Source organism: Camellia sinensis, chromosome 5 (genome assembly GCF_055761805.1).
Source record: "Camellia sinensis isolate YWXY chromosome 5, ASM5576180v1, whole genome shotgun sequence".
NCBI lineage: Eukaryota > Viridiplantae > Streptophyta > Magnoliopsida > Ericales > Theaceae > Camellia > Camellia sinensis.
In genome coordinates, this window is record NC_138965.1 from 119,262,523 (window position 1) to 119,334,611 (window position 72,089).

The 72,089-nt window shown below is 37.4% G+C and overlaps 1 protein-coding gene and 1 pseudogene across 3 annotated transcripts; both read left to right on the top strand.

The window, feature by feature from the left end:
* The first annotated feature begins 23,158 nt into the window (after positions 1-23,158).
* LOC145791647 (xyloglucan endotransglucosylase/hydrolase protein 2 pseudogene) lies at positions 23,159-27,077 on the top strand (annotated as a pseudogene).
* A 4,949-nt stretch (positions 27,078-32,026) lies between these two features.
* On the top strand, positions 32,027-41,308 carry LOC114282770 (serine/arginine-rich splicing factor RS40). 3 transcript variants are annotated; one of them, XM_028225519.2, is made up of 7 exons: positions 32,027-32,123; positions 32,279-32,315; positions 35,169-35,311; positions 37,028-37,140; positions 37,511-37,746; positions 38,714-38,980; positions 40,951-41,308. In XM_028225519.2, the coding sequence occupies exons 3-7, from the start codon at positions 35,206-35,208 to the stop codon at positions 40,985-40,987; spliced, it is 759 nt and encodes a 252-aa protein (XP_028081320.2). In that variant the 5' UTR covers positions 32,027-32,123; positions 32,279-32,315; positions 35,169-35,205; the 3' UTR covers positions 40,988-41,308. The 3 variants fall into 3 exon arrangements, with proteins under 3 accessions (XP_028081320.2, XP_028081319.2, XP_028081321.2); XM_028225518.2 differs by having other exon boundaries at positions 32,043-32,123; positions 35,180-35,311; XM_028225520.2 differs by lacking the exon at positions 32,027-32,123 and having other exon boundaries at positions 32,139-32,315.
* The last annotated feature ends 30,781 nt before the right edge of the window (positions 41,309-72,089 follow it).

Consider the following 72,089-nt stretch of genomic DNA (forward strand, 5'->3'; position numbering starts at 1 on the left):
TGGTCCAAATAAATTTAAATTATTTCCTTCAATTGTTGTGTCTATTCTTGAAGATGATTGGCTCTACCTTTGGCCATAATAATTCCATAAAGTAAAAAATAAAAAATATATATTGTTAAAGATTAAAGAAACAGAAGTTGTGGAGTGAATTCCGACTTGCTAATGTGCAATAACTTTGGACCAATCCAATCTGATAGGCCATTCTCTTCTCATTTGATTTTCTCATAAGAATGTAATTGTAAATTGAGAAGTACAATTCTTTCCAAAATATATGAAACTTCCTTATTTACATTTTATGGAATTCTTTCTTTCAACTTAATTAGAAACTTAAAAGATGATAAATTACTTTTAACAATTACTAAATTTGAAATTAAGTCGAATTCTTATTAGTAAGTTTTCATATTATTAATGGTGATTTAGGATTTTTTAGTCTCATCAAAGACCAAACAAAAATCAAACAAACTTGTAAATTGTGGAGCCACAATACCAAGAGTCAACTTTGAAAACTTGAGAGATGATAAGATAACTAATCTATATTGTTCGAGAATTGGCTCAACAGAACTTCGAATTAGCTCTGATGCTACCTATGCCACCATGCGTCAAAAATGAAGTAATTTAAATAAAATAAAATAAAATGCTTTCATTGTCATCACATTGAATCCAACAAATAAAATGCACTATAGTTGGTGAAGAAAAGAAAAATTAAAATCACCTCATTTACATATAGCCGTATTTTTTTAAGTTGAACATTAAGCCAAGTTAACTACAATTGTCAATGGAAACAATATCATTGCCATAATTATCAGAGAGAGCAACAGTTATAGATAAGCATATTCATGTATGAATTAAGGGTAAATTACACTTTTAAACCCTGTAGCTTGACCCAAATTTTATTTTACGCTCTATTGTTTTAATTTGAAATTTTTTGTTAATTGTGTTGATTCCATATATATATATATACTTGAAATTTGGTTTGTGTGTGAAATTTGCGTGGGTAATTGAATTTTGTACTCATGTAACTGAATGACATACGGATGTGGATATGTCTCCTCTCCAATTCAGTTGAGTCATGCTGTTTAATCTAGAGGATAAATTATTTATCATCAAAGAAATTCGTGAAATATAATGGCTGGTTTTAAGGCTAAGTTGGTGTTGGAACTTGGTGCTAATGAGTTTATGCTAAAGCAATAAAGCGGGCTTTTTTACCCCATATTGTAGGGTGGATCTCGAAAGATATGAAAGATCTCCCTCCAAGCCGTACATACGACTTTCATTGAATACAGCTGACGAAATGCTTCGGGGAGGTGAAAATAAGCATAGATCCAGAGATTCCCGAATAGGTCAACCTTTCGAACTGCTGCTGAATCCATGGGCAGACAAGAGACAACCTGGCGACCCTAGAAGCTAAAAAAGGGTATCCTGAGCAATTGCAATAATCGGGTTCATTGATATTCTTGGTATAGTAGATGCTATCACACATACAATCATACTCAATTCGATGGAATTGTTTGATCTTAAAGGAGATCTTCTATAATTTCGCACGTAAGAGGGGTTATAGATTGGAGCTTCAGAACATGGTGTTGCATTTGTTGCATTTGTTTCTTTTTAACTGTAGAAATAGAAATTTGGTTTGACTTTTAAGGTTTGTTAGATGGTGTTTACAAGGCAAATGACAGAAATTTAAAGATTGGAGCTTCTAAGGTATATTTATTTTTTAAAAAAACTTTTTTTGGGGGTTAATCTGTTAATGCCTTGTATTTGGAAAGAAAACAAAATACTTGTACTGGTTGGTTTGTTCCTAATGTTGCAGGTCATATTGCCGATATGAATATCACATATGAACTGCTTCCTTTGTTGGAATAATGAGTGGGTGAGACAATTTCTTCTTTTTCCTATCCATTCAATTTTATTTAATTGTTCATATAGTTAACTAGGTGAGATTATTGCTTAATTTTTTTGTTCAGGAAGGTAGAAATACAAAATTAGAAACGGAATGAGTTTAGCAAAAAGAAAGTCGTGTTCGATATGTGTTTTTGACATCAGCTAGTTCAGGTAATGAATTTTTTTTAAACTTTAACAAGTTTTACACTTGGCTTACCATTTCCATACTCGACTAATTTCACCGAAAAAATTAGACTACAAGCATGAGAACACACATTCAGGTCAGAGAGAAACCATGTTGTTCCTTTCCTGTTTCTTTGATCTCTACTAGTATGAATGAACCACTTTGATTATTTTCTTTCCTTCGTTTCAATTGCTAGATTTCTATAAATCAGTTTCTAATGTCATTTTCTCTTGTTACAGTTCATAGGTCTTTGCTGCAAGTGGTGTCTTGATATAATTGGATGGCAAGTGGTGTCTTGATATGAACTGCATGATGTGGACAACAAACATTAGTGGCATAGTAGATTGTCCACAAATGTTGACTTCAAAACTTGCATTCTTAGTAATGAACAAGCAATATTGAATTTTAGATGTTAAATTGAGGAGGTTTGTGGCTTGGGATCAGTTTGAGGGAGTATTTGAATTGAATAGAGTTAATAATAAATTGTGATTAGTTTGGTTTAAGTTAGATTTTTGCATCTTTTTGTAAGTTGAATAAATGATAGATAAAAGCTAAAAATACTTCTGTCCACTTGGAAGATAATTTATTTATTTCCAATTTCATGAATTTATTATTCTATAATAAGTTGCAGTAAAATTGCACTAAACAGTTGAAACATAGATTTGAAAATAAAGAATAATAAATTGCACCAAATAGTCTTTAATTGAGAAGTGCTATTATTAGCTAAGTTTCTATAAATTAGCCCCATATCTTTTTTCCTTTTCAATATGTTTTTTTTTTTTTTTCTTCGTGTGTTTAGAACTTAATGCATTTTTGCTTTTGATACCTAGGGGGGTATTACTTTGGGATAGGCCACTTGGCCAAACCTATATAACATGAATCAGAGCAACTCCAATAGTTCTGTCAGATGCCTTGCCAAAGCCAAAAAATTGGCTTCAGTTCACAAAATCACTCCACTAATGGTGAGTCAAATGCCTTTACAAAAAATGTCAGCTGAACCAAATGTGGATAAAAGTTTGGCAAAGATATCCGTTGCCACATCAGTTTTCCTACCAAAATTTAATTATTTTTTCTTTACCAAAATGTTGTTGGCGAGCACATGAGGATCACGGTTTTGTTTGCGGGTAAGGTACCTTTAGGTTCTATCATTGTATTTAAAGTTCTCTTTATTTCCTGCTGCTACAATTTTTTTTCTTTGGGAATGATTTCCTCTTATGGATTATCCTTCAAATTAGTGGACCAACCAAAGCTAATAAAGAAGATTATTTGGAGAACATTATGCATAATGCTTTAGATTAAATGAACTCCCTCAATCATCTGCATTGTATAATTACAAAATGATTACTTAGACTGAACCCAAGTTTTGCAGTATCGTTTTGCAACATTTAAACAATTTTGCCAAACTGGCAACAACATTCATAACCAAATTTTTTCCCTCAGAAACACTATCTTTTTGATTTGCACCACTAACATAAAAAAATTAATAATAAAAAAAATCTATCAAATTGACAACGATCCTAGATAATAACACTACTAAAAACCAGACCTTTTGCGACGGGCTCAAACTTCGCAAAGGTCCACATGTTGTCGCAAAAGACTTTTTGCGACGGAGTAGCAACAAGAAATGGGGGGTTTCTAAACCGATGGTAAATCAATGGTATTTGTTACGATTTAACCTGACACAAAAGGAGAAAAAACATCACTTTTAGCAACGGTTCAGCATGCCATTGCCAAATTTTTTTTAAAAGACAATAGTTGACATCGCGAAAAATATTATTAGTGATAGTATTAAACATCGCAACAAGAAATAGAATTAAATCAATAATGTATTTGCAACAATTTAAATCGTTGGTAAACTAGCACTATTATGTGTATGCAACAAGTTAACCCCTCACATATAATAAAATGTAAGTAAATAATGATTACATTAGCGATAGTTTATTACTATCGCAAGATAATTATTTTCATAAAATATATATATATATATATATATATATATATATATTATTAATTCATTCCCTGTACAAATTATTAATATTTTATAAAATAAATTACATCCACATCCACACACATCATCATTCGCATTCACATTCACAAAATCATATATACAAGTCCTCAACAAAAAAACAAAACAAAACAAAACAAAATCATATATACGAATACTATATATGTACCCTATAACAATATAGTGTCAACCAAACATTCTTTACAAAAATATATAAAACATCCTCCAACAATATTAATAATTTTTTATAATTCAAGAACTCAAATTTTTATCTAAAACAAAACAAAAGTATAGACAGTACAAATAAAATAAAATAAAAAACATATATATTATAGCTTGTTTTAGTACCAACAGTAAGCTCCAATATTGATATGTGAAGATATCATCACGTACTCAAAAGGGAAGCATCTGCTAAAAAAAAAAAAAAAAAATTATTTACAATATAATTAATTTCAAGCTTACAAAAACTGTAAAATATTTGATATTATTTCAAAAAATAAATAAATAAATAAGATTGTAACATATACATGAATCGAGCGCCACACAATGTATCTTCCAACAGCTTCTCCAATTGTTCTTGGACCTCAGGATGGTGTTTCCAAACCAGCATTCGGCTTTTTCGTTTTTAAGACAAAGACTTTGCAACATTCGGGCCTAATTGGAACTCCATCAATGTCACACAACGAATTGTTACTAATGAGAAGTCCCTCCACCAATTGGACTATTGGTATACATGAACTATCCAAAGAAACTTTAATTACATCGTAAAATAATGATAGTACTATTAAAATCAAGTATTGATTGAACACATTCCACTACAATTTAACAATAATTGAATAAACACAAAACAAGAAATCTAGCCAAATAATTGTGCTTAAACATAGACACAGCAGTCCCTAGTAGTTCATGCTAGTAGACATGAAACAGATGTGAGATTAATAACAACAAAAAGGCAATATAGGTGACACAAAACAAAGAACACATAATCAATGTCAAGAGGCCGAGTACCGTCTTTTCCAACAAGTCATTTGTGCCTAGTTAGTCGTGTGTGTCAAGTTCCATTGACATCCGACACCATTTGACCATTTTAGTGTGTCAACCGATTCGAAAAAAGAGTATCTCAAGGGCAAGTTTTCACAAATGAAAATTAAGCTCCAGATTCAAAATCGAGAATTGGTTTCAAGTCTTGTCTTTTCCTACAAGTCATTTGTGCCTAATTAGTTGTGTGTGTCAAGTTTCGTTGACATCCAATGTCGTTTGACCATTTTACTCTGTCAACCGGTTCAAAAAAAAGTTTTTTAAGGACAAGTTTTCATAAACGGAAATTAGGTTCTAGATTTAAAATCGAGAATTGGTTTCGAATCCTGTCTTTTCCTACAAGTCAACAGAAGAGCCAATATAACAGTGTGCTTAGCAAACCAACAAGAAGTTTATTCAACAGCTATGCTTAGTAGCTTCAAGTCATATACCATTAACATGCAAACATGTGATTGACTGTAGAAGAAAAAACTGACGAGTGTTTTACATCTCCAACTTGGTTACGGTGCTTCTTTCTCTTTGATTGCACTTCATTGTACTTTAAGATTTAGATGGTTGCACTTTGCAACTGTAAAGCGATTCCATGAAGATTTGTAATGCAGGCTTTGGATGCCAACTTTAAAAGAGTTCTCAATTCTTTCCAAGATATAGCTTAATAAATATAGGCATAGTATGGTACACATTTTTTTATATTGCAATTCATACCTAATGGGCATTCGCAAAAACCTAAAAGAAGTAATAGAATATCTCTAATTGGAAGCTAAAGTGAAAAAATAAAATTTGGAGTATGACAAAATCACGTTTGTCCCTCTCTTGCTTCTATTTGTTTCTAGCATTCAGCTTCTAATGGAAAGTAATGACACTGAGTGAAAAATGAATTATTGAATGTATCTAGTATCCATCGATCAGTTACAAAATATACATCAGGAAAAGAAGAAGCAAACAAGGAGGTTAAGATATCCATACTCAACACAAAGAATATCTACAATCTAATATAGGATATACAGCATAGGCAATAAAGGTTAAAATGAAACTGTCATTTACAAATTTCTAAGTTCAATCAACAACAGAAAACAATAGCCAATTGTAACTTGCAGAACATAATGGAAATACCTAAAAATAAAAAAATAATAATAAAATACAATGATGAACAAAGTTAAAAAATGAGCAATATACGTTTGCTTTCATGTCCATAACGTCAAACCTATTGTCCATGTAAACATATTATTCACTCTATCAAAATTTCAGTTGCTTTTAGATGGGCTTCAAGCCATGGCCTTTCTTTTGTTCAATTGAAGGGGTTGGATTTTGTTGTAGTTGATGACAATAGGTATGGAATTAAGTTTGTGTTGAGTTTAGTGAGTAACAAGGACAGGTTTGGAGTAAATAAACAATATGTGAACTGCTAAGAAATCAAGGTTAGTACCTAACACGTGATAACATGTGCCTACAAGTTTGCAAATCTTCATTCTCTTATGGCACTTTTGATCTGCCAATTGAAACCATCAAATTGTAAGTTATGTTGATTTTATTCATGCTAAAATGAAGATTTTTTTTTTTTAACTGAACATATTTTTTCTAGAAAAAACATTTATATTGTTATTAAAATATTAAAAAATATATTCACTAAAAAATAAAAATGATATGTAAAGGTTAAGTGTTTCTGAACTTGAGTGTACATGGTTAAATGGGGGGTGTAAAGAATTATTTTTCGGGTATAAATAGAAGCACCCCACACATAATAAAAATAGAGAAGACAATAAAAACTCCAAAGAGATGAGAATAGTGAGGTCTGGTCTCAGAGTACTTGCACAATTTTGTTAGACTTGGCCTAGGCATTTAAAGCAGGCCCATCTCTACAATAAACACTAAACGTAGTCATTGTATTGATTAGATTAAGTAATTAATAAAGGTTTATTTTGAACCAAAAGAGAAAATCCAATGAAATCATATTGTTGATTAAGAGTGGTACGAAATACTACAGGCAAGGAAAACAAACTAATAAAAAAATAAGTTGTTTTTCCTAATCAATAACAGTAAGTGATCAATGACAGTATGTTATTATTGGTTTGGGCATTTTATCAAAAACACGGTGAGCAAAAGATAAAATTGTAGCAAAACAACAAAACAAAGACAATATATAGGCTTAGCTAAATATTAAATAGAATTGGGGCAATAACAAGCATCAATCTAATACAGAAGCATAGAAATCAAGCAATGACATCTCTATAGAAGACAAAGACACAGCAAACCAAACAATTACATACCAGATTGTTTGGATTTGCAGCTGGTTTGTGAAAGAAAAATGCATACAGAGTTCAGCCTAAATGCAAACTGCAGAATAAAGGAAGATACAACACTCAAACGAACATTCATTGTAAGAAATTGAACAATTTCTTTGATAAACTAGAGAGTAATTTGCAACAAAGAAATTGAACAATTTACACCTCTTAATATCTCACGACTTGAGGAACAAGCTTGGGTGAAAAGCACACCGCCTAATCTGTAGCGACCCACTGCCTAATCTGTTGTTTAAGCTCATTTAAAGTTCAATCAAACCAGACCCTCCAAAACCAATAAACAAAACCCATCTGGTCAATGATAACTGATGCATTAACAGTTCCCAATTTGGCAAAGCAAATGCACAAAGATCACAGTTTTCACATCTTAAGTTTATCCTTCCTAAGCACCATCTTCTTAATCTTTAAGAGCACAACAACAACTTAAGCAACTAAATACATACTTTAGCATAGGCCTTATATGCTAGATACACATTTCTATTTCCTTACAATTACCAGACCTCAAACTCAAAGGGCCTGAAACATGGAGGAAAGATTTTTTTACCTAAACTATACCAACACAAGAACATGGCATAAACTCAGCCAGTGGCCAGCAATCAACCATCTCATTATTATGAAGTCACACAAGGCATCAAGCATATCATCTCACATTAATCATTCTTTTCAATAATAAATTGCAAATGGTTGCTAATCTGGGTCCATCAAACTCCCATCCAAGCCATCAATGCCATACTTGATAGGAAAATGGCTCTAAGATTTAGCTCTATCAAGTATAATGAGTAGAATGCCCACAAAATTAAGATCCTATCAATCAGTTATTTGACTTGAAGGTGTATGCTCAAAAAATTAAGATAAACTCACAAATGTAATGAAGAAACAATATTTCTAACTTCTGATGCATTCCTGAGTTAGTCCTAAGAATTCTTGCTACTGCTATTTTTATATTCTTCGAAATATAATTCCTAATCCCTAAACATTTCAATCCCAATTAATTTCTGGGTCACAGAAGAATAAACAATGACACAAAGATGAAAGTGAATATGGTCTCACCGATGAAAATAATGAACTCCTCAAATGTACTAAAGAAAACAAGAGAAAATTATTTCACATCTTAACCATCTGAAACAATGTTACAATATAGGACAAGAAAACCAAGAACAAAAACACAAAAGAGACAAAATAATAACAATTTACACCATATGAAAAGTAAAACAATTAAAAAAGAACAATGTTTATTAAGTTGTTACTTTGATGTTGAAAATAAGAAACAAAAAAAAAAAACTTCCCTGTAACTAACAAAGTTTCCAAAAATGCAAGTTAAGCGGGAAGAGCCATTTCCTTTATTCAAATAACTACCCAATGAAAACTTGACATATATATGCTTTCACCCAATTCTCCTTCACTCCAATTCAACATACTTTTGCTGCATTCCTAAATCTTAGAATTTATAATTAATCAAAATTCTAAAAAAAAATTAATATATTAAAATTAAAATCAAAGCATAAAGAATAAATCGTTTATGAACACATCCATAAATGCATAGACATCAAGCATGGGGACAAAGGCTTGGATTTTTCAAAGAAGTGAATGAACCTTACCCGAGAGTTGACTGACTGAATCTGCAGCAACCTTACCATCTTCAACCAATTTGGTCTCTGAACTACCCATCTTAGTATGCCTTCGCCTCTTGAAATTCTGTTAATTTGGTCCCAGTTTCATTTTGTTAATTGGCATGAAATTCTGTTTGAAAGAGCTTTGATTGATGGGGATTTATCTATGTTTTGCAGGCGGTCTATCTGTCATATTAATTTGTTAAAATAAGGCCCTACACTACACAAGGTATTGGAATCTACCAGTAGAATGAATGTTTTACATTTTTTCAATTTAAATCCACCTAAGGAAGTGAAATATCTTATGGTAGATGTGGCATTACTTCCAGCTATGTAATTAAGTAATCCTTTCTTGAATGAACCACATCATGGAATAATACAAAAATTGTTTTCACTTGTCTGTTTTGAACATAAAAATCATTGTGTTATGCAACTTGTTCCAAGGACGATGACTTGCTGTTAATTTTGGTGGTTGGTAGTTAGAATGCCTCTTTATTCATGGTTGAGACACCAACAGATTTTATATTTTCTATTTTCGGAGACATATTAGCAAACAGGTGGTGTACATAATTTACACATAAATTAATTAAATAAAAAGAACAACATAGAAACCACACGACATGGAAGCAGCTATCTACATATCAAATTGTCCAGCCATCTCAAATTAAAATACAAAGATGAACATAGTAGGGAATTTGGAACACCTGGCTATCTGGTTATGCATACATGGTGAGATAGAAAATCATGAGTCCAGATATTTTTGTTTGAAACGACTTGCCCATTGCTTCTCAACAATGAAAGGGGCTATTGTAGAGGCAGATCAAATAGCAAACATGGAGCACTGTTTACAGAAACGATCAGTTGCAGTGGAACATCAGTTAGCTTATATTATTTTACTATAAATTTTCTTTTACGCATTACTCAGTTAAATTAAGTGTTTGTTTTATTTGTCTAGATTTTTTACTTTACATGTATCTAATAAAAAATTGGATATGCCAAACTTTAAAATATATATATATATATATAAAAACTTAACAAAGTAATTTTGTAACTTACAAGCAAAGAAATTTTTTTTTATATAAAAATTTACAATGTAAAAATAAAAATAAAAACCTTGTTTATATTTTTCGCTTTAGATACAAAAATAAGAAAACAAATAGTGGATATACAATGCCAGAGCAAAGTGAAAGCAATTACAAGAATGTGAATATGACTGAGAACCGATGTTAATTTTGAATGAGAACAAATATCAGATATTCATTCTTTACGGTTACGGTTTTGAAATCAAAGCCCCAATAGCACAACTATCTTGGGTGGCTATCGATATTAATTTTGACTGATAAAAAAAATTAATAACAGATATTCAATAAGGGTTAGGGTTTTAAAATCAAAGCACCAATGGCACATTTAGATGAAGCTTAGAATTAGCAACAAACCTGAACTACGGAAAAGAGTTCTCGAAAAAATTCGATTCGACCGGAAGGGAAGGGCAAAGACGATGACTAGGTCTTTGCTCACAAACCCATAGTGGAGACGTCTAGAGAGTGAGAGCTTGTGAAGAAGATGTCGACATGGCTGAAGCCCGGATCGCCGACGAGGCTGGTGGTCCTCGAAAGCTGCTATGGCGGAAGAGAAGAGGGAAGAGAACAAAGAGGAGAAGAGCCAACAAGAGGGCCAAACACAACTGATTCAATTTTGTTCCCCCCTTGTAACCGGCTACACCTGTTGCCTATTTGAGAGTTAAATTATTTAAATAATTTAGTTATGACTTGGTTATGAAGTAATATGGTATAAATAAATAACTGAATATAATTAAGTTATGAGTTAATATGATAGTGGTTATGACTAACATGGTATTGGTTATGACATAAAATCATATAAGTTCATAACTAAATGTATGGTACATTTCACCCTCGTTTGGAAAGAGTTTTTGGACTTTTTTGACTTTTTGTGAGAGAAAGAATGTAATGATTATGGGTTGGATATGATGTTTTGTCTTATAAAGCTAAGGCCTTGTTTGTCATGTACTAAAAAAGTCAAAAAGTCACTATTTTAACCACAAAAGACAAAATAGACTATTTTAACCACAAAAAACAAAACATCACATCCTATCCATAATCATTACACTCTTCTCTCACAAAAAAAACCAAAAAAGCCAAAAAGCCCTTCTTAAACCAAGTTTTTTAGCCCAGGCTAAAATAGTCAAAAAAGCCAAAAAGCCAACCCACTTCCCAAACGACCCCTTAGAACATCCCAAGCCGCCCCTAAAAAACCTATTTTATCTTTGGATGAATTACACTAACGGTCCCTATAGTTTGGGACTTGTGTCATTTTTGTCCTTGACTTTTCAATTGTGACACATTTGACCCTAAATTTTGAATCTTGTTTCAAATAAGGACAATTGTAGATACCATTGGATTTTTCAAGGGCAAAATCGTCAATTTGATAAAATATAAATTAATTTGACAAAAATAAATATCAAAAAATTATTTTTGAATTTTTAAAAATTATTTCTAGCTACTAAAGATAAAATTATATAAAATTGATAAATATTTTAGACATTTATTTTTTTTTTACCAAATTAATTTTTAAAAATTAATCATGTAATTTTTATCAATTTTACATAATTTTATTTTTGATGAGTAGAAATAATTTTTAAAATCTTTTAAAATATTTTGTTGACATTTATTTTTATCAAATTAGTTTATATTTTATCAAATTAACGATTTTGCCCTTGAAATTAAGTAATGATATGTTCAATTGTCCTTATTTGAAACAAAATTCAAAATTCAGGGTCATATGTGTTACAATTGAAAAGTTAGGGACAAAAGTGACACAAGCCCCAAACTATAGGGACTGTTAATGTAATTTGCCATTTATCTTTTTATGACTAAAATAATTCCAAACTCAACCCAACCCAATCCTTCCCTTCTTTCCAAACAAAGCCAGAATAAGGATTCTGCTTCAAATGTAAATGAGCAACAACATCCAATACCAAATGGAATTTCTCATTCTAGTACCACCATCCCCAACGATGTTTGATCTTTATGTTTAATGTGTGAGTTTTTAATTTTTATTTAAATAAAAAAAAAACCAATAATAATAATCATGCATGGTACTGTTTGATCTTAGGTAATGTTTGAGTTTCCATTTGTTTTCTAAGCTTGTATTTTTGAGACTTGAATTTGTAAGCCAAGTCACAAATTAGTTTTGTTCTATTATATATATTTGGAACTTTTATTATCTGGAAGTTAGATCCACTAAATATTGAGAAAATTATTTTCCATGGTCATATCTTGGGGGCATATCTAGATCTTGTGATAGTGAGTTTGATAATTATTTCTTAGTAACTTTTTTACTGTAAAGTTATTGTGAAAAGAGTTTTTTTTTTTTTTTATTTAAGAAAAAAAAAAGTGCCTTATGAATTCTTACACTGTATTTGGATTAATTTAGTTAGAGATTTGAAAAAACAATGATAAAAGGAAAGTGTGAGGGAGATGTCAATGAAATATTAAATAATTTTTTTTTCTCCATTTCTCTTTCTCTTTCCATTTCCAAATCCACAAGATTCATACGGCACTTGCAAAGTTTTTTCTTCTGAATTTTCCACTAAAAATGAATTGTAGATTTTATTTTATTTTTTTTAAATGAAAACTGTGAGGATGTATTTTCTGAATACCAACACGTGGCAAGGTGACGCCGACGTGTCAGCCGAGGTGCCACGTGTCCTGGTCGTGACGCCGAGGTTATCTCGGCTAGGCCGAGGTTGCCTCCGAAGATATCGAAATCCGAGATATGCGGATAATGGATAAGGGGTAAGAATCCTAGAGTAAAGAGAAGACTTTGCTAAGATAAGGATAAAACTCTTAGGGAGTTTATCTTTATCTCTTAAGGAATCCAAAGTAAGCATTGAATTGGAGTCCATAAAAGTCAGGCTTCTAGTAGGACTTGGATTGAGTAAACTATAAAAGAGAGGCACCCCCATGGGTCTAAGGTACGCAGTTTTACACTTTGAGTAGTGAGTTTAACACTTGATTTATCTTTGAGAGATATACTGACTTGATCGTCGGAGTGCCCCCGAGTGGAAGAGCCACCGCCGGAGCCTTTTCTTTCTGTTACAGGTTTGCTGAAGCCATCTATTCTGCTGGTGCTCTCCAGCTGATTACTAGGCGGGCAGTGTGGTCAGAAAATTACCCACACAATTTGGCGCCGTCTATGGGAATCTTAGAAGAATAGATGGCCAGTAACGGACAGAAGGAAAACATTGGGGGCAACACTCCTGCTGGGAGTGGCAAACCAATTGACCTTGACGTTGAAGGAGACAACCACAATGCAGAAACTCATGACCAAGGCCACGGTGAAAAATACGTCGGCCAGGAGGGCGATACTTCAAAGAGAACAGACCAAAGCAAATATTATAACGAAGATAACCTTCAGGTATGGAGGGATAGGTGCCTACGGAGGGATGAGGAAGTAAAAGACTTGGCAAACAAGTTGGCAAACCTTCAGTCGGTCGTCAACTTCATGATGCAAAATAATGTCATGCAGCCACCATACTCGCTGCAGGATACGCTGATACCCGCTACTAACACCCAGAAGGGAGGAAGAAGAACAATCCCTGAAGTCCCTCAGCACACCAGGAGTGGAAGGCACTCTCACCGACCATCCAGGGAAGTCGGACGAGAGGAGCCAAGACGAGAAGAGTCCAGAAGGACGTATCAGACGAAGGACCAAAAGCCCAAAGAACATCGGCATGTTCAAGGGCAGGCGCTTTGCTTTGACACAACACATAGAGAGAGGTCAAAACGAGCCCACCACGAGGCTGAAAGTAGTGTGCCGAAAAGGTTGAAGTCCAAAGATAGCCGAGCTCCAGGGAGGAGTAAAGAAGACTTAAGAGATTACCTCAAGAGGAAACAACAGAATGCTGAAGCCGAGGTAACTTCCCCGATTAAGCCGAAGACACCATTCTCGGTGGAACTGGACAAATTTCAAGCACCAAAGAGATTCAATATGCCAAGGTTCCAAATATATGATGGTAAGTCAGATCCCAACTTCCACGTTGGGCTATACCTGAATTCGATGGCATTATATAGTGGGAACGAGCCGTTGCTCTGCAAAGTGTTCCCCTCGTCCTTTGGGGAGATTGCATCAGATTGGTTCCATAAACTACCGAAGGGAAGCGTGAAGACTTGGGAAGGCCTGGCCGAGATGTTTGTGGCCAGGTTTGTGACGAACAAACTACAGCCATTGAGGGTAGACGCATTGATGGCTCTGAAGATCAGCAAAGACGAAGGCCTTAGGGCCTATGCGAAAAGGTACTATGAGGTGTTCAATCGAATACCAGAATGTAATCAAGAAGTAGCGGTCGTGTCATTCAAGAACGGCCTGAAAGACAATTGTCCACTACGGAAGTCTTTGGCAAAAACTTTGCCAAAAAGCATGGAAGAGCTCATGGCGAGAATTGAGAAATATGCCAGAGCCGAGGAGGACACATCGGGGAATAGGGAGGTAAAGCAGGAAAAAGGGAACGGCGAGCTGAAGCGAAGCCGAGGTGACAACGGAGTTAACAAATCCGAGATAGAATTGAGGGGTAATCAGGCAGTGACGACTGTGTTCCGAATCCCAGTACACAAAGTCCTGGAACAAATCCGAAATCAACCTTATTTCAGAGCACCAGCAAAGACCCCAGGGGAATACATGGGAAGGAACGTTGGTAGGCGTTGTGCTTACCACAATGAAGAAGGGCACCCAACTCAGGGCTGCAGAGCCCTAAAAGCATACTTAGAGGACTTAGTAAGGCAAGGCCATCTGAGGGACCTCATCGACGAAACCAGGACAAGAGAAGAGCAGGCAAGATTGCCTCAAGCACCAGCGGCCCCGCCTCCCCCAGCACAGCAACCACAGGGAGGGGGACCTAGGGTGGTTAATGTAATTCACTCAAAAGTGAACGAAAACGACATTCGGGGAGAAACCCAAAGAGTAAAACACCTGCAACATATGAACCAGGTGGGACATAAAAGACCTCGGCCTAAAGAGTGCCGAGGACCGATGATAGCCTTCACTGAAGCTGACCTAGAGATGGTCCAGCATCTGCATAATGATGCCTTGGTAATATCTCTCCAGGTTGGGGAGTGCCAAGTGAAACGCATCCTAATAGATCAAGGCAGCTCTTGTGACATCATGTACGTTAGATGTTACAAGGAGCTAGGCCTTCACCCAGACGACATGGAGCAATCGAATGGCCCGATGGTCGGCTTCAATGGAACACCGACGTGGCCACTGGGCACAACAAGCTTGGAAGTACAGGCTGGCACTAAGAAGATCAGGACAGAATTCATGGTGATTGACACACCTTCACCATATAACATCATCTTGGGAAGACCATGGTTGCATGCAATGGGGGCAATTCCCTCAACATTGTATCAACTACTGCGGTCCCAACAGAGCATGGGATTAAAGAAGTCAGAGGAGATCAACTGCAGGCAAAAAGTTGCTCCATGGCAGCGATGAAGTCTACTTGCAGCATTCGAGAGCCAAAAGAGGCAGAGATTGAAGACGAGGACATGGAGGTCCTAGATGATGTCGGCAAGGAGCCAGCCGAAAAGAGTGAAGAGACACTAAAGAAAATCCTCGTCCAGGAGGGCGATGAAGAGCGCTTCTTTCTTCTCGGCTCAGGCATAGCCGAAGAAGAGGAAAGAGAACTGGAAGATTTTTTGAGAACAAACATAGAGGTGTTCGCCTGGACACCTTATGAAATGCCTGGTATTGACCCCGAGGTCACATGTCACAAACTGATCGTCGACAGGTCGGCCAAACCTGTAATACAACAAGCCAAAAGACCGACGTTGTTGCACGTCGAAGCTGTAGAAGAGGAAGTAGACAGACTTCTAGAAGCCAGAGCCATCAGAGAAGTCAATTACCCGACATGGCTATCCAACACAGTGGTGGTAAAGAAGAAGAACGGTAAATGGCGGATCTGTATAGATTTTACGAGCCTAAACAAAGCCTGTCCCAAAGACTGCTTTTCTTTACCCAAGATTGACCAGTTGGTAGATGCCATATCTGGACATGGAAGGATGAGCTTCCTGGACACTTACAGGGGGTACCACCAGATAGCCATGTACCCCCCAAACGAAGAGAAGACAGCGTTTATCACCCCAAAAGGCCTGTACTGTTACAGAATAATGCCTTTTGGGTTGAAAAACGCAGGAGCAACCTACCGAAGGCTGGTAACCAAAATGTTCAAACACCTGATTGGCCAAACAGTAAAAGTCTACATCGATGACATGGTCATGAAGACCAAGGAGCCTAAGAGTCATCTTGCCGACCTAAAAGAGGTATTTAAGATCCTCAAAACATATCGGCTCCGACTCAATGCATCAAAGTGCGCATTTGGAGTTGGATCTGGTAAATTTCTGGGGTACCTAGTAACAAGGAAGGGCATAGAGGCCAGCCCAGATTAGATCAAGGCCATCCTAGACCTACAAAGCCCAACATCGACAAAACAGGTACAAATGCTTACTGAGAGGGCCACAGCCCTAAACAAGTTCATAAGCCGAAGCTCAGACAAATGTAAACCCTTCTTCAACCTGGTGAAGAAGACCACGGACTTCCTATGGACTGAGGAATGTGAGGCCGCTTTGGCCGACCTAAAGAAATATCTGACCACGGCTCCGGTCCTCTCAACACCTGAACCTGGAGAAGAGCTGTTTTTATACTTAGCTGTGTCAGAACACTCAGTAAGTGCAGTACTAATCCGAGAAGACCAAGGAGAACAAAAGGCTGTTTATTATGTAAGTAAAACCTTGGCCGATGCAGAAACAATGTATCTACCACTAGAGAAATTAATGCTGGCCTTAGTAATGGCCTCAAAAAAATTGAACCATTACTTTCAGGCACACAAGATTGTGGTACTCACAGAGCACCCACTGAAGTCCCTGTTGCAACAAGGAGACTTAACAGGAAGAATAACAAGATGGGCAGTTGCCTTGGGCCAGTATGACCTGGAGTTTAGGCCCAGAATAACAATAAAGGGCCAAGTTTTGGCCGACTTCGTGGCAGAATTCACTCCTGAAACCATCGAACATCGGGCTCCGTTGAGCCAGGATGAGCATTGTCCCAGCAAACAAGGAGAATCCCAGCCTAAGGCAAAAGAGCAAAGGAAGGAAAAACTCAGACCCTACAGCATCTACATCGGCGACTCATTCAGACTGTTTGTCGATGGAAGTTTGAATCGACAAGGAGCGAGAGCAGGAGTACTGCTGATATCTCCAGATGGAGAAATAATAGAACAATCCATCCGTTTGGGGTTCAAGGCCTCAAAACAATGAAGCGGAATACGAAGCATTAATTGCAGGACTAAAACTGGCAGCAGCAGCAGAAGCAAATGAGGTAATAGTTTTTTGTGATTCACAACTTATTGTTAACCAGTCAACAGGAGAATTTGTAGCCAGAGACGAAAGGATGTCGGCATATGCAAAAGAGGTCATCAGATTGGCAGCCCTATTTCAGAACTGCCAGCTACTCCAAGTTAGCCGAGATGACAACACCCACGCCAACGCGTTGGCTAACCTGGCAAGTTCAATGCAGACTGGAAAAACAAGGACAATTATGATCGACTATATGTCGGGCCCGAGCGTAGAACCACGGAGCGCAGAACAGGAAGCAATGTGTGTGGACATGGGGCCAAGTTGGATGGATGCAATTGTTGCATTCCTGAAAGAAAGAAAGTTGCTAGAAGATCGTAAGGAGGCACACAAAGTTAGATTGAAATCGGCAAGATTCTGTCTGACAACAGATGGACACCTCTACAGAAGGTCCTTCACTAGACCCCTTTTAAGGTGCGTACACCCTTTGCAGGTTGAAGATTTCCTATATGAAATTCATGATGGAATTTGTGGAAGCCATGCTGGGGGCAGATCATTAGCCCACAAGGCCATTACCTAGGGGTATTGGTGGCCCTACATGTAAAAGGATGCTGAAGCCTACGTGAAGAAGTGTGAACAATGCCAAAAGTTTGCACCTTTGATACATCAACCAGCTGCTGACCTAAACCCAATATCCAGCCCCTGGCCGTTTGCCCAATGGGGCATGGATCTTGTTGGGCAACTTCCCCAGGCAACTGGACAGAGAAAATACTTGCTGGTGGCAACAGATTACTTTACGAAGTGGATAGAGGCAGAACCTCTTGCCAAAATCCGAGATGTGGACGTCAAGAACTTTATATGGAGAAACATCATCACCAGATTTGGCATTCCAAGAGCAATAGTTGCCGACAACGGAACGCAGTTTGACAGCAAACTCATTAAGAACTTTTGTGCGAAAATCAAGATAAAGAACTACTTTTCAACACCAAGTTTTCCCCAAAGCAATGGGCAAGCAGAAGCATCCAACAAAGTAATTTTGGATGGGATAAAGAAGAGGCTACAGGCAGCAAAGGGAAAGTGGGTAGACGAATTGCCCAACGTACTTTGGGCATATCGGACTACGCCGAGAAGATCAACAGGGGAAACCCCCTTTGCCATGGCTTATGGCACAGAAGCAGTCATCCCTCTGGAGATCGGCATCCCAGGGATCAGAACCGACGGAGTAGAGAATGGCACAAATAATATATTTCTAGCCCGAGATCTGGATCTCTTAGAAGAAAGAAGGGAGAAAGCTGCAATTCAGCTCGCAGTATACCAACAACAGCTTGCCAGAGCTTACAACAAGAAGGTCAATCCAAGAGATTTTCAAGTCGGCGACCTAGTCCTGAGAAAAGTCGTCGGCAACAAGAAGGATCCCAGAGAGGGCAAGCTTGGCCCAAACTGGGAAGGACCCTACAGAATTACTTTGGTATTAGGCAATGGAGCTTATCGGCTTGAAGATAGCGAGGGCAAAGCACTACCAAGACCTTGGAACACTTGTAATTTGAAATTTTTCTATCATTAGATGTACATCATTTTTGGCCAAGGTCATCAATAAAATCTTTTCCCTTTTCTTTAAACACATATGATTGATAAAGTTACATATTGATGTTTTTGGAAGACATGAATAATGAGAACCCAAGTAGAACTCAGGTTCATATTGGGGGCAAAGAGAAGACAGAAACACTTAATTCACTTGTTGAAATTTGTAGCAATTTACAAGTTGAAGTTAAGCTAAGATGGTTCCTTATCTTCACTTGTTAAAATTTGTAGCAATTTACAAGTTGAAGTTAAGCCGAGATGGTTCCTTATCTTCACTTGTTGAAATTTGTAGCAATTTACAAGTTGAAGTTAAGCCGAGATGGTTCCTTATCTTCACTTGTTAAAATTTGTAGCAATTTACAAGTTGAAGTTAAGCGAAATGGTTCCTTATCTTCACTTGTTGAAATTTGTAGCAATTTACAAGTTGAAGTTAAGCCGAGATGGTTCTTTATCTTCACTTGTTGAAATTTGTAGCAATTTACAAGTTGAAGTTAAGCCGAGATGGTTCCTTATCTTCACTTGTTGAAATTTATAGCAATTTACAAGTTGAAGTTAAGCTGAGATAAGTTCCTTATCTTCACTTGTTGAAATTTGTAGCAATTTACAAGTTGAAGTTAAGTTGAGATTATTCCTTATCTTCACTTGTTGAAATTTGTTGAAGTTAAGCCAAGATTACTGTTTCTCTTCGCTTGTTTAAATTCGTAGCAATTTACGAGTTGAAGCAAAGCTGAGGCTATTGCTAGACACTTGTAGCAATCTACAGGTTAGTTAAACCAAAGAAGATGCTTAACACTTGTTGAAATTTGTAGCAATTTACAAGATAACGTTAAGCCGACATATGATCATCTGTTGGAATTTGCAGCAATTTACAAGTTGAAATAAAAGCTAAGTATATTGTTTAAACACTTGTTGAAATTTGTAGCAATTTACAAGTAGATCATTGTTTAGCACTTGTTATAACTTGAGAAATGTTTTCAAAGATAGCATTGAATAGTGTATACTTGTTGAAATTCATGAAAAGTTTGCAGGTCAGTATCTTGCCGAAGTAAAACTTGTAGTTACTATACCCGAGGTCTTTGACCCCGAGAAGATTGCACAAAGGAGGCAAAGTATGAAAGGCATGCCAAATATTCTAAGTATAGAACCATGCAGAAGCAATCAAGAGAAAATAAAGACTAAAACATTCAGAGAAAAACAGTTGCAGTTGTGTACAAAAAAGGCACTACGGCCTAACCAAAAGCAAATTACTCGGCAGTGACAAAGATAGGCACATTGGCCACAAAAGGAAGCTTACATTGTCCAGAAAACAGAAAAGTAAAAAAGTTCAAACAAAGAAAGACATTGGAGTCAGGCTTCTTCAGCATCAACAGCTGGATGGGTTGGAACCTCGGAGGATTCTGGTGGAACCACCTCGGCAATCTTTTCCACTGCCAACTTGGCGTCAATTTCGGTAAGTGTTTGATCAAGACTTTTATCGACTGGAGGAACATCAGATGATGCTTGCTCAAGAGTGGTCTCCTTGATAACCTCCTCATCCTCCTCATGAGTCAAGTCTAGGACTTGATCATCCTGAGAAGGGAACTTGGTCTCACTAGCATCTTTGAGCTTCCTTACCAAAGCCTCGTCATCATCCTTATCCTCATCCTCAGATTCAGACTCAGATTCATCTTCAGTTTGGCTTGGCGGTGGAGGTGGAGGAAATGGAAGAGGAATAGCGTCGGCTTGGCGCAGTGGTGAATTGTCAGGAAGATTAAGTTTCTTTGCAAGGGCCATCCAACCAAGGGAAAAGCCCCTGTTGCACGCTTGCCTAACTTGTAGTTTGTATTCCTCTGTAACGTCGGCCATACCCTGAGCATAGGCCTTTTCGTCGGCCGCTTTGATATCGGCGTCTTTAGTAGATAAGGCCTCTTGAAGTTCCTTTTCGGCTTGGGCCTTTTTGTCCTCGGCCTCTCTCTTCTCGGCCTCAGCGACCTTCTTAATAGCCTCGACAGATTCGGCCTTTTCTTCGGCTAGGGTTTGGGATTTGGTGGCAGCCTCAGCCTGGTCTTCAAGCTTCTTCATCTTTGTCAGAAAAGTTTTGTTTTCCTTCTTTAGGGCAGAAACCTCCCGCCTCATATCGGCCAACTTCTCCCTTGTTTCAAAAGCTTGCATGGAGAGAGAATGGGCATGTTGAATAGCCTGAAAGAACCTAAGGGAAAAGTTATTACACAAACTTTACAAGTATAGAAAAAGAGGCAAAAAGACAAGTTGCCAAATGGGGGAACTTACTTGTACAGAACGTTGGAGCATGAGGGCGTAGTTCTCGTACTCGCTCATCTTGGCATTCCGCTCAAGATCGCCATGAAGGAGAACAGCAGTACTGAGCGCCACACTGACATTGATGTCATTGGCACTGTCACAGGCTAGAACAGGCTTATCTTCCAGGGTGATTTCAGGCACCCAGGGGACTCTTGGTATTTTGGAACCCGAGGTCGTCGCAGACGATGACCTCGGCTTCTTTGATTGAATGGACTCTGATAGCTGTGTTTCAGCAGACCTTTTTGTGGGAACGGAAGCGGTTTTCCCACTCTCAGCCAGTTTGGATATAGGAAAAGTGTCCTCAGGCTCAACCTGAGTCACTTTAGCCTTTGGCTGGGCTTTCTTGGTTCTCTTCGGCTTTGGTGGGGGCATGGTTTGCGTCGACTGAGCGTCAACGTCCGTAGGAAGGTCGGCTAGGAGATCTTGGGCAACAGGCTTCGGGCGACCCATCTCAGCAGTTTTGACAAGTCATCACCGACGTTTTCTTTCTGGTATTGGGATTAAGTATGGGGCTGAAGTTGATGGTTGATCGGCTGGATCAGAGGTTGACCCTTGGTCAGCCCGAGATGTTGATGCGGTTTATAGAGTGGTAGCAGAGGGAGGAGATAAGCTCTTCTTCTTTCTTTTCGGGACGTCGGGCAAAATCGATTTGTATGTAGGAATAAAATTGAGAAGAAGAGGTGCTTTTCTTTTGTGAACTAGCAAGTCCAGGAGTTTTTTCAGGTCCTTACTGGAAACGTAAGATTGACGGAAGTCTTTTGCTGGCTTACGAACATCTGCAAGAAGAAACAGACATTAGAAACAGATAAAATATTGAAGACTTGAACAAAAACAACTAAGTATTGACACTAGGCTCTTACCCTTGCCCTCTTTAACTGATCGGAGAAGAGGGTAGAGATGGGCGTCCTCGTCTGCGCCAAACTCCCAGTTTTCCGAAGCAATAACATAATCATCGCCAGCCCCCTTGTTGGAGTCTGGGAGGTCGGCTACGATTTTGAATTCAGTGGACCTCGGCTTAAGATAGTAAACGAAGCCTTTCTCCTTCAGATTAAGGGCGCACATGGTATAATAGTATTGTATGTCAGCTAAGGTGATCCTAATGTTTTCCTGTTTAGCTAAGGCGATAATACCAAAAATCACTCGATAAGAGTTGATTGTCAGTTGCATGGGGTTCAACTTATAATAATGAAGAATCTCGCGAAAAAGGATATTGAGTGGGAGCCGGAGTCCACACTCAGTAAAAGCTACAATGAGAAGGGGCATGGTGCTTTCTGTAGGCATGATGGAGTCATCATCCCCAGCAAGTCTCAGGTGGACATCGGCAGGGATGGAGAACTCCTGCCTAAAGTACTCAAGTTTGGTCGGGGTATCTACCCTAGGCCTCCACATACCCATAACGTCGGCCTAAAGTCAGAGGGCTTGGTTTCAGAAAGAAGATGCTCTTAAGGGGTTATCGGGACCTCGGCGAAACCCTAGGTATATGCTGGGAGGGATTGTTTTAGTTTTTTCCTAAGAATTGATAGGTTCTATAGACAAATTCCAAACCTAAATCTATAAAGGCAAAGATTGAAAGCAAAAATTGAAGGCAGAGATCTGGAAAACAACACAGGAAACAAAAAATTAGAACGCAGTTTCAGAACGAAGAACAGAAGTGGGGTTCTCAAAAGCATAAAGAAAACAAGAACTACAACGCCAAGAACAGTGGCAAAAATGCAAAAAGTAGTGAACAATAAAAATGATTCACGGAATTAACAGTTTAAACAGAACAGTAATGGCAGCAAGAAGAATAGAAGAACATCAGTAAAAATGAATACATAAGGAATAGTGGCTTACTAGAGAAATTGAAGCCGGAATAGAATTCGCCGAAGATAGATGACGGTTACTGAAGTACCAGAATGGTAAAAGCTTCACCAGAAAGACGAACAAAGACGGTTGCAGAACTTGGAGCCTTAGCAATGGCGGATTCAAGAAGCAAGGGCTTTAGAGAGAGAAAAGCAAGTAAATCGAATACAAAGGTAAGGAAAGAAAAAGGGAAAAACAAAGTTTTGTTAAAAACTTGAAACGGCGGCAAAACAGGGCATTTAATGCGCCTAGAACATTGCATACGTCAGACGGCGCAGACAGACGGAAGACGGCTTATAGGCGCGTCGCAGACACGGGCCAATAAAGATATAACGCGTAAGTGGAACGATTGAGAAGTAATGCATGACAGCTCATGCGCGTGGGAAAGTTCATTTGAGTTCTTGTTCTTGAAAACAAGACATATCGGCTTGACATGAATGATCTCGACCGAAGAGTTCTTACGCCGAGGTACTAGAAGACAATACAGATATAGGTTCCATCACCTCAGAATGCCGAGGTAATAGAACCTAGGGGGCAGTTGTGAGGATGTATTTTCTGAATACCAACACGTGGCAAGGTGACGCCGACGTGTCAGCCGAGGTGCCACGTGTCCTGGTCGTGACGCCGAGGTTATCTCGGCTAGGCCGAGGTTACCTCCGAAGATATCGGAATCTGAGATAAGCGGATAATGGATAAGGGGCAAGCATCCTAGAGTAAAGAGAAGACTTTGCTAAGATAAGGATAAAGCTCTTAGGGAGTTTATCTTTTTCTCTTAAGGAATCCAAATTAAGCACTGAATTGGAGTCCATAGAAGTCAGGCTTCTAGTAGGACTTGGATTGAGTAAACTATAAAAGAGAGGTACCCCCATGGGTCTAAGGTACGCAGTTTTACACTTTGAGTAGTGAGTTTAACACTTGATTTATCTTTGAAAGATATACTGACTTGATTGTCGGAGTGCCCCCGGGTGGAAGAGCCACCGCCGGAGCCTTTTCTTTCTGTTACAGGTTTGCTGAAGCCATCTATTCTACCGGTGCTCTCCAGCTGATTACTAGGCGGGCAGTGTGGTCAGAAAATTACCCACACAAAAACCATTTAGGATGAAGAATTAGGGACAAAATTCTTCAATTCAAACCTCATATTTTCAAGTTTGTCACTATATATTTCTCTTTCTAATTTTTTCTTAAACTTCTTATCCAAACAATTACATATATTATTTTGCTACCCCTGAATGATAAATTATTTCTGTGCCAAATAGTTTTGATTTCCTAATTATGTTTTCAAATTTTTATTTTTATTTTTCAACTGTTTCCAAAAAATGAATGTTTAAAAATATTGCTCAGAAATAGTTTTCAAAAAAAAAGAAATCCAAAAAAAATTCAAAATTATATATATATATATTAAATTTTCAAGAACAAATAACAAAATAAAAACTATACGAAACCCATTAAATTAAGGGAAAATTATTTATAAGTCCTATTAGGGAGACTTATGCTACATATGGTCCTACTAAAAAACTTATGTTCCCATAAGTCCTGTGGAAAGCTTGTTGACACATTTACCCTCAATATTAGTTGTTAATATCATAAATAATAGTAAAACCATATACAAGAAATTGAATGTTACCATAGATCATATCTATATAAACGTAATGTAACGTGACACCTATACGTAACGTGGCACCTACATAAACGTAACGTGACACCTATAATCTATGGTAACATGCAATTTCCTATAGGAAATTGAATGTTACCATAAATCATATCTACATAAACGTAACGTGACACCTATGATCTATGGCAACATTCAATTTCCTATAAACGTAACGTAACATGACACCTACATAAACGTAATGTGACACCTATATAAATATAACGTGACACCTATGATCTATGGCAACATTCAATTTCCTATATACAAAATTGAATGTTACCATAGATCATATTTATATGAAGCGCAATGTGACACCAACATAAACCAGCAACATTTTCACATTCAATTTAAAAAAATAAAAACTCATTAAGTTTGCGAAACGTAACATGACACGTTACGTTACGTTTATATAGGTGTCATGTTATGTTACGTTTATGTAGTTGTCACGTTACGTTATGTTTATGTAAGTGTCACGTTATGTTACGTTACGTTTATGTAAGTGTCACGTCACGTTACGTTTATGTAAGATCTTGTGGAATACATTCCTATCTAAATAGGACTTGAAACTCTATAAGAAATTACACAGGACTTAGCCTATCGTAAGTGTCTGAAAAATGACTTATAAATAAGTCTCCCTTAAATTAATAACATAAAATAAAAATGGTAATTACAATTCGATCATGTGGATTGACTTTATTTATCATTATCATTGTAAAAACATATTTTTTTTTATAATAAATTCCCCTAAATTATTTACACTTTCGCATCATATTTCAATACAAATTAACACAAATAAATTAAAAATAAATCAAAACTCACAAATAAAATTTGTATTGTCCTAATCATTTATCAGTTTGATAAATTTGTCAGTATCATTACTAATCACAATTTATCATTCAACAAACACAAAACACATCTAAAAACTTTCAAGATTTTTCCCGTTATCAAAATGAGGGGTAAATACCTTTTAAAAAAAATCTTTATGAATAATATTCTACTATCTACTACTATTTAAAAAAGCTGAAAACTTTGGATTGTTTTCTATTTTTTCTCACTCCCATAATGCCCACCACTTATAATCACAATATGCAGCCACATTGCCTTGAAAAATCACAACAATTGCGATTGGCAAAAGTCACCATTGGTATGAAGTGTTGCTTGGCTTTGCTTCGCCAAATGAAAAGCAACAAACTGAACAGCCAAAAGCCAAAATAACAGATAAAAAGTGCAGCTTGCCTTCGTTTTTTCCCAATTGAAAAACAAGAAACACCAATGAATAAGAAACACTTGACTACAATAGCCAAAAAAATTAAAAAAAAAATGAACAAAAACAAAGCCGATCCAGTGCAAGAAACTCCTGCTAAAAAGGTGTCACCGATAACATAATGTAAATCCTTTTTTTTTTTTCTTTCTTTTGGCAATTGAAATCGAAAGATAGTGAATTGGATTTTGAGTTCTTAGGAAACAGAAAAGGGAAGCCCATCAGAGTCCAGACGAATGTCTTTTTAAAAGGAAAATAGGGTAGAGAGCAGAGGATCCATGTATGGTTTGATCCAACCGCGGACTTCCATACTTACAAAATCCTATGGAACCAACATCAAATAGTGTAAGGCAACTACCTAAACGCATTCCAATTTGAAAAATAAACTTATTCCACAAACTGCTTCTGAAAGCTAGCTATTTTCAAAAGAAATAAAATCATTATATATGAAAATTGAAAATACCCTATTTCAAGGAAACATTTTTAAGTTGTCTTTTAAATATGTCTACACAAAGATGAAATTTATTTATTCATTTATTTTGATATTTTCAAACTTTCCATTATTTTTGTTTTTGAAAACAACAAAAACATCGAAATTGAAAATGATATCACACTCTTTAAATCACAATTTGTTAGAGTTTTAACTTATTTTGTTAATCGCCTTTCCTCCCAATAGTTATTTTGTTGATGAATATCCCATTCGAGTTTTCAAGAACAACAGACGCGATGGAGTTGGCTTCCCAAAACAACCAATGCAACTAATGGCAACTATATGGGACGGAGATAGTTGGGCCACGAATGGTGAAAAACTAAAATCATTTGGGCTCATGCACCGTTTATAAGTCACTTTCGGGGCTTTGCCATTGACGGATGCCCCTATGACAGCTCACACAGAAAATCATGCAATTCTTCCAAGTTATGGTGGAATGGAAAGAATTACTGGCAACTGTCTCTTAATCAAGAAAGAAGACATCAAGTCATAAAGCACAATTATACGTACTATGATTACTGCAATGACAGAACTAAACACCCAACATATCCCCCAGAATGCCCACAGTGATAACAGCCCTTTATTTTCCTATTACATAATCATCTGACGATAAGTGCAGTTTAAAACTATTGAATTCACAATATAATATTATGCTTAATCACTTTCTACTTCTTCTAATTCTCAACCTTCTCTCAGACCTAATACATTTTTCAGGACAACTATTTGGGCCTGTCTTTCTAGTTCTAAATACATGAAATATTGTAGAATTGAGCTGCACCATGTACAAAAATATGCATACAAACATTCATAAGCAATTATCAGAATCAATGCTTCATTTGTATATTCTTCTCATTCATAGCATAAGAATCAACTGTGTCAGAACTTTATACAGTATTTCTTGAACACAACCATTTGCCACTATCTCACCATCATAACCCTTCCATCAAATTATGCAAAGCAGAACACTACACAATAGACTTCAGAGCAAAATAAAATGTTCCTAGACAAAATTCAAAATAAGCATTATTTGCATTGGCTCTATAATAAAAAATCACCAAAATGTATGGAAAGTTACTTCATTCAAAATAGGTCCATTAAAAAATTGCACCTCTGCGATAAATACCAATAATAAAATCATGGGCCCAAAAAGAAAGAAAAAAAAAATAAGATAAGGTTATTCAAGGAAAAACTTATGCGAATGTATCGCAACTTAGGCAATGAAAACTTTAACAAAAACTTATTTTTTGACCCAAAAGAAAGAAAATTCAACAAAAACAATAAAATAAAATAAAAAAACGTGTTTAACATATTGTCAAGTAAGTGAAGAGGGTTTTTGAATTTATATAATAAGGGAAAATATAAAATGTAAAATTCAAATATAAAATGACTTAAGCAGGAAAATTCAAATGAAATGTAAAATTAAAAATAAATTTTAAAAAAAAACATTCTCCCATATTCAAAAAATAAAAAATAAAAAATAAAAAAAATCTCAGCCATTCAAACAAAATGTAAAATTAAAAATAAAAAAAGAACCATTCTCCCTTATTCAAAAATAAATAAATAAATAAATAAAATCAGAGATGGGCATAGATGATTTACTGTCTTTGGGTCCATGAAAATCCACAGAGAACTTTTCCACCTTATGGTCACTCGTCATCCTATTTCACAACAATCAAAACCCAACTATTAAAATAATAATAATAATAATAATAATAATAATAATAATAATAATAATAATAATAATAATGATAATGTATGTGTCTTAGATTCACACACACTGTGTAATATGTGTCTTAGATTATTCTCACACACTTACATACACCTACACGAATTTGGGATTGGTGCTGTACATGAGTGCATAGTAGATCTATTAAATAATTCATATTAATTATATATTTATAATTTATAAATTATGCTTATGTTTTAAAAAAATAATTAGTTAATATGATTTTGATAATTTTTTTAAAGAGTGGAGTTTGATCATGAGTCTATATTTATTCCATTAACTTGATTTTTTATGCAAATGATGCAATCAACGAATCCTATAATATAAATCATTCAATTCATGAAAATATGATCCGAACAAATCTTTAGAGTATGACACTAACACCCATCCCAAATCCACACCCAGAAACCAATATATATCTATATATAACACATATAATTATCTAATACACACAAATTAAAGTCAGTACGCCTTGTTCAAAAAAAAAAAAAAAAAGAAGTCAGTACATAGATTAGGACAAACTGCTTTAAACTAAGATTAGAAGAAAAAAATTGTCTTAAAATGACTTATTCACACAAATTATCTTAATAAAACATCAAAAAAAATAATAACAAATGCGAGCCAGAACCAATATTGTCTAAAACAGAATATAAATACAGACGAAGCCCATTACTTCTGTTATTTCAAAGAATCTGAATTTATAAACTCCAAACTGTCAAAACTAAGTTAAAAACTGACACTATGAAAATCATATTCTTAATTCAATTCAAATCTCCATACCAACTGTCAGAAATATATGAATTGATGATGATACATGTTTTCTTCTAACTGGGCTTAACAGAACTAACAAAATCATGTTAATTAATGATATAGAAAGATGGAAGAAAAAAAAAAAGTTGTTCACGATTTATAGACATGAAACCATAATCAACAATATGACATGGTAATCTATAAAATATTAATGGAAGAAGAAGAAGAAGAAGAAGAAGAAGAAGAAGAAGAAGAAAAAAAAATATATTAATGGAAGAAGAAGAAAAAAAAAAAAAAACTGTTCTCCCTTATTCAAAAAATATAAAATAAAAAATAAAAATCAGAGATGGGTATAGATGGTTTACGGTTTCTCTGCGATGGAGGACGGAGATGCCGTAGTGGATTGAGATCTAATAGGGAGAAGAGATGAAGAGTTGTTGTCGGTGGAGATCGGAGGCGACGAGGCAATGGAAACGACGCGATGGTGGAAGCAGAGCGGCAGTGGACAGGAGGGAGAGGAAAAGAGAGATCTCTGAGGACAGAGAGTTTGAGACCTAAGAAGTTGGAGAGGAGATCGGAAGCGGTGCGATGGTGGAGACAACTCGACAGTGGAGATGAGGGAGAGGAAGAGAGAGATCTCTGAGGACAGAGTTTGAGACCTGAGAAGTCGGAGAGAGAGAGAGAGAGAAGTGTGCAAATAATGTTTGGAGTGGGTGGAACACAGGAGAGAGAGGGGATTGTTTTGGGCTGGAATTGAAAATATTACAAAGCATCTCAGCCCTCAATGGTTAAAAACAACTCATTTCAGCCGTTGAATTGAAATGTATCTCTGATACATTTTCACACAAATTCAAAAACCCTTCTCCCTTATTATATAGGTATATATATATATATATATATAAGATGAGAGTATTTTTTGATGTGACAAATTTTTTTTTTTCCAAAATTGTCTCTCCTTAAATTGGAGAGAAAGTTCAATTTGCAATAATGCATTTTTGAAAAGTATGTTTAGTTTTCTGGATAACCAAACAAATACTCTAAAATTTTCAAAAAATTGAGTTAGAAAAACAACAACTAAACAAAGTGATTACAACCAATAAATCATTAATTAATAAAAAGAAATTTCTCAAGTATGAGACAAGAATCATAAATAAATACATGGATAATACAACCAACAAATTACCCGCTAAAATAAATTAAGATATTTGAACCTATAAACTCATAGTGAAATGCAAAGATTTTTTTTAATGGACTAACTCATTAATTTTGCAAAGATTTTGTTAACTATAAATAAATAAATAAGATGAGGTACAAAAATTTAAGAGGTATACTTGAAATTTTAAATGAATTAATTAAAAATATGTTTTAAATAAAAGTAAAAATGTTAATTTTTCTAGAATTTGAGGCGGTACGTGACCCCTTGGTCTCCACGTGCCTCCACCTTACTGTTTGCACAAATTCTGTTTTCAAAACAAACTACGTTAAATGATTTTTCATTGAAATTTATTTGAGTTTCATTAAAAAACAACACATCCACATATAAATCGGCCAGCAAACTTTTACATTAATAACTAGTAAACTTAATAATGAACAATTACCTATTCATTGTTGGTATGAGATATTTGACATATTACATGTGCCATATCTCTTTTTCATTTTGTTTAAAATATATACTTTATTTAAAATACTTATATATTATTGATTTGATCGATTTGAAAATAATTTATATCATTAACTTCCTATGAATTTCCTTCATATTATTAATGTAATTTCCCATTTAAAAAGCATTAATGAAATATCATGTGTGTTGCACGTGCAAAATTAGAAATGTGCAAAATATTACCTGATCTGTTAAAATTATATTAATTTGCATTAATCCACATAGCTCTATTTTCTAACCGCAAATTAAATTTTAAAATTTATAATTCACCTTCGAAATCGTTCCGCTCCGCTATGATTAAAATATATATATTTTTTAACCTCTAATAAAATATCAAAGTAAAAATAAGTGTGAGAGAAATTTAAGATGTGAAATTTATTACAAATTAATAATTATATATATCAAACATATTAAGTAAAATTAGTTTGTATTATATATACAAAAAAATATTATGTAAATTAATGTTATATATTATGTAATATTTTGACAATTAGTTAGAATATTCTTCAATTCATTAATCTGCCCAAAACTTTTCAAATCGTGATTTGCCAATCTACCAATTCACCATTCAATTTGTAATTTTACTCTTAAACCGCTCAAATTACGCTGTGTACCCCTATAGCACAACTAGGGGTGTGCATAATACCGCCGAAACCGCCGAAACCGCCAAAACAGCACCGAACCGCACCGCCAAGGCAAATTCGTTATTATTTGTCAATCGAACCGCCGGTTTTTGGTAAGAAAAATGGCAAATTCTAGTGACACTTTTATCAATCCGCCGGTTTCTATTTTTCTTCCAAACCGCACCGACCCGCACCGCTATTAAATCATGTTTTATAGGATTCTAAAAATTCTTTTTTACTTAAGTTTGCTTGTTGTTCTATACCTTAGAATATAGTATTACATTACTGCTCGAGGGGAATTTTATGTATTGTATTTGATCATTGTAGCTTCCACAGATGCTTGTAATGAACTGATGGTATAGTCGTTGATATTATCATGTTGTTGCTACACTTGCTGCATCAGAAGAAAGCTTCACAAGATGCTTAACATTACGATATCTCTCGTCTTTTTTTTACTCTTTGATTTAAGTTTTGTAATTTGAATTATATTTTTTATAAACCGTCAATCCGCCCGAACCGCCAAGGCAAATCCGCCATTATTTGCCAACCGAACCGCCGGTTTTCGATAAGAAAAATGGCAAATTCTAGTGACACTTTTATCAATCCGCCACCCGCCATACGGTTTCTATTTTTCTCTCAAACCGCACCGACCCGCACCGCGCACACCCTTAAGCACAACCACAAGTTATCCCAAAACGGGGAAAATCGATATGGAACCCATTAAATGTTGGGTCCATCTTGGTGTCAAGCCCAGCCCAACCACACGATATGGCCCAACCCAATCACAAGAAATGCTTTTTCTTCTCAGTTCTTCGTCGTGTACCAACTACAGTGCCGATCTTTGCAAAGCTACTCAGGTAGATTCTCTCTCTATATGTTTGCATATACATGTATTTACGTATCTATAGATGTGTTTGTTCTTGGTGGATCGCACAACTCTATTTCAGTATTTCATCAGATCTGATTTTTTTTTTTTTCTTTTCTTACGGCTTCGGATTTACTACGATCAAAGATTCTCGGATCGTCTGATCGGGAAGCTTCAACCAGAGGTACAAAGTCTGATCTCTGTTTCATAATGTAATACAATTATTTTTCTGAACTGGATGTTTATAGTTTGATCTGGAGATTTTTGCTTGCATCGATTCATTTCAGATCTCCAAAAAAAAAAAAAAAGGAAGAAAGTAGAAAAAAAAAAATGCTACTGGTAATATAATTTGAAGTTTGTATTCGATCAACTGCACTTTGGGGTTGCTGATTTAAACTTTTTTTTTTTTCCATGAACATCACATTTTTTTGGATAGTGAGTCCAAAGATATTGAAAATGTGTTTAGTTTGTGATTTTAAATTATAATGAATCACACCAAGGGCATGTCTGTACATGAAGATTGACAGTTGAGAGCGAGCACATAGTAGTCCACAATGAAAAAAAACAGCTTTGGGAAATTCACTGATCAGACAAATGCAGTATTTTATTTTTTTTGTGTTATCCATCATGTGTAATGAAATACATTATTCTTTCATATTTTACTAAAAGGCATGCTCTTCTAGTTACTTCGAAGTACCAAATGGAAACCATGAAACTTGTATGAGTGTGGGCAACTACTCTTTTTTGTATAGGAAATTCAGTATCTTATAATTTCAAAGACAATTGTTTGGTTGGGTTTTGTTTTCTTCCTTTTTTGTTTTTTTATTTTTATTTTTATTTTTTCATGTTTTCGGAAACGAAAAGAATGAAAATTTCCAAAATGTTAATCATTTTCATTATTGTGCCAAAACAGTTTTTGAAAATCTGAAGATAACTTTATATGTTTACCATAAAAAGTGGGCTATTTTTAAAATTTTATCTGAAAACAATTTTTGGAAACCATTTGTCAAACAAGTTCTTGTGTTTTCAGATAATGAAAACAAAAATAAGAAAATAAATATATATGTTTGCTTTCTTTATAATAGAATGAGCTGGCCAATTGCAATTGTTTATTTTTGGGAAGAATGGAAATGTTATACTCAATGCAGCCCATCATCATTGGTCAATTTTAGCTTCCTAGAATGATGAAAAATTTAAAGCATTGAGTTTGATGAGGGTTAACCTTTCCATATTGAAGTCAATCTGGTTTGTTCACTTATGGAGAAGAAATTGATCCCTTTAAGTTCTTTAGTTAATCTTTACTTTGGTTTATTAGTTGTTGCCCACATCCTTCCCTCCATGCCTGACTTCCTTATGAAGCACGGACATTCCAAATTAGCCACCACAGCCATGTTCGACACTAACATGTCTCAGAGACACCAGGACACATGTTGGACATGCCACATGGCATGCCTATTGTTTTTCTCATTGGATATGTTGGGAACACATCAAAAACATGTGTCTTGCTTCCAGACACACCCTGGGATACATATGACTTGTGATTATTTATTTTTGATGGATGGCCTATTCATTATTAAATTATATGCCTTTGACATTTGTGATTTAATGGTTTATGATTGACAAAATAGTATTTTGTGTATTGAATGATGTTTAAACTATGAATGGAGCGATTTTTTCATGTTGAATCAGTTAGTTTTCATTATTTTAATTGTTTGTAATGTTATCAGTGCAATAGTCACATACATAGCAAATACAATATATATATATATATATATGAATAATATGTTTTTGATGTATCCCTACCGTGTCCATGTTCTGGTTTTTCAAAAATTGTTGTGTTCTTGTTCATATACATATCCATGTTTGTATGCATGGTTTTTAGCTTCTTGTACTTCCCTTTTGACAAATTAAAAATGGATACTACAATATTTCTTATTCTTTGCAAAAAAGATTCAGTATGCAATTCTTGGTGAAATGATGAGGTATTCTTGTTATACAGTCTTTGAATTAAGAAAGTAATCATTTTCGCTTTAATCAAAATTAGCATGGACCATTTTATTTTAGAAGAAAAAGAATCTTATGTAAAAATCTCACAGAAACTTCTCTGACCCTTAGTTTTACAAATTAGGTTAGACTTAGTGTATATTTTTCTTTGTAAGTACTTTCCTTTTTTTATTTTTTCATTTTCCTAGTTGTAATTGTCAAAAGTAAGGCTGTGTTTGGAAGTGTTTTGGAATTATAGTTCCACCTTTATACTCTAGTATGATGTTTGGTTTGAGTTTTGGATAGTTAATTCCACCTCTTGTTTTGAAAACTCGTTCCAGGTGGGCTTTTAAATTTTGAAATTTGGCCTACCGGATGTCCGGCCCGTCGTCCAGCCGGTTGACCCCTACAGTGTGTTTTTTTATTTTTTTGCACTTGTGTGTTTTTTTTTATATTTTTAATAAAACAATATTTTTGAAATTTTTTAAAAAAATTTATGAGGTTTTAATAGATTTTTAAGTTGTATATTTGGTTATGAGTTGTAAATTTTTATATCAGCTAACATATGTCACATCAAAAATTTCCCACTCAATTCAAAATTCTTTTCAAAACTCATTCACCAAACAAAAATTTTCTACAGTCAAATCATAATTCCAAAACTCATAAACTCAAAATACAACTCATATTCTCAAATCATAACTAGAAAACTCTACCAAACACAACCTAAGTTTTCCATCTCAAGTTATGAGATTTACGAATCACTAGGTGTTATCAATTATCTTCTCTTTTATTGTGTACTTTTTTTTTTAGATGTGTTGTATGCATTATGTGCATTTTTTTTTTATTTTTGAGAAATAACCTTGGAATGATATACTGCCATACAATTGAGGTGATTATTTAATGGTTATCTCATAGTTAATTTTGTAAAGAATTATTGCTCTTATTTTATATTAGTGGTCGATCTTGGATGGTTCTTCTTAGAACATTAATCTGACTGGTGATTTTGTCCTTGTTTCATTTCTTCTTTGTTTTTTTGCACTCTTTTTCTAATTAGAGTCAATAAAGATTTTCTCAATTCGAGCTTGAGGAATATGAGGGCGATATTTTGTGGCAACCTAGAGTATGATGCTCGCCAGTCAGATGTTGAGCGACTTTTCAAAAGATATGGGAGAGTTGATAGGGTGGATATGAAATCTGGTATGTTATAAATTGATGTGTTATTTCCCTTTGATTTGGTTGCCTGTGTCTTTATAAACTAGTGTTTTCTTACTCTACTGCTGTATCTCTATTATGCCCATTATTTTGATACTACCTGGGGTGACCAAGCTGTAAGAATTAAAAGTATCAGTAAGCTGTGCAAAAGTCTTTATCAAATTTTGGTGTTCTAGCTGAATTAAGCTTTTGCCTCTTTTTTATTAAAGTTAGGCAGAGTTTTCTAATTGAAGCATCTATGTATTGTATACCCTGTACGATGCAAGTACAATATGAAGTCAAACTCGTAATTTTATATGTCTGCAACCCTAATGTTAATTGGTAGGTAGAAAACCTTTATAAAGTATGGATTTTAGGATTCAGCAGTGGTCACAGAGCTTCCAAGTAATTCAACAGGGGATGAATGCCCTCATAGAAATGTAGCAGATTATATTTTACCTGGCAATTTTCTTGCATGTCCACAACACTTTTCAGAGTACATGAGGCATGGATAGTAGCATTCTTTTGAGTTGTAGTGAGATTCTTGGATGTTGAGTGTAATAAATGAAATGTGACAGCCTCTACTTTTCTGGCTCTTCCCTTGCATGGCTACAACATTATTCAAACCACAAGAGGTGGCAGTGGAAGAGTTCTCTATCAAGTCTTAGTTGGGTTCTGGGATAAGTGTAATAAAGGAAAAGTTCAATATACAATCATGAGAAAATAATCATTTCAGAATGAAACTGTTGACCCTTTCTCATAGCATTCCACACCGCATAAAAATACTATGGTCATGTTGACTAACTTGGTTTCTAATCAGAACCTTCAACTTTTATAGTGGAATGATATTTATAATAAAAAAAAATTAAAAAAAAAAAAGTGTTTTAAAAAATTTACATGATGGCAATGCCCTCTCCTTGAGTATTGAATTGTTTTTATAAAAGAAGTCTTTGTTTGCTTCCACTCAAAGTGTAAGTGAGAGAAAAGTGAGAGAAAGAGAGGGCACTTTTCTTGTTATGAGTCCTTTGACATTGAGTTTCACCTATTGTCCTTCGTATTGGAGTAAACCTTAAAATTTGCATCAGTTCCATTATTTTTTGAACTTATCTTAAGGAAGGCACCATCTTATAAATCTTAGTGAATGCTCTCAGCTAATTTTCTAAAGGGTCAATATGCTTTTTGAAATAATTATTTTTGAATGGTATGTGTATGATATTTTTCCTTTGGGAAAATGAGTCTTTTCTTGTGGTGTAAACTCCCAAACTCAACGATTTCTTTGGCGCAGGAATTACTTGGAATGTCCATGCTCTCTACCTGGATGAATGGGTCCACTGCATTTCATATCTGGTTTGTGCCCAAGGTTCATATTTCTTGTGTTTTTCCAGAAGAACCAATCTGGTCTGCCATGGCACCACCATCCTACATTTCCCTGTGACACTATTGCTTTTTCATTCTTCATGACCTTTGCTCAACATAGAAATCATGATCCTCTCGGATCCAGTGGCAGGTGTTGTGTTTACTTTATTTTGCTTTTTTTTTCTTCTTCTTTTTCCCCTTTTTCTTTTTGTGGTTTAATTGGAATCAGTAAACATTTTGTCTTATTGTGACGTGTCTTCATGGGAGGCTTCTCAAACCAGGTTTTGCATATATCATTTGTCTTTAGATGTGGTTATAAAAACTAAAATTATTCTACTTCAGTTCCTTACCATTTTAACCATACAGGATTTGCTTTTGTCTACATGGAAGATGAGCGAGATGCTGAGGATGCAATTCGAAGACTGGACAGGATTGAATTTGGTAGAAAGGGCCACCGGCTTCGTATTGAGTGGACTAAGGTATTGTGGGTGATGATTTGGGGTTGTTTGAGCACTATATTGAAATGTTATCCGTGTATTGTGTTTTTTCTTATCATTTTTAATGAGCATGTTTTTTTTAGATTAACAATGGGATTCTAAACATGACCTCAGTAATTTTATGTTCGTTTTGGTGCTCAACCCCCTCTCGGCTAGGAGTTTTCCCTTCTTCCTTTCTTCTATATTTGTTTTCTCTTCTTCCCATGTTTTCTACTCCATTTAATAAAAGAATCTTGTTTAACCTAAAATGTTACAAGAGGGACCACATTGAATGCCCTTTGGTGTCAAAGCTTCCCCGTAGTAATTAGACTTCAAACTCAATGATTTGATCCGAACAATTTTTTTGTTGCAGCAAGAACGTGATATTAGAAGGCCTGGAAGCTCTAGAAGGCCTTCAGCTAATACAAGACCCTCAAAAACATTGTTCGTCATTAATTTTGACACGATCCATACTAGGACAAGGGACCTGGAGAAGCACTTTGAACCATATGGAAAAGTATTAAATGTGAGGATCAGAAGGAATTTTGCCTTCATTCATTACGAAACACAAGAAGATGCTACCAGAGCATTGGATGCAACAAACTTGAGGTTTGATTTTGCTTCAACAATCTCTGCAATTTACTCTCATGGACTCTTTAATGTTTTGAAGATTTTCCTATTGAAAGATGTGTATGTGTTTTGCGTAGCTTTGGGATTCAGTTCTCTGAATTTTTTTCCTGAAAACTGCTAATATTTTGAGAAGACTTTGGTCATTTCAATATTTCTTATTGAAAATATATATTTTTGTTTACCTGACATTTTTTTAACTCATTTTTCTGAGAATAATTTTTTAGAACAATAAACCAAACCAATTTTCAATCTTTTTTTTCATTTTGAAACTCAGCCAAACACAATTTTACGTTTCGCTGGAAGCAATTTTGAGGAAAAATAACTTCTGCTATCTTATATGCTGAATTTCAGTACCACAACGTTATGCTCTTTGAATGTTTGTCATGCAATGCATATAGTTAACTGATGTGAATAGAGAGATGATATTGCAGATGAGAAAAGGAAAGAGAAATAAAAGATGGATGGGGGAGGGATGGAGAGAGCGGAATTCATGGGAGTAGTTTTTTTTATAGGTGGGTTTGGGGGGTGGGAACTTGCGGTAATTGCTCTTATTTACCTTCTTATTATTGTGACATAACATGAGTTGGAAGCAGAAGACCAAATTTTCCTCTCAAAGTTGGTAATGGTTAAAAGAAAAATGTGTACTCGAGCATTGTATTTCATTCTCAGTTTTTGAAAAATGTCCTATGTGGCATAATTGAGGGTTAAGATTCAATAAATCTAACGGTTAGTGTTGTTTCCCAAATTATGAAGTGTCTTCAGGCACAGGAAATTTCTGTAGTGTGTATATATATATATAACAAGCATTTCTTGAAGGCCATGTTGATGTATTGTTCCAAGGTTTCCCCAAACATGCCTTTGACCTCTAGAGCTTTCTCCGTGGTTGTTTCCAAATCATAACAAACCTGATTTATGCTGACTTTGCTTTGTTAAATAATGATGACAGCAAGCTCATGGACCGAGTTATTTCAGTGGAATATGCAGTTCGAGACGATGATGACAGAAGAAATGGAAACAGCCCAGATAGGAGAGGGCGTGACACGTCTCCACAGAGAAGAAGTTATGATCGGGGTGGGCGCTCTCCCAGTCCATATCATAGAGATAGGGGTAGCCCTGACTATGGACATGGATCCAGACCCAATGCCAGACCTGAACAGAGGGGAAGTCCCCCTTATGATGGGGGAGATAGCCCAGTCAATGCGAGAGATCTCAGGTTAGTACTATTCTGAAATGGTCATTCAGAAGTGTGATTTTGTCTTGGCTTTGGTTTTATTTTATTTAGGGTAAATTGCGCAAATAGTCCCTAAACTAAAGGATCCCATGAATTTCATTTTGGTTCTTTGTATTTAATTTGTATTAATTGCATCCCTAAACTTCACACAGTAAATCAATTATGTCCTAGGAAGCACGGATACGGATACGGATACGGATACGGATACGGATACGGATACGGATACGGATACGGATACGGGATACGGGTACAATACGATACAGATACGGCGATACGACAAAATTCGAAAAAGTAGGATACGGATACGGTGGGGATACGTTCATAAAAAATATTTTTTTTACAATTTTTAGTAATGTAGTATACACAAAAATATAACTTCAACAATTTTTAGTAATGTAACATACATAAAATAAAACTTCAACAATTTTGCTGAATTTTTATTTATTTATTTATTAATAAGTTTTTTTTATCTTATTTGATTTATTAATAAGTTTACAAAGTTTATAATTTTATAAGTTGACAAAGTTTATTTTTAATAAGTTTATTTATTTATTTATTAATAAGTTTTTTTACCTTATTTGATTTATTAATAAGTTTACAAAGTTTATAATTTTATAAGTTTACAAAGTTTTTTTTTTTATAATAAGTTTATTTATTTATTTGTTTTATCAGGATTTAGGTAATAGTACCGAATACATATACAAAGTTTTTTTTTTTTTAATATCTTATTTGATTTATTTTATTTTATTTACGGAGTATACATACAATAAAAATAAATAAATAAATAATAAAAATAAATATGCAAAACAGAGACGACATAGATAAAAGGGAGAGGGAGAGAGAGATCGACCAAGAGGGGGGGGAGATGAGATCGAGATTTGTCCATCTCCACCCAGACCAGACAGATCGAGGGAGAGGGAGAGGGAGAGGGGGAGAGAGAGAGAGAGAGAGAGAGAGAGAGAGTTTGTGAGATCGAGTGAGAGGCAGACAAAGAGAGCGAAAGGGAGAGAGAGGGATGACCGTGGAGCTCCTGTTCGCGAACCTGATCGACGACCGTTGAGCTGCTGTTCGAGACGAGAGACGACGACGAACTCCTCCTCCTCCTCCTCCTTCTCCTTCGCGGCTGCTGTTCGACCTAGGTTTAGGTAAGTTTGGTTGATTATTTTTTTTTTTTTTTGTGTGTTTTATTTTATCTTATTTTCATATTTTATACTTTGACCCCATTTTAAGTTTTTAAATTATTTTTTTGCCCCGCCATATCCATGCCATATCCCAACCGTATCCCGACCGTATCCTCGTGTATCCTAGACGTATCCGAAATTCAAAAATTAAAAAAAAAAAATTAGATACTTCATTTTCCGTATCTGATACGTATCCCGCCATATCGGGCGCGTATCCGTATCTGATACGCGTACGGGGGCCATTTCGGAGTATCCGTGCTTCATAGATTATGTCCCCTACCGTTACTGGCATCTTGAAATATATGAAAAATGCTTTTTGTCAACCTCAGATTAGGCATTTAAGAGGATTTACTCCATTTTCCCTCTTAAATGAACATGCGCATTATTTACAAAGCAAACCACATCGAAACCTTTCACTTCATTACTGAGAACCAAATACATAGCTTTTGGCTAGTTGATTGATGGTATTTGACTTAAATAAATGTGTTAAAATGTCATCCATGCCCTTCGATGCTTGATGTGAGGTTGACCAAAGTATTTTTCATCTGTTCTATGAACAACAATTAAGGGAAGAGACTAAATTGGATTAATGTATGGAATTTAGGGATACAACTGAAATAAATTAAATATTAAGGACAAATGAAATTAGTGATATACTTTAGTGACCATTTGCATAATTTACCCTTTTCTTTATGATTTGTCAAAGTTGTATTTACGTGCAGTGCAGTCTTGAGTCACTTGACTAATATTTTAAGTGCATTGACAATGCAGTCGTTCACCTCCTCCAAGAGAAAGGTCTCGATCCTGAGGAGTAGAAAGAGACTTCCAAGCAATCGGTTTGTAAAACCTTTGTTTCTTCTTATTTTCAACCTGTTTCTGTTTCTTCCATGAACCTTGTTAGTAAACCGCGTATTTGTAATTTCGCTTAGCAAAGTCCAACGTTCTTGTGATTTGTCTCTTGTTAGTGTTCTGTAACTGAGTCAGTTTTATTATTACGGAGTTCAAAGTGTGTAACTTCAAGTGCTGGTTAAGCCCTTGATTTTGAACTGTGAATGAATGTTGCTGACTGAGTTGGAATTCCTAAAAGTCTTAAACATCATTTATTCCATTATTTGGTCTTCTAGAAAAATCAATCGTGTTTTTAGGAAAAGAGAATTTGGTGTGCCACTGTGGATTAGCTTGGAATTTAAATTCCTTTTTGAAGTAGTGTTGTGCCTTTGGTGTAGTTTTGTAATTAATTTTCAAAGGAGTTTAAAATTCAAAACCACTTTGGTTATGAGTTTTCAAATTAATTTTTGAAAGAGTTTTTAGAAAGTTGAATTCAAAACTGATTTGGTTATGAGTTTTTAAAACTCAATTTTGAGTTATTTTGGGTCTTGTGTTTTTTTTACCTTAGTAGTCAAAAAATTTGTTTGAAACTAATTTCAAATTTGTTTATTTTCATATACATAATTTAACTGTATATTTTAGATGCATCTAATTTAATGTATATGGTATATTTTTACTCTATATTTATTATTTTTTATGAATGTTTTAGAAATTTAAACATATATTTTTTGGTTTTATATCTGCTCACACTACATATTTTTAAATCATTTCACATTTATAAAACTTTCTTATAGAATTACTGAGGACAAATATATAAAAATAAAATAAAAATTTACTCAGTTTAAAAACAAATACAAGTTTAATATGTTATGTATTTATTAAATTGGTTTTACTTTTTTCATATTTTGTTTATTATTTAAATATATGCATAAAATATTATTTGGCCAATATTTGAAAATCAGACAAATATATTTGAGTTATATAGTGTGAAAAAGAGTTTTGAGTTTCAAAAAGAGTTTGGGTTTTAGAAAGAGTTTTTAAAATCCAAAACCAAAAAAGTTTTCGGGTTTGGATTTTGAAATACAGATACAAAAATGCAACCAAGCGGTACCCGAATTTTTTAATATGAAATATTTTTGGTTTGTACAAAAAATTCAGCCATGAATTTCATTAAGTTGTTTGTAAAATTGTGTTGCTAGGTATGTATTCGATATTTGAAATTTATTAGTTGTCTAGTTTATTTTTTCCTTTCACTTGTTTTTGGTGTTTGGTGGGCTACTAGTGGGCAGTGGTGGCAAGGTGAATTGATTGTGTTGGTGGTTTGTGACAGTGATGCAATGGCAGTCATAAGAGAGGTGAAACGAGATGAGATGAGATGAGATGAGGCGAATCGAGCCGAGCTAAGTTTTAGTATGTTTAGACTTGTTTATTAAAATTTTAATGAACTTGAGCTCAAACTCGAGCTCAATAAAAATTTAATGAACCGAACTCAAGCAAAGTTGGCTTAAGCTTGACTCAAGTTCGAACCTTTTTACAAGCTTAATGAGTCAAAAAAATTATAAATTCATACTTGTGCATGAGACTAAAATTATAATTAAAATTTTGATTATATAATTATAAATACAATATATATAAACATTCAAAAAAAAAAAAGGCAATATTTATCAAAATAATAATATTTACTACCACTATTATATAAATGTACTATCTATAGTTAACTATTATTTACATTTATATTTTTTAAATATATAAATAACATATTTATCTTATTTTTTAAGGAAAATTAGTTTAAGATCTCTCTCCCATTTTTAGTAATGGAAGAGATCCACAATATTATTTTATGATGCCTAAGGTCCCTCAACTTCCACACCCATATATCACAGAGAAATTTGACTGAAATCAAACCTCAGCTTCCCACTTCTCTCTCTCTCTCTCTCTCTCGATTACATACACAAATATACATATATAGCTTCAATGGCGGTGGGGCTCGACACATTCGAAGAAGCCACCTTTTCTTCACCGCTACTCTCATCGCCGACCCAAGAACCTTCTGCATTCTCTGCAAGAGCCCTCATTTTTCGATTCTTTGGTGTCCCGATCGCAGCCTCAGTCCAATGTTGCGTCGGTGATTGAGAAATCACTAAAACTTCTAGAGATTATGTTGACGTGCGCGGAGGAACGGGCGGCGATAGGCGGAGACAAGAGCTGCGAAGTTATGAATCTAGATCTTAGTAGAGGCGCAAAGCTTCAGTGATAGAGTGTTCTTAGAGGATAAGAGGTACGAAGCTTCAAAGAAATTTTATACATGGTGAAAATGGTGGGGATCAGAAATTTTGTTGCATTATTCGGTACTACTGAAAATGGTGCATGTGTACAGTCACTATTTTATACATGAAGTTCATGATTGCTAATTGTAATTTGTGACTTCTATTAATTAGATTTAAATAATTAAAAAAATTGTTGCATGCTACTGTTTGTTTTCCGAAGCACCGGAGCACCGAACCACCTGTAGCATATATAATATAGCCCACTGTTTCAATAGTACATGATTAGGGATTTACATTCATTTAAATATTAATATTTGATTTTGTATGCTGTTCGGTTCCAGAGAAATTTGAATTTTCTCTGGTTTATAAATGAACTCAAAGAAATTTGAATTTGAATTTGAATTTGAACCCAGAGAAAATTGGTCAAAATGAACCCAAAGAAATTTGAATTTTTTCTGGGTTGAACCCAAAGAAATTCTTTGGGAAGTCCAGAATTTCTCTGCATGAAATTTCTTTGGATGGAAATTTATCTTGAGGTGAATTTTCTCTAGACTAATTTTCTCTAGATCAATTTTCTCTGGATCAACTTGAGGGACCTTAGAATTATGAAAATATTGAGTGTCCTTTATGCTGTAAAATCTTAATACCAGGGACCTTAAAAAAAATTCCCCTATTTTTTATACATATTTTTATATTATTTAATATATAAATAATAAATATTAAACGAACCAGCTAACAAGCCGAACTTACGAGCCGAGTTTTAGAATGTTTGGACTTGTTTATTAAAAATTTAACGAGCTCGAGCTCGAACGCAAAAAAAAAAAAAATCAATGAACCGAGTTCGAATGAGCCTTTATTAAGTCGAGTTCGAACATGTTCACGAACTTCTTTGTCTATTTGTAGCCCTAGTTAGAGACACAATTTACTAGACACGTCGACCAAACAAGACTAGAGATTAGGGATTTGTGGGGAATTTTTTGGAATCAATTAGTTAGGTTGACATAGGTATAAAATAGAGTAGAGATCTTATAGTCGGTATGTTTTGTCTCTATAAAAAGAATTCTATTGTTCAATAAACTTGTTTATGCTCTTAGCTTATCAGTGGTATCAGATCTTTGCGGTCCTTGGAGTAGAGAATCCATAGCGGAAGGGACTCAAAGTCAAGATATTCGCAACCAAGAAGAAGTGTTAAATGCCTTGTAAGATCGTTGTGATATAAGCGATAGATCTGCAAGCGAGATGTCCAAAGTGATAAATAAGATCAAGAACATGATTTCTACTTTGAATCTGAAAATTGATCGTGGATGTTAGTGTAAATAGTTGTCATATATTTATGTAAAGTAAAGCAAACCATTATTATTGTTTCTGCTTTCTGCTTTCGGTGCCCCTTTGGCATCCTATGTACTCTCCTCTCTATAAACGAAAGTGAGCTTCCCTTTGTGTAATTGATAGAACATGTACATTCAATATAATCAATACACTCAATGTATTCCCTCTCTCTCTATCAATTCATCTTACATGGTATCAGAGCCCAGTTATACACTTCTAGCATTTTTTGTTTTTGGTGCTTAGTCCCGTACATAGTGGCACTACACCAAACAGCTCGGAATCACCTCATGATTCCAACGGCACCACGCCCGTCACCAGAAACGCCGTCACGCACCTCCACGCGCCACCTTTATGTTCGACGCGTCTCAGCTTCCGCCGCCACTCACACACGCGCCTTCACGCTCCCTCCGTTGCCTGCTCACGTTAGTGTCTGACGTCAGCCCTGCTCTTTCGTGCGTTGCGCCTGCTGCTGTGTGCCTCGCGTGCGTCGTTCCGCTATTGTGCACCCGCGTGCGCTAGTCTGCTCCCGTGCGCCGCGGGTACGCCAATATGCTACGATGCGCCGCACGCCATTCCTGTTATCGTGCTCCTCACTGCAACCTGCTATTGTGCACCGCTGACATCATTTTAGCCTCTGCTGACGTCATCTCTACACAGCACACATTTCCTAGTTATTTTTGACCTTCCGAACTCACTGGTACACTCTGTTTTACCTGATTTTGCTCCTACAAGTTTGTTCATATTTATTTAGCCCTACTCAACTATTATTGTAGATCGTCATGATGCCTCCCATCCAATTTTTGTCATTCTTAATGGTTCCAACTATGTTCTGTGGGCCCAAGCCACGTCTTCTTTCCTCAAAAGAAAGAAGCTCTAGCGCATTATCACCGGGGATGTGACCCAATAGGTGAAAGACACCAATGCAACTGCTGCTACTACTGCTGCTGCTGCTACTACTGCTGCTGCTGCTACATATGAAGACCGACTTGAGGAATAGGACAATAAGAACTACTAGATCATTACCTGGTTTCGAAATACCTTTGTTCCCTCTATCAGTCTTCAGTTTGGTCATTTTCAGCTTGACTCTGTAACCACTCCTGCAAAAGACATCTGGGATTTTTTTAAAGAACGATATCAGACTACTGGTCTTGCCCATCAATATCAACTTCAAAGCCAACTTCACCGCATACGCCAAGAATCCAGTTAATCTATTAATGACTTTCTTTCTCAAATGTATTCTGTTTGGAACCAGCTTGCTCTCTCCAAACCGGCATGGCCTCACCGAGAAGATGCTGCTTTATTTACTACCTATCGTAATCAGGGCTCTCACTCTCTCTTTTGAGCCCGTGTGTGCCTCTCTTCTTCATCGCCTTCCGTTGCCCACTCTTGGACAAGCTATTTCTGAGCTACTATCTGAGGAAACTCATCTTGGTACTCTCCAAACTCATCATGTGGACTTTGTTCTTGCCATTCCTCAGTCATGGCCATCATCGACCCAATGGACCACTATTTGCATATATTGTCAGAATCGAGGCCTTCCTTCAACTCATCTCCTGGTCCATTGCCCTATCAGATCCTGCTGATACTGCAACAAACTTGGTCCTAGTCATCTGCAGTAGGATTGTTTTCACAATCCATCTCGATCATCCTCCACTAGCCACTCCTCTCGCGGTGGTTCTTCCCAAGGGAGCTCTTATCATTCCGGGGCTCAATCTCATCATTCCAGGAATCAGTCTCATCGCACTACTGCTGCTGCCTCTGAGGATTTCTCTGAGTCACCTGCTCCGTCTACCTCTCTTTTTTTCTCAAACTAATGCAGAGGACATGTTCAAACAGCTTCTTTTCACCTCTGGTACACCTCCTCCTACTACTTTATCTGTGATCCCAAGTAACTCTTCTTGATATTTTGACTCCGCCTGTTGTAATCATATGACTTCCAGTTCTACTATATTTTCTTCCATCTCTTCATCTACTCATACTCCCTCAATTCATACTACTGATGGTTCTCTCATGTTTGTCCGTCATGTTGGTACTGTTTCCACATCTTCTTTATCTTTACCTCAAGTTTATCATATCCCTACTCTCACCTTAAACCTTATTTCTATTGGTCAATTATGTGAGCTTGGTCTAACTGTCACATTTTCTGCTACTGATTCTTTGGTGTAGGACCCTCAGACAGGGAAGACTATTGGGATCGGCTGTAAGCACGGACGTCTCTATGAACTCATTCACCTTCATGTTCCTGACTCCCCTCAGATCGCTGTTCCTACATCTGCTTCCTCATTATCTCTTTTTCATCTTTGGCATTGTCGCTCAGGGCATATTTCTACTAGTCGCTTAAAGTGTTTGGTTTCTAGTGGACAATTAGGTCATGTAATTCCAGATACTTTCGATTGTATACCCTGTCAACTTGCAAAACAACCTGATTTATCATTCAATAAAAAGTACTTCTGTTTCCCATGCACCTTTTGATCTTATACATTCGGATATTTGGAGCTCATCCCCTACTACTTCTATGGGGGGATCTCGTTATTTTGTCATTTTTATTGATGATTTTTCCCAGTTTACTTGGCTTTTTCTCATGAAAACTCGGTCTGAACTTAAACACCTTTATTATAGATTTGCCAAAATGGTCCACACCCAATTTTCAAAAACCATCAAACTTTTTCGCTCTGACAATGTTATGGAATATTGGGATTTCGATTTCCTTTCCTTTCTTCAGAGTCATGGTACACAGCCTCATCGTTCCTGTGCTGGCACATCCCAATAAAATGGCCATGCTAAAAGGAAACATCGGCATATTCTTGACACTACTGGCGCTCTCCTTCTCCCTTCTTCCTACCCTGAAAACTTTTGAGGGGAAGCTGCCCTTACTGTTGTATATACTATCAATTGTGCTCCTACCCCTGTGTAACAACCCTCATACTGTTTACTGACTAGGGACTGATTGATTACCGATAATCACCGATTACTGTTAAACGAAACGGATAATGACTGATAACTGACTGATAATCGAACTGAAAGAAATACTGAACTGACTGACTGAAATCGGAATCTGAATTAACTGAGTATATGTTAGTCAATTGCATTCTATCTGTTTGATTGTCTGATTATCTGTTCATGTTTATATGTTTAAACTGCTATTTGAAGGCCTTATCGGCGGCCGAATCTGAAACCGATTGATGTTACGTGACCCTCATATTTAATGTGATTTTATGGTATAAGTATCTGAAAATTGATTAGGTATGATTAAATTAGATTAAAATAAGCCAATTAAAGAGTTTGCCATATTTACCATTTTGCCACTATCTCATATACACACACTTGAGCCTTTGAACACTCCACGTATGTGATCAAACCAAACATTTTCTTCTCCTCTTCTTGCCTCAACCGACCCAAGCTAGAGAGTGAGAGAGAGTTGAGTTGTTCTTGAGAGATTTGCTTGATCTTGCTTGGCATTGTTTGAGAATTGAGGTGTGATTGCTACTTTGAGCTCCTAGACCTTGAATACAAGACTAAGGTAGAACATTCATCTTCTTGTTGCTGTTCTTGAGTTCATTCTTGCATGATTCATGTTAATTTGTGGAGCTAAGCCATGATTTGGTTCATTAATGATGGATTGAAGATCATTTCTTGCATGCATGTTGGTATTGTTGCATTTTGAGGTTGATTAGATGGACATTAGTGCATGCATGCTCATATTGTTATTATAGACCATGTTTTCATCTGGTTTTGAAAAGAAATGAGCTCATTTGATCAAGCTTTGGAGTTTTAATTTGGTTTAAAACTCATGCATGACATGTTTGAATGTTGTTCTTGAAAATGGGTTTGAATATGGTTTTAATTGACTCACCTTTGGGGCTTGAATTCATAAATTGAGCTTTGAAACTTGTTATACATTGAATTTAATGATGTTTTCCAGAATTTGGGCCCAAGAGGTCGAGTTTGGAGTGGTTGAATGCTTGGTTTGAGCTTGGGAGGCAAATCTGGAAATTCCAGATTTGGCTTCCTCGCTCGAGCGAAGGATTCCCCGCTCGAGCGAGCACCTTTGTCCAGGGCTCCGCTCGAGCGACCATCGAGCGTCGATCGCGCGTAAAATTTCAGCATCCAGTACTTTTACTGTTTTGCAGACCGCTCGAGCGAAGGATTACTCGCTCGAGCGAAGCCTTTGATTTTGGACTTACGCTCGAGCGTAGAAAGTCTCGCTCGAGCGAGGCTCCTATTTTCAGCAAAGTTTGCAAAATGTTTTCTAAGTGTATTTTTGCATCCTCATCCCATCCTAGGCATTCTTAGGCCTAGTTTAAGGCATCTTGATGAGGATATCATTGTAGAACACACCAAGGCAAATTAGGGATTAAGTTATGAGATTTCCCAACTGTGTAGCTTAGTGTGTGTTCAATCTGTTAACTGTGTAGGGTTGGCGACTAGGGAGACACGCTCTAGCATACTGTAGCCCAGAACTCTGTGAGTAACAATTGTGTAAAGATATGTTCAACTGATTATCTTCTGAATACTGAACTGAACTGTTTACTGAACTGGTATTATTTACTGAATGAATGTATGTCCTTTATTTCTGAACTGTACTGTGGCATCCTTAGTATCTACGGTTTACTGTTACTGTTACTGTCACAGAGATCTCTGTCGGTTTCCTTGTGGAACCACTACTGTTTACTGACTGATGGCCATCATTACTGTTCGGTCTTTTAAGACCTACTGTTACTGTTATGCTAATGGATGTACCACATATGACTGTTTACTGTACTGAGCAACTGAATTACTGATTGAAATGAACTGTTTTCATTACTGTAAGGACATTCATTCTAAACCCCTTTACGCTTTATGTTATTCACTGGGCTTTAGCTCACTGCTCATATATATATGTAGGTGTACAGGCACCAGACCGCAGCTAGAGGCATCAGGGTTACTCCAGTTTTGTCAAGCCAGCCTTTGTGCCTCACTGCGAGGTTCCGAGCCTACTGTTAAGGCTTAGGGGTGTTTTAGAATTTCCCCCTTTTTTGTACTGTTTCACTGTTTTGTATAGACTGACTGTTTACTGTACTGTTATACAGGGATTAGGTCCCTGTACTGTGTGACTGTTAATTTTGTATACTGTGTTGTACAGACGGAATGTTTTCTGTACTGTTTATGTATGAATGCATGAAAAAAATCTTTTTGGCATACAGACTGTCACAGCTCAATGGACACTATTTATTTACTGTATTGGCTTCCGCCAGGCCCTGTACTCTGATTTACTGTATTACTGTTCTGCAGGCCTTCGGTAATCTCGGATTACTGGCTGGTTACGGTGCTAAACCCATAGGGCCGGGTTTGGGTCGCGACAGAGTGGTATCAGAGCGATACTTAACCACGAGTTATACCGCACACACGTGTCCAAATGAGCTATAGGGTGTCCTAGAAAGTGATTAGGGCATCTCATGAGCATGTTAAGTGTGTGATTACGTTATGACTGAATATCTGCTAATGTGTTAAACTGGTAAGCAAATGACTGCTTATGTTTAAAACTGTTATAACTGCTTATAGTGAAATGGACAATGCAAATGAACCTGAATCCTCGTCTACCGAGGCAAGAATGGAAAGAATGGAAAGAATGATAGAACTGATAACTGCTAGACTTGAACAACAACAGAACCAACCGCCCCCACCTCCTCCTCCTCCGGTACAGCCGGAACCTAATGCGAATGTGGATGATGGGGATATTATTGCTCTCACCCATAAATTCAGCAAGATGAAACCGCCATCCTTTCAGGGAGGCCTCGAACCGTTAAAGGCTGAAGCTTGGGTGCTTGAAACAGAAAAACTATTTGAAGTGTTTCCGTGCTCAGAAGCAAATAAAGTATTGTTAGCTACCTTCACCCTACAAGAAGAGGCTAGAAGGTGGTGGATGTTGATCCGCGACGCAAATACTGTTATGACTTGGGCTCAGTTCAAGGAGTCCTTCTTTGAAAAGTACTTCCCACAGTGTGTCAGGGATAGAAAAGTAACTGAGTTTGAACAACTGAAGCAGGGCACAATGTCCGTTGCAGAATATGAAACAAAATTCACTGAACTTGCCCGTTATGCACCGCATATGGTGGATACTGAATATAAGAAGGCCAGAAAATTTGAAGGCGGCCTTAATGTGGCAATACTTGACCGGATAAATGTTTTGAAATTACCGACTTTTGTGGGTGTTCTCGATCGGGCATTGATGGCCGAGTCGAACATTGCAGCAGTGAAACAATCTGAAACACCAACAACTGAATGGCATGGAAAAAGGCAGGGTTTCAAATTCAAGAAAGGCAAGCACAACCCAGCCAATAAGAAACAGAATACGGGGACGACAACTAGCCCCAGTCAAGGGAGTGGATTCATACCACCCTGTCCTGAGTGTGGCAAGAAGCACAAGGGAGTCTGTTACAGAATATCTGGAGCCCGTTACAGGTGTGGCAAGGTGGGTCACATGGTTAAAGACTGCCCCTCTGATCCACAAGCCAGTGGTAAAGCTGCACCAAGCGCAGCAGCATCAAATGCTCCACCAAAGCCTAACCCTAAAGCTACCGGGAAAGAGCCTGTGAGGCAAGGCCGAGTGTTCGCACTAGTACCGGGAGATGTGCAGAATACCGAGACCGTTGTGTCAGGTATTCTCTCTATTTGTGCACAAAATGCATATGTATTAATTGATTCGGGGTCTACGCATTCTTATGTATCGCATGCTTTCTCACGGAAATTGAATAGACCCTTAGAACCTATGAACTATCTGCTAGCCGTATCATCACCCATAGGGGGATCTATGACATGTGCTTATATGTACCCCGCATGTGAAATCATTGTTGGGGATATGCATCTGTTTATTGATTTACTGCCATTGAACATTGATCATTTTGACGTAATATTGGGGATGGATTGGTTACAAAAATATCATGCCACTATTGACTGTGTGACCAAGCAAGTTGTTTTCCGTCCACCTGGTTTGCCTGAATTTGTGTTTAATGGGAGTGGAGTAGTACCTCCTCCGTATTTGATTTCGTCAGTGAAGGCTGTTAAATTAATTAGAAAAGGGTGTAAGGGATATCTATGCTCTGTATTGACTGTATCTACTGATGATAATGCTAACGTGAACTGTATTCCTATAGTCAGCGAATTTCCAGATGTTTTTCCAGATAATCTTCCAGGGGATTTGACCGACAGGGAGATTGAATTTACCATTGATGTGATTCCCGGAACACAACCAGTTTCTAAAGCTCCATACCGAATGGCTCCAACTGAATTGAAAGAACTAAAAGTGCAACTGCAAGAACTGCTAGACAAAAAGTTCATCAGACCGAGTACCTCACCATGGGGTGCACCAGTTTTGTTTGTAAAGAAGAAAGATGGCTCACTGAGACTATGCATTGACTACCGTGAACTGAATAAGGTAACTGTAAAGAACAAATACCCATTACCGCGTATTGATGACCTGTTTGATCAGTTACAGGGTGCTAAAGTATTTTCCAAGATTGATCTCAGATCCGGATACCATCAGTTGAAGGTTAAACCGGAAGACATTGATAAAACTGCTTTTAGAACAAGGTATGGACATTATGAATTTCTAGTTATGCCTTTTGGAGTCGCGAACGCACCAGCTGCTTTTATGGACCTCATGAACAGAATTTTTAAACCATACCTTGATGACTTTATTGTTGTATTTATCGATGACATATTGATTTACTCCAAAAGTATAGAACAACATGAACATCATCTGAGACTTGCCCTGCAAACCTTAAGAGAACAGAAACTGTATGCTAAACTGTCTAAATGTGAATTCTGGCTTGACCATGTTATGTTTTTGGGGCATGTTGTTAGCAAAGATGGAATTTCTGTTGATCCGCAGAAAATTGAAGCTGTAGTGAACTGGCCTAGACCAACAAATGTGACTGAAGTCCGAAGCTTTTTGGGATTGGCTGGATATTACAGAAGATTTGTCAAAGATTTCTCCAAAATTGCCCTACCACTGACACAGTTAACACAAAAGGGGACATCATTTGACTGGACTGACCAAAGAGAATCTGCGTTCCAGGAATTGAAAACTCGACTTGTGACTGCACCAGTTTTGACCTTACCTACAGGTACGGATGGTTATACTGTATTTAGTGATGCTTCTCATAAGGGTCTGGGGTGTGTTTTAATGCAGAATGGGAGAGTTATTGCTTATGCTTCCCGACAACTGAGACCGCATGAAAAGAACTACCCAACCCATGATCTGGAACTTGCTGCAGTAGTATTTGCACTGAAAATCTGGCGTCACTATCTGTACGGGGTGACATGTGAAGTATACACCGACCATAAGAGTTTAAAGTATTTCTTCACACAGAAAGAACTGAACATGAGACAGCGGAGATGGCTAGAACTGATTAAAGACTATGACCTACAGATATTGTACCATCCGGGAAAAGCCAATACCGTTGCCGATGCATTGAGCCGGAAATCGATTGGAAACTTAGCCTGTTTGCTTACAGGGCAGAAAGAGTTGCTTTGTGACCTTGAAAAATCTGAAATAGAAATTGTTTTGAGAGAACAAGGTGGAACTTTAGCTGCTATTTCTGCTCAACCGGCACTGATTGAAGAGATTAAAGAGAAACAGCAACTGGATGACTTCTTGAAGAAGATCATCGAAGAAAGAGAATCTAAACCGAGACCGGGATTCAAATTCGAGAACAATGTACTGAAATTTCAAGAAAGACTGTGTGTACCGAATGATACTGAACTGAAAAGAAGAGTTCTGCAAGAGGGCCACAACTCAAGATTTTCTATCCACCCGGGGAATACGAAAATGTACCAAGATCTGAAACAGAATTTCTGGTGGCCGGGAATGAAGAAAGAAATTGCTGATTTTGTATCCAAATGTCTTCATTGCCAACAGGTCAAAGCTGAACATCAACGACCTGCCGGATTATTGCAACCCCTACCCATACCAGAGTGGAAATGGGAGCATATCACGATGGATTTTATCGTTGGATTACCTCGCTCCAGAAAAGGTATGGATTCAATTTGGGTTATTGTTGATAGACTAACCAAATCTGCTCACTTCTTACCTGTCAAGACAATCTATAATGCGGACAAATTGGCTGTTATCTATATTGATGAGATTGTAAGACTGCATGGAGTGCCTGTGTCTATTGTTTCTGACAGGGATTCGAAGTTTACATCGAGGTTTTGGCAAAGCCTACAAACTGCACTGGGTACTGAACTGAGACTGAGTAGTGCCTACCATCCTCAGACAGATGGCCAATCAGAAAGGACCATCCAAACTCTGGAGGATTTACTGAGAATGTGTGTCCTTGATTATCAGGGAAACTGGGAAAGTCACTTGCCCTTAGCTGAATTCGCCTACAACAACAGCTACCATTCGAGTATTGGTATGGCGCCTTTTGAGGCATTGTATGGCAGAAAATGTAGATCTCCAATTTGCTGGGCAGAAGTTGGAGATGGGCCTTTGCTTGGGCCCGAGATTGTGTATGAAACAACTGAGAAAGTGAAACTGATACAGCAAAGACTGAAAACTGCACAGAGCAGACAGAAAAGTTATGCAGATGTCAGAAGACGGGACAGAGAGTATGAAGTGGGTGATCACGTTTTTGTGAAAGTGACACCAATGAAAGGCCAGACTCGTTTCGGAGTCAAAGGCAAGCTAGCACCGAGATACGTCGGACCATACGAGATTATTGAGAAAATCAATCCGGTGGCGTATCAAGTTGCGCTTCCTCCTGAAATGGAGCACATGCATAACGTCTTCCACATCTCTATGTTGAGAGACTATCTCCGGGATCCCTTCCATGTAATAGAGCCTACCCACGTAGTGTTGAGTGATGACTACACTTACGAGGAACGGCCCATACAGATTGTAAACCGACGAATCAAGAAACTGAGGAACAAAGAGATCCCGTTAGTGAAAGTTGACTGGCAGAACCATGGTGGCGTGTATGCCACTTGGGAAAGGGAAGATGACATGGCTAAACGATATCCTGAACTGTTTCCACTGGATCCTGTTTTCTTCCAGAATGAAGGTAACTCGAGTTTAGAGGACTAAACTCTTTATAAGGAGGGGAGACTGTAACAACCCTCATACTGTTTACTGACTAGGGACTGATTGATTACCGATAATCACCGATTACTGTTAAACGAAACGGATAATGACTGATAACTGACTGATAATCGAACTGAAAGAAATACTGAACTGACTGACTGAAATCGGAATCTGAATTAACTGAGTATATGTTAGTCAATTGCATTCTATCTGTTTGATTGTCTGATTATCTGTTCATGTTTATATGTTTAAACTGCTATTTGAAGGCCTTATCGGCGGCCGAATCTGAAACCGATTGATGTTACGTGACCCTCATATTTAATGTGATTTTATGGTATAAGTATCTGAAAATTGATTAGGTATGATTAAATTAGATTAAAATAAGCCAATTAAAGAGTTTGCCATATTTACCATTTTGCCACTATCTCATATACACACACTTGAGCCTTTGAACACTCCACGTATGTGATCAAACCAAACATTTTCTTCTCCTCTTCTTGCCTCAACCGACCCAAGCTAGAGAGTGAGAGAGAGTTGAGTTGTTCTTGAGAGATTTGCTTGATCTTGCTTGGCATTGTTTGAGAATTGAGGTGTGATTGCTACTTTGAGCTCCTAGACCTTGAATACAAGACTAAGGTAGAACATTCATCTTCTTGTTGCTGTTCTTGAGTTCATTCTTGCATGATTCATGTTAATTTGTGGAGCTAAGCCATGATTTGGTTCATTAATGATGGATTGAAGATCATTTCTTGCATGCATGTTGGTATTGTTGCATTTTGAGGTTGATTAGATGGACATTAGTGCATGCATGCTCATATTGTTATTATAGACCATGTTTTCATCTGGTTTTGAAAAGAAATGAGCTCATTTGATCAAGCTTTGGAGTTTTAATTTGGTTTAAAACTCATGCATGACATGTTTGAATGTTGTTCTTGAAAATGGGTTTGAATATGGTTTTAATTGACTCACCTTTGGGGCTTGAATTCATAAATTGAGCTTTGAAACTTGTTATACATTGAATTTAATGATGTTTTCCAGAATTTGGGCCCAAGAGGTCGAGTTTGGAGTGGTTGAATGCTTGGTTTGAGCTTGGGAGGCAAATCTGGAAATTCCAGATTTGGCTTCCTCGCTCGAGCGAAGGATTCCCCGCTCGAGCGAGCACCTTTGTCCAGGGCTCCGCTCGAGCGACCATCGAGCGTCGATCGCGCGTAAAATTTCAGCATCCAGTACTTTTACTGTTTTGCAGACCGCTCGAGCGAAGGATTACTCGCTCGAGCGAAGCCTTTGATTTTGGACTTACGCTCGAGCGTAGAAAGTCTCGCTCGAGCGAGGCTCCTATTTTCAGCAAAGTTTGCAAAATGTTTTCTAAGTGTATTTTTGCATCCTCATCCCATCCTAGGCATTCTTAGGCCTAGTTTAAGGCATCTTGATGAGGATATCATTGTAGAACACACCAAGGCAAATTAGGGATTAAGTTATGAGATTTCCCAACTGTGTAGCTTAGTGTGTGTTCAATCTGTTAACTGTGTAGGGTTGGCGACTAGGGAGACACGCTCTAGCATACTGTAGCCCAGAACTCTGTGAGTAACAATTGTGTAAAGATATGTTCAACTGATTATCTTCTGAATACTGAACTGAACTGTTTACTGAACTGGTATTATTTACTGAATGAATGTATGTCCTTTATTTCTGAACTGTACTGTGGCATCCTTAGTATCTACGGTTTACTGTTACTGTTACTGTCACAGAGATCTCTGTCGGTTTCCTTGTGGAACCACTACTGTTTACTGACTGATGGCCATCATTACTGTTCGGTCTTTTAAGACCTACTGTTACTGTTATGCTAATGGATGTACCACATATGACTGTTTACTGTACTGAGCAACTGAATTACTGATTGAAATGAACTGTTTTCATTACTGTAAGGACATTCATTCTAAACCCCTTTACGCTTTATGTTATTCACTGGGCTTTAGCTCACTGCTCATATATATATGTAGGTGTACAGGCACCAGACCGTAGCTAGAGGCGTCAGGGTTACTCCAGTTTTGTCAAGCCAGCCTTTGTGCCTCACTGCGAGGTTCCGAGCCTACTGTTAAGGCTTAGGGGTGTTTTAGAATTTCCCCCTTTTTTGTACTGTTTCACTGTTTTGTATAGACTGACTGTTTACTGTACTGTTATACAGGGATTAGGTCCCTGTACTGTGTGACTGTTAATTTTGTATACTGTGTTGTACAGACGGAATGTTTTCTGTACTGTTTATGTATGAATGCATGAAAAAAATCTTTTTGGCATACAGACTGTCACAGCTCAATGGACACTATTTATTTACTGTATTGGCTTCCGCCAGGCCCTGTACTCTGATTTACTGTATTACTGTTCTGCAGGCCTTCGGTAATCTCGGATTACTGGCCGGTTACGGTGCTAAACCCATAGGGCCGGGTTTGGGTCGCGACACCCTGTCATCAATAATCAAACTCCCTTTGAACGTCTGTATGGAACTCTCCCTCCATACACCAATCTTTGGGTTTTTGGCTCTACCTGCTTTGTTCTGCTTCAATCCCATGAACACACCAAGCTTGAACCTCATTCTCATCTTTGCTGCTTTCTTGGGTATGGAATTGAACATAAAGGCTTTCGCTGTTGGGATCCTCTCTCTAAGCGTCTTCGTATCCCCCGGCATGTCATTTTCTAGGAGCACAAAATGTTTTCCTCCCTATCCTCATTTCACTTACCCGCACTTTCCATTAATGTCCTGTTTACTAATCCTTCCATAGATCTCTTCTCTGATGACTTTGATACAGGTTCCTCATTGATCGAGACGCCCTTGTTGAACCCTGATCCTGTCCAGACTGCTCTCCTTGAAGGTCCACCTCTTATTGCGCCGCCTCGTTCTTCTCCTCCTTCTACACCGACTTTTCCTCCCACCGATCCTCCTACGGGTCGACCACATTGGGTAACTCAACCACCTATCCATCTTCGTGATTATATTGTTGGGTCTGCTGCCTTTTCTACTTATGAACCTACCTCCTATCGTGTGGCTTGTACTAATCCTCTTTGACAGCAAGCTATGACTTATAAACTCCAGGCTTTGGACAAAACTCATACTTGGGATCTTGTTGATCTTTTTCCTGGCAAGATTGCGATTGGCTACAAATGGGTTTACAAAATCAAGACTCATTCTGATGGCTCTATTGAACGCTACAAAGCTCATTTTGTTGCCAAGGGTTTCAACCAGGAATATGGTATTGATTATGAGGAGACTTTCTCCCCTGTTGCTCGGCTTACCTCTGTTTGCAGTTTGCTGGCTGTTGCTACTGCTCGCCACTAGGAGCTCTTTCAGATGGATGTCAAAAATACTTCCTCGATGGTAATCTTCTTGAGGAGGTCTATATGCAACCTCTACCTAGGTCTACTTTTCCACCTCATAAGGTTTGCAAACTACAGTGTGCCCTCTATGGCCTCAAGCAAGCACCCCGCGTTTGGTTTGCTAAGTACAGTTCTACCATTCATGACTTCGGGTTCACCTCTAGCTTCTATGACTCTGCTTTATCTATACAGACTACTCCTCATGGTACCACTCTTCTCCTTCTTTATGTGGATGATATAATTATCACTGGTAATGATGCAGCTGGTATTCTTCACCTCAAACGTTTTCTCCACCGTCAGTTTGAGATGAAGGACCTTGGTACTCTTAACTACTTCTTAGGCCTTGAAGTCTCCCATGATTCTACTGTTTCCTATTTGTCCCAGGCCAAATATGCATCCGATCTCCTGGCTTGTACTGATTTTACCGATTGCAAAACTACCTCTACTCCAATTGATCCTTAGATTCGTCTCACTCCTCTCGATGGGGATCTCCTTTCAGATGCTACTCTTTATCGCCAGCTCGTCGGTAGTCTTGTCTATCTCACCGTGACTCATCCTGACATTGCCTATGTTGTTCACATTGTTAGTCAGTACATGTCGGCTCCTCGCACTCCCTATTATACTGCTCTACTCCGCATCCTTCGCTACCTCAAAGGCACTCTGTTCTATGGCCTCCACTACTTTGCTTCCTCCTCTCTTGAACTGTGTGCTTTTTCTGATGCTGATTAGGCTAGAGATCATACGTATCGACACTCCACCACGGGTTTCTATTTCTTCTTAAGGGATTCTCTTCTTAGTTGGCGTAGCAAGAAACAATCTCTCACTGCCCGCTCTAGTACCAAAGCTGAATACCGAGCTCTTCTTAATCTACTTAAGAACTTCTCTGACTTCACTGGCTCCTTGTTGATATGGGTGTTTCCTCTTCTGGCGCTACCTCTCTCTATTATGACAATTAGAGTGCTATTCAAATTGCTCACAATGATGTTTTTCATGATCACACCAAGCATATTGAGATTGATTGTCATTTCATTCGCCAGCATGTTACCCGTGGCACTGTTCTACTTTGTCCTATTGCTTCTGTCAATCAACCTGCTGATATCTTCACCAAAACTCATCTTCATGGTCGCTTCAGTGATCGTTTCCAAACTCAAGCTGATTGATGCTTACCCTCCTTGAGTTTGCGGGGGGATGTTAGTGTAAATAGCTGTCATACATTTATGTAAAGTAAAGCAAACCATTATTATTGTTTCTGCTTTTTGCTTTCGGCTTTCGGTGCCCCTTTGGCATCCTATGTACTCTCCTCTCTATAAAAGAGAGTGAGCTTCCCTTTGTGTAATTGATAAAACATACACATTCAATATAATCAATATACTCAATTTATTCCCTCTCTCTCTCTATCAATTCATCTTACAGTGGAAATGCAAGAAATAGAGTTTCAAAGGAACCAAACAGTGCTTCTCCATCAATGCATGCAATGGGATCAAATTCTGCAAATGGATCGCTATTTAGATACGAGTGAATCAATTTTCCAATCTTTAGAGGCCTGAATCCTTGGGGTTGGATTTATCGTTGTGAACAATTCTTTCATTAAAATTAAGTGAATGAGGAACAAAATGTAGAGTTGGTTTCAATCCATTTGGAGGACGATGCATTTGTTGTGGTTTGAATGGTATGAAAAACAGATTGACTCTCTAAATTGGAAGGAATTTTCTAAAGCTATTTGCTCAAGGTTTGTTGCTGATGCCTATATCGATGTTGCATGAGAGTTATCTAAACTAAAGCAAACTAGATCTGTGAGTGAGTTTCAGGAGAAATTTGAGAGGCTTTCCAACATAACAACAAGTATTTCCAGAGAATTTCTTATTAGTTGTTTTATTAGTGGATTGCGTGAGGATCTTAGGGCAGAGGTTAAGATCATTCACCCTAACACCATTTCTGAAGCCATGAGAATAGCTAGGCTTAAGGATGAGAGCCTTGAATTTTCTGCAAAGAGATTAAAGTTACCTATTTCCTTCAAATCTGTCCCAAATGGCCTTGCAAATACAATCACCACATATCTAGTTGTCACAAATACCAATACTAATGCCCTTCCTTAGATCAAGAAATTTACTGTGAAAGAAATAGAGGATAAGAAGGCAAAAGGCCTTTGTTTTAATTGTGATGAGAAATTTGTAAGATGACATAGATACCTAAAAAAACAATTATATGTTCTTGAAATAGAGGATAACGATGAAGTGTTTTAGAATGTTCAAATGGGGAATATGGAGATGAAACCAGAGAGAATGATGAGTTTCACATATCTTTCAATGCACTATCAGGGGCACCTTCCTTTAAGACAATGAAGTTGATAGGAAGAATATAAAATAAAAAATAAAATAAAATAAACAACTTATAATCTTGTTAGATAGTGGTAGTACTCATAATTTCTTAGATCTAGGAATTGCGAGGAGAACTAGTTGTAAGATTACTCACATAACTACATTCATGGTCGCTGTAACTAATGGAACAAAAATGTGGAGTGAAGATATTTGTCAAGTCTTGGTTTGGGAAATGCAAGGACAGTTCTTCAAAACAAATTTGCTTTTGCTTAAATTGGGGGAATATGACATGGTACTTGATATTCAATGGTTGGCAACCATGGGACCAATCTTGTGGGATTTTGAGAAGTTGAGAATGACAATTCAACATAATAGAACAACAGTGGAGTTATTGGGGTGAAGGTACAACTAGTGGATAAACAACATATGAGGTCATTGTTGAAGCAAAGTCAACATGCTGCATTGGCCCAACTTTGTCAATTACAACTGCAAAGTAAGGAGAATTCTCTTCATCCAAATGTTACACGAATGTTAGATGAGTTTTTAGCAATATTTGAAGAGGCCAAGAAGTTACCTCCTAAAAGAAGTCATGATCATAGGATTCCTTTGAAGCCTAATGGTTCGCCTACAAGTACAGGTCCATACAGGTATCCTTATGTCTAAAAAAATGAAATTGAGGTCATAGTGTTAGTCCTTTTTCTTCTCCAGTGCTCCTTGTTTGCAAAAAAGATGGCACTTGGAGAATGTGTGTGGACTATAGGTCTTTGAATAACGTGACAATGAAGGATAAATTCCTAATTCCCGTTATTGATGAATTGCTAGATGAATTGAATGGGGCCAAATTTTTTACCCAACTCCATTTGTGGTCGGGTTATCATCAAATCAGGGTTCATCCAAGTGATGTTCACAAGACTGCCTTCAAGACACATGACAGGCATTATGAGTTCGTGGTAATGCCTTTTGGTTTAACTAATGCGCTTTCTATAGTATCTATATATTACTTTTGAGACCCTACAAACTCCCACATTGTTTGTTAAAAAATCCAAGTGTGCATTTGGCAAAACTGAAATAGAATATCTTGGACATTGGATTTCTACTACGGGAGTTTCTACTGATCTTGTTAAGATTGATGCTATGATTCATTGACTAAGACCACAAACTCTAAAAGCTCTTGGAGGTTTCTTAGGGTTAACGGGCAATTACTGATAGTTTGTGAAGAATTATGGTATTAGGGCATCCACAATGGGATAGCTAAATTGTTTGTTAAAATGTGTGTTATATAACAAAAAGTAATAAAAGTGGGGCCCAAAAATATATGTTAAGGTATGTTAAGAGTTTGTTAATTTTAGAGAGTGAGTGGTGGTGCAATGGATGTGCTAAGGTGTGTGTTAAAATGTGTATTAAGTGTATATATATATAATAAATAAAATAGTATAAATAATATGTGTATTATATATATAAATAATATGTGTTAAAGGTGTGTGTATTATATGTATAAATAATATGTGTTAAGGTGCAGGATGAAGACAGCAGAATGGGCAGGTCGTCCCGTGGGTCAACCGGTCAAAGGCAATTTTTTTTTGTTTTTTTTGGGTCAGGACGTCCGAGGGGATGACCAGCCAGACATCTGATCGGACGACCCCAAGGCACTTTCCCACGTCCCCTTCTCCTTCTCCCTCTCCCCTCTCTCTCACGCTAGCTAAAAAGCCAGCCACAGTTAACAAATAAGTTAACAACTGACACTAACAAAATCCACTAACACACTACTTAACACTTCCATTGTGAGATTCAAACGTTACTGTAGCTAGCTAAAATTTGGCCACTGACACTAACACAATCACTAACACGTCCATTGTGGATGCTCTTATCTCACTACCTTTGACAACCTTGCTCAAAAAAGATTCCTTTCAATGGTCTAAGGAGGCTGAGCATGCTTTTGAACAGTTGAAACAGTCTATGGCTACCACACTAGTGCTTGGGTTACCAAACTATGCAAAGTTGTTTGGTTTATAATGTGATGCTTCTAGTATGGGGGTGGGGCAGTACTCATGCAAGAGAGACATCCTTTGTCATTTTCTTGTAAAGCTCTTCACCTAAATACTTACCTCTATGAGCCTATGAGAAAGAATTCATCGCTGTCATCCTTGCTATTAACAAGTGGAACTCGATTGGGTGACATTTCCAAATTTGAACAGATCACTAGAGTCTTAAGTTTTTATTGAAACAAAAAATGACTACACCCTTTCTGTAGACGTGGCCTCCAAAGCTGTTTGGGTTTGATTATGATATAGTCTACAAGTCAAGAAAGGAGAATAGGGTGGCGGATGCTTTATTCCTATTGGGCGATACATGTACAGCTTGTCATGCCATCTCCACCGTTTTATGTCCATGGTTGGATGAACTCAAGTTGGGGTGGCAACAGGACTAGGCTATTCAATGGTTAATTGTTGCCCTTACACTTGATCCAACTTCTTATAAAGGCTATTTGTGGGGAAATGGCCTTTTAACGTACAAAAACAGATTGGTGGTGGGGTCTGCAGTTTCTTTAAGGGAACATTTGGTTAAGGAACATCACTACACACCTGTCGGTGGCCACTCTGGCGTTGATCGGACTATCAAGTGGCTCAAATGGGGATTCTTTTGGCATTGCTTATGGAAAGATGTATAGAGTGTGTCAGAGAAATTTAAATGAGACAATCAAATATCCTAGTCTACTTCAACCATTGCCCATTCCTACTGTGGTTTGGACTGAGATTTCCATGGATTTCATTAGTAGGTTGCCCAAGTCTAATGGCAAATTTGTCATCTTTGTTGTGGTGGACCGGTTAAGCAAATATGCTCATTTTATCGGCCTTTCTCACCCATATACAGCAACTGATGAGCCAAAGCATTCATGGATAATGTGTTCAAACTACATGGCATGCCCATCTCTATAGTTTTAGATAGGGATGCAGTTTTTACTAGTCGTTTTTGGCAAGAATTATTCAAACTCCATGGTATTACACTGAATTTGAGTTATGCTTATCACCATCAATCTGATGGCCAAACTGAGGTCCTCAATCAATTCCTTGAGAACTATTTGTGGTGTATATGTGGTGATAAACTTAAGGATTGGTTCCATTGGCTTTCCTTAGCGAAATAGTGGTATAATGCCATTTATCATTCATCCACTCAACTTACTCTCTATAAAGTCGTGTATAGCACACCTCCCCCTTCTTTAAGATCTTATGTGGTTGATTCTTCTTCAATCACTGTTGTCAATGAGTTGTCCAACGATAGAGTGTCTATGTTGAAATTTTGAAAGAGCATTTGATAATGGCTTAGGATAGGATGAAGAAATTTGCTGACAAACATTGTTTTGATAGGAATTTTGTGAATGTGATTGGATATTTCTCCGATTACAGCCTTATAAGCAAGTTTCTGTGGCTTTTTGCAAGACATGAAAGTTAGATCTACGGTTTTTTGGGCCATTTCACGTTCTTCAGCGATTAGGCAGGGTGGGTTATCGCTTGGCATTACCTGAGAATTCCAAATCATGTCTTCCACGTTTCTTGTCTTAAGAAGAAGTTTGGCTTTACTATTACAGTCTATACTAAACTTCCTTCAGTTAATGACAGCAGTTAATTTCAATTAGAGTCTATTGCCATTTTGGACAAACACGTTGTCAAGAAACATAATTGTGCCATTGCCAAAGTGTTGGTTCAATGGTCCAATTCGCTACTAGAAGATGCTACTTGGGAGACTTGGCATGATCTGCAATTGTTGTTTTCTTCTTTCTGTGAAAACCAGCATTGAAGTCAAGGCTTTCTTTGATGGGGGGAGGGAATGATAAGAAAGGTGGTTAAAGGAACAATTTACTGGACACATGGATCAATCAAGAGTGTAGAGAGAGAGAGAGAGATTAGGATGTTGTTAGGAGTTTGTTACAGTTAGCTATGGATTTGTGCGGAATGTTATAGTATCAATTAGTTAGGCTAAGGTGAATATAAAATAGAGGAGGGATATTGGTATGTTTTGTCTATATAAAAAGAATTTTATTATTCAATAAACTCTCTCTTCTTAGCTTATCAGATAGTGGCAACAACGGTAGTGGTGTGATAGTGATGACAGTAGTGGTAATGATGGGATATGGCGGTGGCGGTGGTGGCTCTAATAGTAGTGATTGTGTAACAAATAAAAAACATGTATATATTTCACTAATTTTATACCCAAAAAAAAAAAAAATACACTCTATTTGGTTTTTAATTTTCAAAAATAAGTTTCTGAGTTTTCAATTCGTATTTTTTTATTTTTAAGGGGAATTTGGTCAAAATCTCCTTATAATAAAACTTTAATGCATTAAGGACAAGTACAAAAAAAAATTTAAAAAGTTTAGTACATATTACTATTACCAAAATATCCTTAGTGACTAATTTAATAATTTAAACTTTAAAAAGATATAACTTTTGATCTACATGTTAGTTTTTAATAAAATTAATATTTTTAGAATTTTCTCATCAAGATCTATTAAACAAAATTCATGTTGACTATGAAACCCTAAACAAAAAAATTCTATCAAAATTGACACAAACAGTAAAAATTTATTCTATTTTATAGTGAAATTTGTATAACAGAAGAAATAACTCAAGAACACACTATCAGAGTAAAATTTTATTGTCATACTTGAACAGGGCATCAGCAAAAAATAATAAAATAAAATACATATTAAAAGGGTAACAATAACAATTAGAGATGAAATTTTGCTTTTATATCTACAAACTAATAAACAAACACCATTCTAACCATCCAATTTTCGAGTACTTTTGAAGGCTTGAAGCATATAGTGCACGATCCTATATTATTTGTTGCTTGATCATTGAGTGACATTTGATTGACTAATAACTGACTGAAGCAAATTTCTCCATGGTCATTGTCACGACCCAAACCCGCCCCTATAGGTTTAGTGTCGTAACCGGCCAGTAATCCGTCATTACCAAAGGCCTGCTTAATGATAATATAGTAACGGGGCTAGCGGAAGCCAAAAAATAGAAAATAAAATGTCCAACGAGCTGTGAAAACTTATATGAAGCAAAATAAACTTTCATATAGACATATATGTACAACAGTTCACACCAAGTTGTATGCCAAAAACATAAACAAAAGAGGGATTCCAATCCCATTATCAAAAGGTACACCAATATCATAAACTATTCACAACATATGATTGAATCCCAAAAGGGTGATTTTTGTACCACCCGAAAGCCTCGACACTTGACCGATGGGAACCTCGCGATGAGGCACAAAAGTTGGCTTGACAAAACTGAGGCTAGGTTGACGCCACTAAGTTCCCTCCTGTGCTTGATCACCTACATACATATATAAAAGAATGAGCTATAGCCCAGTGAATAACAACAGTGTAAAGAGATTAAGAATGATGTCCTTACTGTAATCCAAATTGGTTAATTATACCAGTAAATAGAAAATTAGAATCATTTGCATAGAAGATCCATATTTCATACAAAAAACATAATAGTTATACGTGGTACATCCAATAACTGAACAATACGGACAGTCATGAAGACCAAACAGTTAGAATTGATGGGCATGCCATTAATACAGTAAACAGAAGTTCCAAGAATTGGAACTGACAGAGATTTCTGTAACAATAACAGTAAACAAATGATAAGAATGTCACGAATACAGTTCATTAAATAGGACAATCATTCAATCAATCAGGAAATAGCATTTTAGAAACAGAGCATTTTATAAGTTAGAAAATACTTATAATTTGAACATATCTTTACAAGGTTTCTACTCATAGATAACTCCAGAGACAGATCAAACGGACCGTAACGCGAGACTTTCACAAACACATAACAAATTATATGAAAGGGTTCAAGAACGTCGTTGGAAAATTTGAATATCTTCGAAGATCCTTGAAGAACAACTTCGAATTCTCTAGAAGATGATGAGAGGCTTAGATTCTTCAATAGTCTCAACTCAAGAACACAAGAGTAAAGGAGATGATGGAGATAAGAGATTGGGTGAAGAAGAAGGCAAAATGGCTAGAGAGAGAATAATGGCAAGGCTCTCTCATGGATCTCCCACTTTCACTCTCAAGGTTGATACTGGAGAAGGGAAATTAGTTCTTTCCCATGAGTTAATTCTCCAAAATCCATCCCTTGTAAAGCTATGGGTGGGTGCTATTTATAGGCACCTCATGATGTAGGATGGAGCCCATGTGCATGTGGAATATTCTCTCTAACTACCTTGTCCGAGAAGGTGACCTCTCTGAGGATGAGGAAAACCCCGAAGAGAAGATCAACCCCTCGGCGAACCCTTCTTCTTAGCCATACCTAATCATCCCAAAAGGTCAGGGGTAGTCCCAGAGGACGTCCTGCCGCATAAGGGTCAGGGGTAGTTCAAGAGAACGCCCTGCCGCAAATATTGCCGAGTCTCAGGGACCCCCTAGATCGTGCCACCTCGACCCGGGTATAGGCTAGTTTAACCGAAGAGTGAATTTATCTCCACTCACCGTCCTCGGGATCGAGTCCTTTGTTCGAACTCCATTACGCCCATGGTTCTGCTGTGTAGATCCCGGAAAGCTCTGAGCCCGCAAGTGTTCTGGGACTCATTAACGGAGCGACTTCTAGATTGCGTCTAAATCCGTTCGAAGCCAACTGCGTCAGACCTCTAGGTTCGTGGATCCGAACCATTTCGAGTCCGAGTACCTCGGATCTCTAGGCTTGCTTAATACCCTTTCGAGTCCGAGCCCGAGTAAGCCTCTAAGTTCGTAGATCCGAACCCTTTCGAAGCTTAGGGCCGTTTTGCCCGTTTGATGGCAATAAATTCGGACCCACCAATCTTGGACTTGCGATTAATTCGGGCCCACCAACCTTGGACTATTAGACCTAATTAATTTAGTGGGCTCAAATTAGCTCCTCTTACATTTGCCCCTTGCGTGTATGAGAAATTGTAGTTTTCTCGGAAATGCATGGTTTCACCTTGTTAGCCATGCTTCGCATTACGTCTTCAGGAATATTTGGTCTTTACAGAGTCCATGGATAAGGCTGAGGGCTCACCGTAATTTATAGATAAAATCGACAAGTAATATGAAATAAATAAATAAATAACCTCCTCTTTTTTCTTTTTTTTTCTTAACCTTTTTTTTTTGAATTAATATATATATTTTTTTTGGTAAGTCAAACTTAAGTCTTCAATTCTTTTGAACAGCATGCATATTCCAAATTCTTCTAAAACATCTAAAATAACTAAAGATCTATTTTCTTATCCCAAGAAAATAAATAAATAAACAAATGAAATAAAGCACTCATAGCACCCATTTTTTAATGAGAAATGCTAGGGATCATGAAAATTTTTTCATGAAAATGATCATGAAAAATTTGTGACCCTTAGATTACTTTGATTAGTGTGTGGTGCTTTATTGTAAGTGTAATCCAAAGGTCACAAATCTTTCATGATCATTTTCATGAAAGACTTTTCATGATACCTAACATTGCTATTTTTTAATATTATTAAAATGGTAAGGCTCAAATACTTTTATGGGTTTGGAAAATACGGCAGGCCTCTTTTATATATATATATATATATGGAATATATGAGGGTATATTCAAGGGAATCTGCTTATCCTTTTGCCTATTTAAAGAAAAAGACAAAGAACCCTAATCAATACATTTCCTTTCTTTTTGCCTACAGCCGCCAACACCATCTAATCTTTTTGAAAAAAAAAACTTATTCTCAGCCGTCTCTCTCTCTAAAACAGAGACCAACCCAGGCTTCTCTTTTTCTTTTAGAAGGCTCTGTTTGTTCAACATCAGAAGCCACTGCCGTGCTCTCCTTCAATAAACTAGGGGCTACTGCAATACCAGAGGCCAACGTCATACCAGAGCTTCTTCATGTTTTTTGCAACCCCGTTGAATACCACTGCAGCCGACCTCCTCCTTTAACATTCTTTAATCGGAGCAACAACTCAGTGCCCTTCTTTAACTTTTGTAATCACCAAAGATCGCGCAGACCATCATGATCCGCCGCAGCTCTGTCGCAACACCAGCCTGCCTATCGTCGTGTTGCACCCCGTCGACCTACGCGAGAGCTAACCATGGCTCTGCCCTGCGCGCTTTGTTCCAGCACCTGTGACCTCACTGCTACTTCTATCCGTGACTGACCAGCGCTGGCCACGCCGCCCACTCAACGCGGTGTTGGCCTGCCCAGCATCCTTCTAGCCCACTGTTCACGCACGCTGCTCGCGCCGTCATCGATCTACTATGAAACCCATTTTTGGTGGGCCTTGGTCTTCCTCTCAACTATTTTTATTCCTTTCACTGTATTAGATTTGTAAATACAAGCTTAAAACCCTTTTTGTCAAACCCATTCTCAGCCCACTCTCTCTAACAGAGACAGATTCAGAGTTCGTCTTCTTCAAGGGGCTCTGCTTTGCAGTTTGCTCACTACCGACTGGTGCAATTCTGGGCACCGACTGCTGCAACTCTGAGTGCGTCGCCAACCTGTCACAGCCCCGACTACTGCAGATATCGTGACCTAAGCTGCTACTGACCTCTCTTTGCTGCAACTCTGACCACTATTGGCTTCAACGGTTCCAACGCAGACCACACACGTTCGCCCACTCAACGCAACGTGTGTGGTCTTGCCCAGCCTAGCTCAATCTTGTTGATCTTGATCGACGCCGACTCCGCTACGACTTCAACACTGCCTTCGTCCTCAACTGTCCAACGCCGACTACGCATGTTGCTCTTTTAACGCGACGTGCGTGTGGGCCTGCCTAGCACTGCTCAGCTTGTCATTGGCCTCGAGTGTGCTTGTTTCATATCTACGGCTCGTGCTTGTGCGTCTCACACTTGCGGCCTTGCCACTGCCTCTAGCCGCGGCTTGCTCCGACTCCAGTTTGCACCATTTCTCGGTTTCCTTGTTCATTGTTGCTTTAAATCTGCTCTTGCTTTCTCTGATCTGTGGGTAAAATTTTGTTCAAACCCACTTTCCTTTCTTGCTTTGATAGACCTTTGTGCTCATGCATTTAGCTCCATTGGGCCTTAGTGCTTGTGATTTTAAAATTGCACTGTAGAGCTTGAATTTGCTTGAAAATGTAAACTTGACTTGAGAAAGATGAATTCCTTTATTGTACAACCCATGAATCTTTGTTGTTGACCATTTTGTAAAACCAATTTGAATTGTTAATCTCATATAAACTGAGTCACTGATGCTTGAGAATTGTTTGAACATTGACAACACTTGCACTTGATTTTTGAGAGAAGATGAGATACTCGTTGAATTTTATTTTTAATTCTATTGAAGAAATCCGGGTTTCTTTGATCTTGTGGATGCTTGGGAAATAAATAGTTGATGCCAAAAATTTGTTTAATCATTGTAGCTTCGTGTTGACTTGAGAGGAACCGGCCCCGAGAGACAAAACCTTGATTGTTGTGTTTTCAAGAACTTGCTCATAGTAATAAAATTGTTGTAGCTTAAATAGATCATTATTATTTGTTGATGTTGCCCCATTTTGATAATGCCGGAATCATGATCTGAAATTGATATTGTTTGTCTCGTTTGTTGGCTTTACTATTTCAGGCAAATAAATTTTTGTGCGAAATCCACGACCCCGAGGCCTTCAGAATCTTCACTAATGAGAGCAAGGGCTATCCTTCGAAAGTCTGAACAAGAGCAATACTGTCCCTCAGGAGTCCAAAAGTAGCATACACCCTACTTCGGCAAGAAAGATCCCTCTGGACGGCAACCGAGTCTACCAAGCTTGCACCAATAAAAGTAAAAATTGTCTCTCAGAAGTCTGAGCAGAAACAAGGCTGTCCCTCAGAAGTCCGAGCAGAAACAAGACTATCCCTCAAAAGTTCAAGTGGAAACAAGGCTCTCCCTCAGAAGTTCGAGCAGAAACAAGGCTGCCCCTCGGAAGTCCGAGTGGGTGTGCACTTCTACTTCGGCAGCTAATGGAAGCAAAGGCTATCCCTCAGGAGTTCGAGTAAGAGTCCACTCTACTTTGAAAAGAAAGATCATCGGAGCTCGTATTGATGAAATCAAGGGCTGTTCTTCGGACCCGCACTAATGAGAGCAAGAGTTGTCCCTTGGAAGGCTCTCCCTCAGAAGTCCGAGTAGAAACAAGACTGTCTCTCGGAAGTCCAAGTGGATGCGCACTTCAACTTTGGCAGTTAATAGAAGCAAAGGCTATCCCTCGGGAGTTCGAGTAAGAGTCCACTCTACTTTAAAAAGAAAGATCCTCGGAGCTTGTGTTGATGAAATCAACAGCTGTTCTTCGGACCCTGTAGACACCCCATTTTTTTACCGTCCTCAAGACTTGGACGTCATCGTTTGAACACTCGATGATCATCCATGTTCATTCGTTTTGAGTTCCCAGAGGCCTCGACCGAGCGCCCTGCCTCAGGATCTCTTAACTTGTTTGTTTTGTGCTTGGTTGGACCAAACACTTGTTGGTTTTTGCTTTGGAGGGTAGAGAGCGGCTTGTCTGCCATTCCCTAAACCCACCGGCCATGGCTTAAGGCCACCGGCCCTGGTTTCTTGCCACCAGCCATGGACGGTCGGTCGGTTGGTCGGTCGGCACCATGGACGATCGGTCGGTTAGCACCTTTGATGGTCGATCGGTCGACACCATTGATGGTCGGTCGGTCGGCACCATTGACGGACGGTCGGTCGGCACCATTGACGGTCAGTCGATCGGCACCATTGATGGGCGGTCGGTCGGCACCTTTGATGGACGGTCGGTCGGTACCTTTGATGGACCGTTAGTCGGCACCATTGATGGATGGTCGGTCGGCACCTTTGACGGTCGGTCGATCGATCGGTACCATTGACGGACGGTCGGTCGGCACCATTGACGGTCGGTCGGTCGGCACCATTGATGGGCGGTCGGTCGGCACCTTTGATGGACGGTCGATCGGCACCATTGATGGACGGTCGGTCGGCACCATTGACAGTCGGTCGGTCGGCCATCTTTGTTGGCCGATTTTTTTTTTTTTTTTTGCTGAACCCTCGGTTTTAGCTTCTTGAGGAAGCTTGAACCTTTTGAACCTTTGTTTTAGCTTCTTGAGGAAGCTTGAACCTTTTGCTCTAGCTTCTCCAAGAAGCATGAACCTTTTGCTCTAGCTTCTCCAAGAAGCTTGACCCTTTTGCTTAAGCTTCTTTGAGAAGCTTTGACCCTTTCTTGAGGCTTCTCCAAGAAGCCTTGGCTCTCTTCCTCTATAAAAAAGAACCCTCCTCTCCATTTGCTGGGGTTAGAAAAACATTTGGCTGGAGCATTTGCATACACCTCTCCATATCTCTACATTCCAAGCTCCATAGACCTTTATTCTTGGCCATTTACACTACACCTCATAGCCTACCACCTCCACCATCCATTCAAGCACTTTGGAGCTGATTTTCAGAGGTTGAAGACTCATTATTTTGGTCCAGAAGCTGCTGGCCTTCTTCTCTTCAAGGGTAAGTCTCCATTTCCCCCATTTTGACATTGTTTTGCTCCATAGTTTAGCCCTATTTGCAAGCATTTTTGGACTTTGACATAAACTAAAGAAAGTCTTGTTTTGACCTCCTCTTTAAGTTTCATTGAGGTCACTTTTCTGTTTGGAGTCATCTTCTTCCTTGCATGCTTCATTTCCTCATGCTTTGAGCCATGCATTTGGGCATTTGCATTGGCCTTGTTTTGGCATCTTAGCCACTGAAATCCAATGGATTTTCAGTGGCTTTGATATGTCT

What these genes read in the sequence shown, in the direction of transcription:
- LOC114282770 (XM_028225518.2), top strand. Translation starts at nt 32,058, where the DNA reads ATGCTTTTTCTTCTCAGTTCTTCGTCGTGTACCAACTACAGTGCCGAT. An exon ending in ATCTTTGCAAAGCTACTCAG is followed by an intron (nt 32,124 to 32,278) that starts GTAGATTCTCTC and finishes CTACGATCAAAG; the next exon opens with ATTCTCGGATCGTCTGATCG. An exon ending in TTCGTATTGAGTGGACTAAG is followed by an intron (nt 37,141 to 37,510) that starts GTATTGTGGGTG and finishes TTTTTGTTGCAG; the next exon opens with CAAGAACGTGATATTAGAAG.